The sequence below is a fragment of the Hyperolius riggenbachi genome, unplaced genomic scaffold (genome assembly GCF_040937935.1).
Source record: "Hyperolius riggenbachi isolate aHypRig1 unplaced genomic scaffold, aHypRig1.pri scaffold_249, whole genome shotgun sequence".
Lineage (NCBI taxonomy): Eukaryota > Metazoa > Chordata > Amphibia > Anura > Hyperoliidae > Hyperolius > Hyperolius riggenbachi.
In genome coordinates this window covers 52,102-124,190 of record NW_027152460.1, presented here as the reverse complement: position 1 = coordinate 124,190, position 72,089 = coordinate 52,102, and the positions used below count along the sequence as shown (strand labels likewise).

Here is a 72,089-nt window from a genome sequence, read left to right as displayed (position 1 = left end):
ATTCTCCAAATGTATTGCCTGATGAAGCGGAATCATGACCTGCGAAACGCGTTGCAGCTTTGGAGTATCTCATTACAGTTACTGTGAATTATAGTAACGTTTCACTGTCTGTTTTTTCTACGAGGGAGGTAAGTCCACCATACTTCCCCTTTTAAACGTTTTTTAAAACCGTTTTATCCTTATTGGCACCTCTGTATACCTACCTATAATCAGTCTAGGCAACCCTTGGTGGAGAGGTGTATCCCCATACCTTTCCTATCTACAGAGAGCGACTTCTTAAACCTGAGTGGGGTCAGGTTCTAATGCTCCCCACCTGCCTTTCCAGTGGTTGCCTTTGCGGCAACCCCTGTTTGTGAGTATAATCATTGTTTCTTATATTCACCCACCATTGTTCCGAATTACTACACTATATTGGGCTCTCGGTTGTCTTTTGTCTTTATTCAAGCGATCCTTTAAAAACGTTTGTTCGAGTGGCCATGTTATGACATCTGCCAGATTCGATCATTATGATCAAATCAGGCAGATATGTGCCACAAATCGAGTAACGTATGAGCACCCTTATGCTGGGCATACACGGGTACGTTTGTACCATGTAATCGAGCCGCTGATGGCTTGATTGATAATTTCCGACGTGTCCGATACCCCGCCGGATCGATTCCGCGCTCGATACCGGCGGGCAGGACAAAAGAATAAACGAGTGAAAGCTAAGAAGCTGCCCGCGGGGACGAGCGGGAATTGATCGGGCGCCCGCGGGGACGAGCGGGAATTGATCGGGCGCCCGCGGGGACGAGCGGGAATTGATCGGGCGCCCGCGGGGACGCGCCGGAATCTATCGTGCGGCTCGATACACGGTACAAAACGCATTAGCACTGTGTAAAAAAAAGTATACACTGAGCTGTTTTGAGTCTTATCATTGTTTGCTTGTTGTGTTTTTTTGTTGTTGTTGTTTTTTAATGAAGACTAATATCAGTCAGGCGAATTAGACTAAACTTGATTTCATGGTAACCAGTGACTTCTCAGAGATGCTGTATGGGTTGGTGTAAGGACACACTAACATTATAACAGGAGCCCCAGTCCAGGGTCATTCAGCCCTGAAGCAATGCTAATCACAACGCTGCTAATCTATAAAAGGAGAATATTGTCTCTGTTCCAACATTATTTCACAGCTGCTAATACAAAGCTTCTTCACAGTCCTCAGGAGGAGGAGTTGGGGATATTAAACCTTTGCCTACAACTAAGAATGTTAAGCCTTTAACCATCATGTAGCCCAGGACTGGCCAAATCCTAGGAGCCAGGTAGCCAGTGCAGCCTAAAATTACAACTGGTGCCACACTTTGATTTTTATTTTCTTTGTTTTCAATGGCATTGCCTCTTCAAAAAATGTCTGGCTCCTGGATTTCATAAATTAACTCTCACATGCCATTGTGATGTGTTTTTTTAAGACAATATTGGGTTATGTCAGACCTAAACACCTGACCTGAAAGGAAGATGAAAACTGACATTTTCCTGATTGTTGTGGTTATTTGTCTTTATTAATTTCTACATAAGTTGCCCAGGTTGAGTATACAGTTCAGGTATTTTGGCTCCACAGACTGCATTCTTGTTCCTGTTGTTTTACTTAAGCCCAATAACCAGACAATGATAAGCAATTAGCATTTTGCATAAAGGTTATACAACTTTTTTTTTCTTTCTTCATAATAGAGAAAGTGGCTGCCAGAGGTATTTTGTGATAAGGGCAAGCTGATGCAAGAGTATTAGTATAGTCCAGTGATCTGCAAACTGGGCTCTCCAGCTGTTAAGGAACTACAAGTCCCTCAATGCATTGCAGGAGTCTGACAGCCACAGTCATGATTCATACAGGCAAATGCATTGTGGGACTTGTAGTTCCTTAACAGCTGGAGAGCCCAGTTTGCAGATCACTGGTATAGTCAGGCAAGAAACTTATAAAACTGTTTATACTTGAACATACGTTACCATTTGTAGTTGCTTGGCTCTGCAGGTATGAACAAAGAAGTTGCGCCAAATAAGTCACGCTACAACATGAAAGACTACGGTAAATATTTGGGGAGCTAGTGGATTTCATTTATTAGGGAAACTTCCACCTCATACCTAAGGCAAATCCTACACTTAGCTGTATTGTGTTGCTTAAAGTGGACATGACATATTGCACAAGACAGGAGGAAAACATAAAGAAATCCACCCTGTGTGTATTTAGAGGCTTTAGCCTGTCTACATCACTCTCATCTGTCACTAATCGCAAGTTGTAATTTGATCTCTCAGCGGTGTCAGCTCAGGAATCTCCTCTTCCATGGCAGAACCGCTAATTTGTGAACACAGGCTGTTAACAATATGCTGCTTCTGTGAAAGCAGGAAGTAGACTCGCTGCAGATTTAATGCAGGATGTTATTTCAGCTATGTTATTGAGGAATTTGCATCAACTGTAAGAAAGAAATGTTTTTCTTTAAAGCTTATTATGCTGTTTGCATATCTTTTAGAGCAGAGAAGAAGTTCTGAGTTCAGATCTTCTTTTAGGGCTGGTGCACACCGAGCGGCTTTTTGGGCGTTTTCAGATCCGCTTGCGGCTGCGGATCTGCTTGGTCAATGTATCTCAATGGGGTCGTGCACACCAGAGCGGCAGGCGTTTTGCAGAAACGAAAAATGCCTGGGTGAGGCATTTTTTGGATTGCGGATGCGTTTCTGCCTCAATGTTAAGTATAGGAAAAACGCAAACCGCTCTGAAAAACGCCTGTTCAGAGCGGTTTTGCAGGCGTTTTTGTTACAGAAGCTGTTCAGTAACAGCTTTACTGTAACAATATATGAAATCTACTATACTGAAAACCGCAGCAGCAATCCGCAAAACGCTAGCAAAACGCCTCATAAAAATAAAAAAAAGCGTTTAAAAATCTGCTAGCATTTTGCGGATCTGCTAGCGGGTTTTGGTGTGCACCAGCCCTCAATTGGACTTTAGTGCCGCTGGTATAACAGCACGTGAATGTTTATGAGGAAAATACAAAGATCCTCTGAGGAGATTAGCAGGTCACCTGATATACCTGACTAGTCCTGTGAACACTCCCTATTACAGTGCTACAAAAGACCACCCACGTACAGCATCTGAACAGCATCGACCTGCATGGACTTTCAGTGGCATGTTACAATTGGATGATATCTTTTGCAATAGTTTATCCCTATACCAAAGCCATAATAAGCTGCAACACGTGTTTGGGACAGGCTCTTGTCCGACAAGCCCTTGAGGGATATCAGCCCTGGGTCAAGGGTGATGGGGGATCAGTGTGTTTTAGGCTGTCACATAGAGTTCTAGAAAACTGCAACCTCAGCCACAAAGAAAAAATGTACATGAACCAATCCCTATGATTTGTACACACAATTACAGTCAGCTGACAGAAGGAAAACCAAGAGAAATGCACCCTGTATGTGTTTTTAGAGAGTTTAACCTGTCTAATTCCCCCTTATCTGTGACTAATAACTGTTATTTGATTTCTTGGCTGTGTCCGCTAGCTGCTGCGGCAGAGCAGCTAATTTGTAAACAAGTATTTGTTAATCCTATCTCTGCTTCCATTAAAGCAGGAAGTAGACCCACTGCAGATTTATTGCAGTATTTGTAAGATTATTATGCTGTTGCTTATCTTTAAGAGCAGAGAGGAAGTTCTGATTTCAGGTCCGCTTTAATGATCATTGCTCAATTGTCAGGGTGGCACTGCAGTGTACAACAAGTCTGCCCGCCTCAAGTGTAAAAGGTGCTTGTATTGGGGAGTCCTAATAGGGCAGGTGGTCCATCACCACTCCCTGGTTTCCACAGTAGACTCAGAATTCCCAGTAAGGACTCAATCCTCAGCGGATACTTATCCAATGATGTTTATTGCATCCAGTTTGCAGCAGTACATAGCATACTAGCCAGCACTACATTTCGGGCTGTCGCCCTTTCTCAAGTGCTGAAGTTACTGGCATCTTCATAACGCACGCACGCACGCACGCACGCACGCACGCACGCACGCACGCACGCACGCACGCACGCACGCACGCACACACACACACACACACACACACACACACACACACATATATACATTTAACATCACGCCCCCCAGGTTAATAAGGGGGCGGGTACATTCTGGAAATCATGGCAGAAGTAGAAGGAATGGACAGGGAAGCACTGAGAGAGTATAGATCAAATGATGATGAGCATAACAACAATGTAAATTTTGTCACTACATTTTGTAGCGGATCAACTTGTTTGAGAGACGTGGTTCATAAGTTCTGGTCAGTGATTGAGACCGATCCCCAGCTTGGGTCTATGTGCAGGACTCCACCGAGATTTGTTTATAGGAGCGGTAGGTGCAGCAGTCTTTCATTGGTCACAAACCTATAGGTAATCATGTAACAGTATTGTACGTTACTGCGTGTTATAGATTGATTTCACAGCTTATTCATCATCTATTCATCTAAAAGTGTGTGTGTGTAGTCACATAAGAATTGCTGCATTCATAAAATGTAATTCAGGGTGTATGCAATTGATTTACGGATGAATTGGAAAATATAATTCTCAAATCTGATCATCTTATAAATCAGATTATACTCTTTGAAGTTACTTAATGCAAATTTTTCTTACATATTGATGGCAAAGCTACATGCATTCATTTTCATAACATTTAGGCTAAACATATTCGTTTAAAGTGCAGTCCTATAGTAATATGTATGTGGGGAAAACCTGAGGTATACTAATGATTAAACACTGTGATTACTTGGCACGTCACCTGTGTAATAATCTTCACCAGAGTCCCAAATCAGCCAGTCTCCAGTGTGTAGCACCACCCCTTGCAAAGGAGGTGGGGCTATATGCCAAAACTGAGCTGATTTAGGACTGTGGGGAAGATTACTCGGACGATGAGCCAGGTAATTATAACTTTTAAGCATTAGCGAAGGGTATCCGGTGGATACAATTTGGATGACAAACCTCAGGAACCTGGATTAAAAAAAAGAAAGAAACAAAGAACAAATAGGTGCACTAAGCCTGTGCATGCAGCTGCATTAAAACAGTATTGTCACCATAAAAATCAAATTACAACAGCAACTGGTCTGAGTTTATTACGTGATAAAGATGCTAATCCTGCATTCAAAACTTGCAAAACTTTTTTTCTGCTTTTATGGTTTGTAGTTATCACATACTTTAGGAGCACTGGCCCTAGTGCCAAACAGTGCCAAAGAGTTGAATGCTATCTATAATATTTTCCTCCTCTTCCATTTATTTCCCTGCCTAGCTGCTTATCAGAAACACCCTCTGATTACGTGTGTTTACAAGCAAGGCTGAGGTGACTCAGCGATTGGATGTGTAAATAAAAAAATACAGTGCAGTTGTTAGTATACACCTCAGTGGGAGTGTCTGAAGACTCTGGGAGGAGGGCAGCTAATGAATACACAATGAGCAAGAGAAGGGAGGGGGAGGGGAAGAGTAAGGGAGGATATGATGTCAACATTAGCTTGGCAAGATGGCCACCGCCTAGAATAGGATTTTCTGCTTTTCCTTTATAAAATTCACAGGAATCATTACATGGATAGCACAATACATCTGTTATGTAAGTAGTAGTAGTATTTATCTACTTATATATGTGTGTTTTATTTCTAGGTTAGCATGGGTGTCACTTGTTCTTTAAAGGAGTTCTGTGGGGGGGTTGTGGAAGAGAAAAACGGACACTTACCTTGGGCTTCTATCAGCCCCGTGCAGCGGTAATGTCCCACGCCGTCCTCCTCCCATCTGCCGTTCTCCGCCACCGGCCCCGGTCTAAGCGGCATGGGATCCAACTGCGGCTGCGCTAGAGTGGCCGCGCACCCGCTCGCTTCCGCCTGCGTCATCGGAAGCTTACTGCGCCAGCGCAGTACGAGGCTTTGTTGTACTGCGCCTGCGCAGTAAGCCTCAGATGACGCGAGCGGAGGCACAGCAACGCGCATTATTCATCTGTATGTCAGACGAATAATAGCCCGATGCCGGCTGCGGGGAACGGCGGATGGGAGCAGGACGTCGTGGGACATTACCGCTGCATGGGGCTCATAGAAGCCCAAGGTAAGTGGCAGTTTTTCTCTTCAGAAACCCCCACAGAACCCCTTTAAGACACTGTACTATAGACCTGAAAAAGCAAGCATGTCCTGCGAAACACATTGTCCTGTGTGGCGTCAATCAAAATAATAATTGCTATAGCAAAAAAGTTATATAATTTCTATACCTTCAGTCTGAGGTAAGATTGTGCCATTATCCACTGTAATTGCAAACAGGGACGGATCTAGGGGGGGCAAGCGGGTATCTTGCCCCAGGCGCAGTTTGTTGAATTCTTAAAGCGGCAAAATGAATGGCAGTTTAGGTGCCAAAACCTGACCTTGCCCCAGGCGCAACTTGGTCTTGATCCGTCCCTGATTGCAAAATTGGGAGAGAACACTGATCAGAATTGATTGCATATAACCTTTAGGCGCCTCCTCCCAATATGTGTTTTAAAGGGACCCTGAACAGAGCGCGTGGGTATGCATTTAAGCATACCCACGAATGCATGGTGGTAATCTCTCACTTGCCGGCACGTATTCTAAAGATTTCTACCCACTTGGTCCAGCCAGTGTACAGTGCATTGGGCCACAACTCTCAGCGAAGTCTGGCCCCCCGGAAGCAGAAGTCTGATCATGCGGTCTCCTATGCTCCCGACATCTTCCTCATCCTATCTGTGCATGAGCAGCCTGTCATTGTGCTCAGTGCACTTCCGGAGTTACAGCGCGACTTTGTTTAGGGTCGCGGGCCCAATGCAAGGCCGATCCAGGGTGAGAAAGCTTTAGAAAACGGGCCAGTAAGTGAGAGATTACCAAGTATTTGTGAGCATGCTTAAATGCATACCCATTCGCTCTACTCAGGGTCCCTTTAAGCATTAGCTAACTTCAGTGGTGCACTTTAAGGACATAGATGATTCTGAATATGGTTGAGTTAATCATTCTCCTGCCTTTGCCCTTTAAATTTTAACTACGTAGTCCTAACCTTCTCCAAATTATATGCTCTTTTCCCTTTTTGCTAAGGAGCATCATGTAGTGAAAATAGCCTGGAATTATTCAGGAAATATGTTCCACACTTTTCTGTAAAAATGTTGGCAGCAAGCTTTTTAAACTTCCACAATCTGTCCTTCCCACCTTGGCACTCAGCCGTCTTCATTCTCGGTGGACTGCTGAGACGTTATGATTATATTTCACATAAGTAAGTCTTATTGAATAAATAATACCCTTATGTATATTTAATTGAGGCTGGGCAAGTGGATAGAGTCAGTGGAATTAAAAGGTTATGCTGCAACTTGAGGTGAACCGCACACTTTGTTTAAGTGAAGGGCAACCTGTTCTGTAAGTTGTTAGAGGTGCATTAGACAGTGAAAAAACACCTTTGGTTAAAAACTCTACAGCTAAACTAGCCATGATTATGCAGCTGCTTTGGCTGTACAAGAGTAATAGCAAATCCAGGAATGCTTGTTTCCAGTCTGGCTGGGATAGTCCTTTTGCTTCAGAAGGGCTACACCTGAGGATGTTGACCATCTTGGTAACCATCCAGTACAAAATTATATAGTTTTAAAAAAAATGAACATTGCTATGAAGCCTGAAGGATATAACCGACATGCTCAGTTCTAGAATCAAGTCAAGAATCACCCTGGCTATAATAAGTACATATGGGAATATTGTTTTTTCTCAGATTTAGAAAGAATCCTTTTGTAAACAAAAATCTAGCCTTCCAGTTAATGACAGTGGAAAAAAACTGCAAAGTTCGTTTTTGATATGATAAAATAGACATACAATTCATCTCGCTATTGTACAGTGTATGTATACAAGCTACCTTGGAGTATAGGTTTAATTCTTATGTTTGACCTTCTTAATCTGGGAATGGGGGAGGCTCCAATATGAGTGGACACAGCAGTACAGCCATGTTCCACCCCACCAAAATTAACTGTAGCCATGTACCCACCTTATATCTATCCTCTAATTTTATGCTGTCTCTACATTTATTTTTCAGACGGGGAAACAGATGGTAATGAGAGTTTTCATAAACGCATACTTCTGTGTTCCCTTCCTGCCAGATAAAGAATATATCATCAATGAATCTTAGCCAAGTTAAGACATTGTTCAGAAACACAGGATGATTATATTTGGAGCATTCCTTAACACAGTGCAGAAGTGGAGAAAAAAGGATAAACGTTAGATACTTACCTAGAGGGAAGCCTGTGGATGGCCCAGAGCTTTTCTGAAACCTTCTCTAGCCCAATGATCCAGGTCTGGATCCCACTATACCTTCTGGGTTGAATATGCTTCTTCTGGCGAAGAACATGACCATAGACGAGCACGTCCACACTGGACATGGGCAAGTAAGGGCCACACATTCCCGAGAGGGAAGAGGTTGTGCAGGGAATACGTTGACCGTACTTGCGTATGCCCAATGCGGATGTGCTCGTTCATGGCCACGATCCCAGCCAGAAAGTAGAACCCGGTGCTGGATTTTTTGGGCTGTAGAAGGTTGCATGGCAGTGCAATTGCTTGAAAAGGAGCATGGACCCGATCAGATTTACAATAATCCCTTATTGTTAATCTTTGGAGAGTACGCACTCGTGGAGTGAATCTGAAGCCATATTACACCCCATAGCAGGGCCACTGCAATGCAGGTAATAATGATCATGAAAAAACAACAATTTTAGCTAGCACCAAAGATCAAGGACTTGAATAGAAACTAGTGGTGTCTTTGTCTTATCTAGAACCTCAATGACAACCCGAATGCTATCCTCATAAGGAGTGAAGGTATATAAACTATTTACAAGTGTACATTAGATGCAAATATCAGGTAGCTTTCCGAAGCTTTCAAGGTGATTCAGGAAGTCAGTGGTGCCCTAGAAATAGGATTTTATCTTAAACGGGCACTACAGCGAAAAATTGTAAAATTTAAAATATGTGCAAACATATACAAATAAGAAGTACGTTTTGTCCTTTGTAAAATCAGCCATCAATTACTTTTCTCCTATAATGCTGTCACTTACAGTAGGCAGTAGAAATCTGACAGAAATGACAGGTTTTGAGCTAGTCCATCTCTTCATAGGGGATTCTCCGCAAGGCTTTTATTCTTGATAAAGGATTTAAACAATGATGTTGGCCAGCTTCCCTGCTCCCTACACAGGTTTTTGGCAGTTGGGCAGAGCAACTGCCATTCACTAAGTGCTTTTGAAAAATAAATAAATCCCTGAGAATCCCCTATGAAGAGATGGACTAGTCCAAAACCTGTCACTTCTGTCAGATTTCTACTACCTACTGTAAGTGACAGCAACATAGGAGAAAAGTAATTTATGGCTCATTTTACTCTGGACAAAACGTACTTCGCATTTGTATATGTTTGCACTTATTTTACATTTTTGAATTTTTTGCTGTAGTGCCCCTTTCAGTACCTAAGATTGAAGTGTGAGATCTAGCTACATGGCCCAGGGTTGAAACCGTAACTGAGTGCTAGCTACATTAGCAAGAAAAAGTATGTGAACCCTTTGGAATTATATGGATTTATGCACAAATTGTCCCGACACTTCCTGCTTCACAGCCACAACTTCCACTGAGAAACAGGAAGTGTTGGTAGGTTGAAGTGCAGCGTAAGAGTACCGAGGCAAGAGAACGTCATCCAGGTAACTTAACCCTCTCTGTGGCAGCCCCCTTCTCGAATATGAACAGTTACTGTTTCTTATCTCACAAAACTGTGCCCACTTATCCTTAAAAAACATTTGGTATGGCTATAATACAGTAGCAAAAAAAAGTATGTGAACCCTTTGGAATTATATTTCTGCACAAATTGATCATAAAATGTGATCTGATCTTCATCTAAAGGTGGCCATACACTTACAGATTTGCAGCAGATTCGAACATCAGATAGATTTCTGGCAGATGCCTGTCAAATCGAATCTGACAGGAATCTGTGTGCCACACACTAGGAACAAAATGCATTATTGCACCATTAGATCCAATGCAACTCTATGGGCCATCGATCTTCTGCCAGCAGCAGATCGACCTACATCTTTCATCCTGTCAGATCAAATCGATTGAAATCGGCCGCAAATCGATCGAATGGGGAATTTGATAGAATCGATTTCTGATAGATTCTATAGAATCGATTGACCAGTGTATGGGCCCCTTAAATTACAACAATAGACAATCACAGTCTGCTTAAACTAATACCACACAAATATTTAAATATTTACATGTTTTTATTGAACATTTAATGGTGTAAATAGATGTTCAGAAATAAGGACATTCTTAATTCTTTAAGCTATTATTTCTTTGGAAGGCATACCATTTTATCAGCTTCTCCTTTAATGTCTGGTAGGGGATCATAAGATAACCTTTGATAAACAGAGAAGTCAGACAGCTGCTCCTTAAATTTGTTCAAATAATCACTTTTATCAGCTGGATAAAAATGAGCTAGCTCATCATTATGTCATAACGATTCTAGGGTTTCTTCCTCGGCCCTATTTAGATTGATAAAAATGATTTTACTCCAAAAGGGAAAGAGGTGGACGTGTGGCACTTCCCACATACAAGAAGATAGTCCTCAGCATGAATCGCACAGGCAACTGTCTATGAGCACCACTATATGCACTCAATTATATGTCACGAGACGTGTGCTCCGCATAAACAACTGAAGGAAGAATCCAATCACATATGTACAGAGAATCAAAGAAGCGTGCACCTTCCGTCTCTGGGTTTATTACCGCATTGGTGACAGTGCCATGATACAGTGATTCTTCATATTCATTAAACATAACATATAAACATTGTGCATTATTAGATCTTACATATCCTTAAGTCAGTGGGTCATCGTAGTGGAGGTGGGTGGGGGGCAGTAGGTGGTTCAGCGACGGCCGTTTCGCGTCTCCTGACGCTTGGTCATGCTGCGGACCACTGTGAGTTAAGGATATGTAAGATCTAATAATGCACGATGTTTATATGTTATGTTTAGTGAATATGAAGAATCACTGTATCATGGCACTGTCACTAATGCGGTAATAAACCCAGAGACGGAAGGTGCACGCTTCTTTGATTCTCTGTACATATGTAAAAATTATTTTACCAACCTTTTTGCCCATTGGAGTGAAATCTTGTGAAAAATGTGCTTAAACATGAAAAAAACACACATATTTTTTTTAATCAAGATCTGTTTGTAAAGGTTGGTTATGGGTATCAGAGTGGATAGCTCTCTCACCAAGTAGTTCTGGGGTCCATTTAAAATCTGGAAAAATACCCTGCGTGACTATTTGCATACATATTTTCTTTCTGCGTTTTCCTGGGTTAACCCCCGGCACTTGGGTTTCTTCCCACAACCCAAGAGCATATTAGTAAGATAATTGATTCCCCCTCATATATTTACCTCAGATTATGATAGGAACACTAGACAATGACTATGGTAGGGATTAGATTGTAAGCTCCTCTGAGGGACACAACTATGGACTCTCTAAAGTGTTGCAGAAGATGTCAGAGCTATTATTATTTAGTATTTATATAGCCGCAACATCTTCTGCAGCGCTGTACAAAGTATATTGTCTTTTCACTTAACTGTACCTCAGAGGGGCTCACAATCGAATGTCTATGCATGTATCCTGTAGTGTATGTATCGTAGTCTATGATTTTTAAGTAGAAGCCAATTAACTGATTTGTATGTTTTTGGGATGTGGGAGGAAACCCAGACAAACACGGGAAGAACATACAAAGTCTGTGCAGCGTGTGCCCTGGCTGGGATTTGAACCCGGAACCCAGCACTGCAAGGTCGAGTGGTTAACCATAATAAAATTTAAGGAGCTTATGCACAGACAAAAATGAAAAGTGATCTACAGATCTGAGGAAACATTTCTGCTTGGAGTGTGGCTTTAATGTAATGTTGAAAGTGGCGATATTGTAGAGCAGTCATTTCATATAAAGGGAGCTTGATTTTGCAGCTGTCTTATGCTTGCAGGATGAATTATGCAAAGGAACTTAGTAAGAACCAATTCTAATGCAGATTCTAATGCAGATAATGTGTGGCAGTGGTACATCCTGCTGTTTATGATGCGATTTGTTTTAAACATACAACTCTTATATGACAGTTATTTTATGCTACATCTATGGGTACCTTTAGAGTCCTAGAGGATAGGTGGAGTGTGGGCCAGATTTGACAGCCCAGTGCAGTGTGGCGACAAGGAACCAAATGTCTAGGGATACCCTAGAGGGCAATAACATAGGTTTCCATAGGCAGGAATGTTCACTATGATGAACAGAGATTTCACCAGCTGGGAGGCCTCTGTGTGAGATTCTCTTCTCATTAAAGAATACTTGTCATGGGAGCGATACAGAAGCTGCCATTGGCAAAATGTGATGCAGCAGGTTTGAGGATGGGCAATCCTGAGCATCTGCCTGCCTTTGGCCAGCCTTAGGTGGAATTGTTCTCTCACTGACTGTTACTTTCCAGCACGGAATTTTATACTTTGCTCATCTTCACCTGAATTATCTTACGTGCTGAACTGTTACAAAATAATGAAGAGTAAGAGAATGTCGCTTGTGGTCTGCACTGTGATGGATCTTGTTCAAAGGGAATATGTTATAGATATGAAATATACAATAGTTTGTAATGGAGAAGAGTATTCTTATTAAAGCAGAGTTGCATAGTCTGGGCCTCCATCTACGGCTCCCTAATAGCTGCTAGATAATGGCTCTTTGATTTAGGTCCTCTGAAATTTGGATGATCTAACCAGAAGCCATTAGTAATCATTGACTAGTGTGCCAGAAACAAGAAGACTCCTGTTCATTATGTGCAGCAGTGTACAACTAGAACTCCTTTTTTTGTTGTTGTGAAGCAACAACAATAAACTTCTCAGCCAAATGTATTGGCTCGGCTTGTACTGTAAGCTTCTGTAAATGCAGCATCAGGACACCAGATTTCACATTTAAAGGAAAACCTAAAATTTAAGAGGAATAAGTCTCAGACATGAGTGCAGCAAGTGCTGTCAGACTTGAGTAAAAACAGCTGGGTCGGTGACTAAGTGTTAAGCCAGGTATACACTTTCAATTATGATTGGCCTATCACCGACCAATTGTACCACCTCCATGTGGTATGAGTGCTTACCTACACAATCTACTCATAGTATCCAAAATCTGTTGACTCTCACACTACATGGAAGTGGTGAAATTGGTCAATGATTTTCCAATCATAATTGAAAGTGTGTACTAGGCTTTAGGCTGCAAACGTATATATTACTGATGTACTTAATGATTGTTGACTCTTACAGCGACCGTTCAGGGAATGAGCGAGGTTTAATGGAGAGGACAGGAGGGACAACCAGGGCTGTGGAGGCTGTACAATAATCATCCGACTCCAACGCTTCAGTTTATGAAACTACTGACTCCAGGCACCCAAAATTGCTCCAACTCCTCGACTCCGATTTCTTACTGTAATACTTATCAGAGTTGGTACAAAAATACTCAGAGTCCGACTCCTCAGTTTACGAAACCTCCGACTCCAGGTACCCAAAATTACTCCAACTCCACAGCCCTGGGGACAACAGGTGATGTACAGGGTGAGCAAGGTCCTATCGCACAAAATTAAAAGATTATGCTGATTATTACTAAATGATGTCATGGGGTAGCTGTGCACATCCTGCAACGTCTCTACCGAGAATCCAGGATTATTGTTTCAGCCGAGTTTTCACTAGCATGTGTAAATGGATTCAGCCACAGGAGGATCAGCTTCATAGACAGGCAACTACCTACTTACTAGATTTGTCACAGCAATTAGGGATGGTCAGTGAGATGCAAATTTCCAGTTGATGCCGGACTCTGTATGCAAATCCTATGCAGCTTGAAAATAGACCCCACCAAGGTGAAATTCAATTGGTTGATTTTCAAACTGCTCAAGAACAGTCGTAACTTCTGCCCTTTCTAATGTGTGTTAGAAAGTGGCATTTATAAATGTTTCTTCTTTACACAACACAAAGTACACGACTTTTATTCTACTGATATTGTTTTTGTGGTCCTTAATAGGGTTAAAATAATGGATGCAAGCATAAGAGGGGTTGCTATGGACAATACAGACACCTTCCTTGTCTACATAGTCTGCTGAGTGCTGGGGCGGAACTGCTGCCTTTATCTTGTCATTGGTGTAACTGGTTGGCTTCTCAGCTGAACTCTCTCAGGACAGCCGTTGCATCATCTGTTGGGACGTGAGATGTACAGTGTCCCAGTTCTTAGCATTAAATTAGTCATCAGCAGTAGGATTAATTTGGGATCAGTAGGGACCCATTTAGTACAATCTGCCACAGCTTTAAGGATAAGTACTATGTACAATTAGTGTTTAACATTCACATAGTTACCTCTGTTAACACATATTTTAAGTGTGTGCACAGATTTAGGGCAGGTTACACCCTGCACACTTTTTAACATCTTGAAAACAAACCAGTGAACTGAATATTATCAGCACAGACTTACGGTAATCCGTGTGCTGAAGGTATTTCATATAAGGGTCAGCGCTGCATAAGCACCATAATTGTGCTCATATTAATATACCATAGTGGATTGTCCAGTTCCTGTATCTTGATCTTGCAGTCAGCAGCATTTTATCTAGTATTTTAGCTATCTGTATTACAGAGCCCTGTTTGTTTCAGTTCTGTAGATAATGACAAAGGTTTAGTCAGTTCTTATGCTGGAACCATGTACTGCTTGGGGGCTGCAACTGAAGTCTCAAATATGCAAACAAATTGTCATAACAAACAAATACATTGTAAACACTGCACATTTTTATTTGGCTCAGTGTCTCCTATCACATATAGCATCACACAGCTTCTTGGTTTGCTCACTAAAGCTGCACCTGTTACATCATATTCACACTTTTTTTTTCAATTAAAATGACCCTGAACTGTTGGGATAAAATGATAAAACAGAAACAGTAAGAGAGAGGACATTTTTTATCCTTCGCTCATAAATAGGAGCTGTTCACACTTGTTAGGCTGCAATGGATCCATTGCGGTAAGCGAGCCGCACTTCTGTGCAGTCTGCGATAATCCTGGACGGGCAGATGCGTTCCCCGTATAGCCCATGGTGGTAACGCATCTGCCGGGGGCTTCAGCCACAGTAGACCATCACCACAGAGGTCGCCACAGTGGACCATCAGAGTGGAGCAGAAGAAAATAAAGCGGGTAAATTGGGCAGCAGTTACAGGCGGCACAGATATCGGTTCGAGGGAGTGTTTAGTAGCGGAAGGCGGCACTGATATCGGCAGAGGAATCAGTGGGAAGGAGGTAAGTTAGTGTTAGGGGTAGACCCATTTATATGGTGCTTTTCTCCTGGCGGACTAAAAGTGCCAGAGCTGCAGCCACTAGGGCGTGCTCTATAGGCAATAGCAGTGTTAGGGAGTCTAGCCCAAGGACTCTTTACTGTACTGGCTGGCTTACTGAACAGGAAGAGCTGAGGTTTAAACCCAGGTCGCCTGTGTCAGAGGCAGAGCCCTTAACCATTACACTATCCAGCCACTGCTGGTAGGTAGTGGGTGTGCTAGTGTGAGAAGCGTCGCAGAGGCTCCAGGCTACGTACCGGACTGCATTGGTGATATGCTCCTATTTATTGCCTGAGGAAGTGGGATATACCCGCGAAACATGTAGCACCTTGTTCGGAGTATGTAAATAAACAGATTTTTGCTTAAAACGGCAAGTTTTTGTATCTGTTTTGGAGGGGTAAGTCCACCGCTACCTACTTCATTTTATCCATTTTAAAGAAATATTGTTATTACCCTGTTGGCGCCTCTGTACTACTATTGTAGTGTGAGAAGCGGGTTAGGTAGATTAAGTGATTGATTGAAAAATATCAGTATAAATTATCAATATTGTACTATTGGTGCCAGTGCCCAGAAGTAGAATATCTGTAATTTTACAAGTATACTACTGTCTGGCTTCTCCCTCAAGGGAGTTTGAAGCAGTGCATTCTAGCTGAACATTTACTGGTACAAACATACAATAAAACCCCTAAGCCCTCCTCCACTTCCCATGATTGCCAGATGGTCAGTCCAGGCCAGTTAATGATTTCAAACAATGATATAAAAGCTAGTAAAATAACATCAAAGTGGTATGTATTTTTTATTTTAAAAGGACATCAATATATGATGTAAGTGGATAATAACACTGCAGCCCACTAAACGATCTCTGCGACAGAAGACTTTGCTGCGTATTGTGCATAGATGTTACTTTGAATGCGGATATTGAATGTGTGGTTGAGATCAGAGATATAAAATCTGCTTCTATCATGTGCTTTCTAGCAGTGCTGGCTGTGCTCTTGTTTTCCCTGTGATCTCTCCCTCCCCCTGTGGCTCTTCCTCTGTACACTTCCCAGTCCCTCCCCCACTCTGCCCCATCAACTGCAGATTTAGTTATGCATAGACAACTGTAGCAGAAAATCTAATTTGATGATTAGCAGAACTGCCAGGATCACTTCATGTCAAGAGATGCTATCTCTCTGCTTTCTCACTGATTAATCCCTCTCACAAAACAGCTGCAATGAACTTGCCCCTAAGGGCTGATTGTAGCCATCAATGTATCCTCACCGTGTCCCAGCTATTGAGCTCTTCTAAAGCAGACAATATGAAAGCACATCCTCCTTGTAGCATGTCCAGTGTAACCTCTACTCTTCTGTTCATTAGTGTAACCCCCTTCAAGGACACCTCCAGCTAATTCAGCTAATATGTTGTGTAACTGCTGCTCAGAAGCCTAACCGCAAATACTGCGTTTTGCATTTTTCTCCAATAAACTCTTTCCATGTTCAATAAACAGCACATGATGATTGATGATGATTCTTAAAGAGCACCTGTCACCTTCCATACTCTTAACATGGCTATAGATGTTATTATACTAATGAGAGAAAAGGGACTGGGAAGCCTCAAAAGCACAAACAGTACTTTTGTTTCATTAGGAAGAACAAGATACCATGGTTGGTTTACTAAAAGTGGCAATACACAGGTTCATTTAATCTTCCAGTATTCTCCTGACACTATCATATACAAACTTTTTAACAATTGCAGACAATTGACTGAAAGGGTGACAAAGTGCAGTGGTAACGGTGTCTATATACGGTTCAATTGTCTTGCAGTTAAATGCTACCAGTTACCACCAAGATCAGTCCAGTTTCAATCAGACTTCATACTGTCTTCGGTCACTTTAGAATTTCATTGAGTGGACGAAGAGAGTTACCGGAGGAGGAGGGAGGAGGGGGGGGGGGGGTCAAGAATACCCATGTGTGTGGGTTTTTTTTTTTTGTCCAATCACATATGGCTAGCTTCAGTCTTTGTCAAGTTGGTGGAGGGAGGATCAGCACAGGATTAGGGGACGCACAGCATTGTACTGCTTCTACCAGCACAAAATTAGTGGCGGCACCAGGTCAGTCAGTTCTTCACAAGATTTCAGTTGAAATCTGATCAAGGTCAAGTGAAGGAAGCTGGTACATCAATCATGACTACCTGATTAAGCCCCAGTTTTTGAACTGTGTATGGTTCGCTTAATGGACACCTGAAAAAAAGTTCGATACTTACCTCAGTAGTGGGAGGCCAAGTGGTCAACAAACTGTTTGCTATTAGCTGGATTGGCTTATTAAGAAAATAAGTCATTTGTGTGGATACATGTATTTAACTGTACCAGGAAAGGGTTTCAGCTCTTTAAGGTGTACCCAAGCTGAAGCTCAGGTACAATATCACATACCTAAGAGGGAAGCCTCTGGATCCTAATGAGGTTTCCTGCACTGTTCTCTGGTCCCCCGTCACAGAGCATGGACCCTTCACAGATTACCAAGAAGGGCTTGATCATGGCCACCTTCCTCTTCAAGTAAAGTGCGGCCATGCTCCTGTGGCTGCAGCATGGCCACGCTCATGTCAGAAGAAGAACGTGGTCCGGATTAGCTGGAGAGTCTGCAAGAGATTACGTGTTTCTGAACCTGAGCTTTGTCTCTGGCTCTCTTTTTAGGAATCGCGTCAAGGTTTCTGGATCCACTTTCTGGTTTTTGGCTTAGGACCACATTAGTACTGTATATTTTGGCGTAGAAGACTACTTTTTTAACCCTTGAAAATCTTCTGAAAAGTCAGGGGTCGTCTTATACGCCAGGTGTCATTGATGCCGGGTGATACGCCCTATCCTGTTACCGCTTCTCAGATCTCGCTGCTGAGGACTGTAGTGAAGCGGCGCAGGCACACATGTGCGAGATCTGAGAGGCAGAGAAGGAGGTAAAGAGGAAACAAGGGTGGGCCTGAAGGGTGAAAGAGGCGTATTTTATGGGCACAGCGCAATCTATTCTTCCATACCGCTCTGATTAACAGGTAGACTGGGAGAGCTGACCAATCCGCTTAGGGAGAGTTGACCAATCCAACCAGTCAATCACCTGTATCCTGTTGTATACTGGGTACCACATACAGTACAGCACCAGTATCTGTTCATACATAGCACCAGTATATTAGGTTTTTTTTTGTTTTTTTATTTGGTGTGCGTTGGAAGAGGGGTAGTCTTATATGGCGAGTATATCCCAAACTCTATATTTTAATTGGAAAAGTTGGGGGGTCGTCTTATATGCCCAGTCATCTTATATGCCGGAATATACTGTATATACCCCTGGTGCTCAGGAAATCGGGTGCTGCACATCTGTTTAAAGTGGACCCAAATTAAAAATACAAGATTTCAGAAATAAAATCTATTTTCTAAATTATAATAATAAGTAGCAGCCTTTTTTCAGCTGCATGATGACAAATATAAAATATTTTACATTTATTGGAGGAACCCCTCCCTTTCTATTCAAATTGCCTGGATTTTTCCGGCAAACTGGTGGAGTAGATGGCGTCCGGCAATGGAGGAATTGCTAATGGCTGCCCCCAGTATAACCCTAGCTATAAAAAGAAAAGGGTGAAAAGCATGCACTGAAATGATCATAGGTTTGAAGGAGTGTGTATGTATCTTTGTATGTGTCAGAGTGGTGCAACTAAATATTTTTAATTAAAAAAAATGTTTGGTTTGGGTCCGCTTTAAGGCCGTGAGCAGCAGGGAAGGGAGGAGCCATGCCATTGGCTACAGGAGTAATAAAGTTTTTCTTGCAGATGAGCTATTGCATCCTTTTGTTTCTCCACCACTTTGATCTTTATATAAAAAATAAGTGCTATGTTTGACCTTGCAGACTGAGATCCTTATAATTTTGCCATTAAAGTAATTCTATTTTCTCCCAAACTGCAGATATGATAGATCTAGTATGCTTTCATTTTTATTTTGTTTTTCTTATTGTTATGTAGCTTAATCTATATTCTGAGAGGCCAGCAGTTCTCTGTAGCCACAAACCCCGATAGCGCTATAATTATCTATTTGTATGTGAGTGGCTTCAGCCTTATTGGGAACTGGGCAGGAAAACAGAAGAATAAATGCCTATATGTGTGTACATACATGCTTGTTAAGAGAGATGGAAGGAAACTCATTTACCACTGAACGGTGGAGAAGCAGCAGCCTGGAGGCAACTTACATTTTTTTCCTATTTTTTATTTATTTTTTCCCCTTTTAATAAAACGTATTCTGCAGCCTGTAAAGCGTGATGTGGTCTGTCCATATGCTGTTTGCTATGTGGTTATTCGCCTTGTATAAATAGCCTACATATGGCAAAATGCAGTAAGTCATAGCAGTTGATTGGCAATCATCATGCATTGTTCTGGTTGCTGGAAACTGATGGAGGGTAAAGCCTGTTTGATATTGGTTTACGCTACGTTCCATATCCTTTTAAAAATAACCCTATAGCCTGATTAGTGTTTCTGTGTTTTATGTATGTTGACATTAATATTTTGAGATCTAGAACTAATGTTCAGTTTTAGTCGTTGCCTAGAATATGTTCTCTAAAATAAAACCATTGTCTTGTAACTTTGTTACTGTGGTCTGTTTGCTTTTGCTTTTACAGTCAGGTACAAATCTAAGTTGTGTCAGCAGGCAGAGGATCCAGGAAAGGGTAACTAGTGGCTATTCTTTGTATTTAGCAATCACCTGATTGGTCCATGAATGTGAAGAGATCCAGTGCAAGGTGCAGTGGTGTGTCTCAGAAACTATATCACAATCCAAGGGATAGTTAAGTGACAAGACTATGTACTCTGTACAGCGCTGTGGAAGATGTTGGCATTATAGAAATAATAATAATAATAGATTATTTAGTAATTTAATAGCGCTGACCTCTTCCACAGCACCTTTACACAGTTTTTATATAGTCATGTCATTAGAAACCAATCAGATTTTTGCAACTCCAGATTCTAGAACAGCCTTTCTCAACCTTTCTACCCTAGAGGAACCCTGCAAATAACTTTGGGATCTCATGTAACCCCTGCAAACAATTTTTTGATCTCGAGGAACCCCTGCATTTATTTTGCAGGAGGCGTGGTCTTTAAAAGTATGTGTGGCTGTTTATTTAACTACCCCTTATTACACTGCCACTCATTATACTGTCTCCTGACCCCTCAATGTAGTGCTTCTTGTTAAAGTACCACCTATTATAGTGATCTATTATACTCCACCCCCCCCCCCTCCAATTGGGGGAAAATGCCAAGGAACCCCTGCAGAGTACTCAAGGAACCCTGGGATTCCCTGGTTGAGAAAGCCTGTTCTAGTAGGTCCATTCAGCATGGTGGTTTGAGCACTGACACTCGGCAGAACAAGGGTTACCAGCTGTGTACTGGTGGATCTGGGGCTTTTACTGAAGCTGAATGGTGACCATATGGTTAGGGTTAGTTCTCAATAAGGAGCGTTAGGGGGTAGGGAAAGGATTGCCTTATTGGTTAGGGTTACAAGGCTAGGGTTACCGCTATCAAGAGGTGTCAGTTAAAGTTAGATTTCTTATGAAGGGGAGATGCTATGGTTCAGTACCCAGTGAAAAGCCCATAAATGGCCCAAAAAGATGTGCAATCAGAGAATGTCTGGGAATGCTGATCATCTTTCCATAAAGTTAAGTGACCCTTCAGACACCCCTATTACAACACATTGATAGATGTCCCCTTCCAGTGGTATCAGGTGGACATTATTTCCGTGAGTCATACCTGTGGTGGCTTTTTTTGCAGATCGTATCCAGTCAACATATTTTTGCCTGACGAGGAATGCGAACACAAACGCACACACTCACATTAATTAAAAAAGTGAATGAAAAGAAACAAATGAGCAGCGCTTTAGAAAACATACTGCAAGCTCCTCCATTTGCCTTTGAGAGAGAACGGGAGGACAGATGGAATTTAGACAGGCGTTTAGAGTAATTACTCTGTAACGAGGATTTTGTTGTGAAATTAGTATCTTAAGGAGGTGGCGCAGATATCTTTCAAAGGATGAATACCTCATTAAGAATCTCTGAATAAAGAAAAAAGGGAAGTGACGGTTTACAATTGGAGCTTGGCAGACACCTGCCTGGTTTTAAATAACAGCTTTGTCCTTCGGCTTTTAAAACTTGTATCAGTTTTGCAGAACTGTTTTGTTTAAGTGATACAAATCGCTTGTGTTTTGCATACCGTGGAAAGTCTATAATTCTAAAAATGTATGTCACGGTGGAATTAACACTTCTGCTTGCAAGCCTGCATTACCTCAGGACATGCTATGATGTTCTTGCTTGTTAGGCCTTTAGAAATACTTTAGTTGACCTGAAAACATATAATTTGATGACAGGTAAGATGTGCCTGACCCATGCAATTGGTTTCCTTTTCACAATCTGTCATTTAGTTGTCACCGGATTTTCTTTAACAGCTTTAATACAAAGTAGATTCATTGTGCCACGGTGCTCCTGGTTATAAGCTTCTGCTCATGGAGCTCAAGTGCTACATAAGTAAAGCATGTATTTTAGTCTTTTTTTTTTTTTTTTTTTTCTTCTTGTTTGAAAGGAGACTTGAAGTAAAAACGAAAGAGTCCAAGGCCATTATTGAATTCAGTTTTCTCCTAGGCAATATTTGCACACTTTGCCAATAAAATGCCTTTAAGCTATCAGCGAGCAAGAAAATACTCAAATTCATTTTATAATTAATTTTGTTATTGCCGATCCACACGCGGGGTGAAAAAAAAAATGCTGTTTTAGGTTATCCCGAAGCAGAGTTGGGGTGACCACCGGGGGCAGCACATGCAGAACATGCAGCTGTTTGGCGTGCAGAGCTTACGTCCCCTGAATCATAACCGTTGCAACCCGTGTTCTGTGTGTCCTCCGAAGCTCCTTGTCTCTCAGGTGAGATCGCCATCTGTCACGACAGCAGGTGACTTCACCATAGATAGAGTGCCCCCAGAGGACAGGAGGAAGAGATGCACTGCTGGATCCCAGGAAGGTGAGTTATGTGTAGTAGGTGCTGGGGCATCTTTGGGGTGTGATTTTTTTTTTTTCCTGTATTTTGGGGTCTAAAAGCAGAAAAAATGATATCCTGCAATCTGGAAAGAATCATACTGCCAAGGAGGTTGATGGTGCTTTTTTCACTTACTTTTTGGTACTTTTATAATTGCAAAAAGCTGAAACGTTATTTTAAAGGTAACATGAGAAATTATCTCCTAGTAGAAAACTTAGGAGAAAAAGGGCCTTTGGACCTGATGCAGGATACGCCGGTAAAGTTGCCGTGCGCAGTTTAGCTTTAGTGTGTTTAAAAAAAAAATATATATATATAATATATATATATATATATATATATATATATATATATATATATATATATATATATATATATATATATATATATTGTTTTATAGCAATCCTATTTCAAATAGTTGGAATTGGAAAGAGGGATAGGGAAATTTTGGTTCCAAAACAAGGACTGGCCCTTCAAACAAGTAAGGATGGTTGATTTTGTAGAGTTTTTTTTTTTTTTTTTCCAATGTGTGCTTGATTGTAAAGTCAAGTGGTGTGAGAATGGCTGACTAATGTTATTAATCTCTTCTTGCAGTGTTGCCATCTGCCTAGCTGACTGTAAGTCTTTGCAACTATGTTGGCATGTCTTCAGAGAACCCAGAATCCTCCAGTAAAGCACCTCGCATGTGCAAACAAGGGGCTGGAACCTCGAAAGTGTAAGTTGTGTGCAGAATTGTTTTTGTGTAAATTTTGTGCGATTCTCACTTTACTTTTCAGGTTTTATCTCTTGTTTTCATATTTAGCCTTAATAGTGTAGTTCAATATTGATAATGGTAATGGGGTACTTGCTTCAAATTTGAATTATGTGGGTTGTGCTTCACGCATTGTGAGAGTGGAATACAGCACACAGTGTGCTATACTCTCCAGCATAGAAAAAAAGACAGATTCCCGTGTCAGTGTTAGATGAGCTTTGTCAGGAGAGGTTATGCCCAGCAGAAGACAGATAATACAATGCCTGAGGTGCTTGGAAACAGCTTGCAAAGTTGGCGACTTAAGCAGTGACATGTACAGTGTATAGACACAGGTATTTGCAGAGCCTACTGGACCAAGTGATCTGAAACAGACACCGCATCCTCTCCTTGTCTGTGAATCTCAATGAGAGTGGTGAAGCTGGTTATAGAAAAGCTAGTAGGCTATAGGCTTATGTGTATCTCAGTGGGTAAGCAGAGGCAAATTACATAGATGCCAATGAATCATGTCATATAAATGCCATTAATGCTTAAAGGGACATTTCACATTTTCAGGGGCTTTATTTCTTACAATTTTAATCTGATAAAATCTGCTTTTAGTGAATCTCTTTTTCAGCAATTGGTTTAGGTTTTATTTAAATTTCCATAGTGCGATGCTTTTTCTTAACATGTGTGATCTCATCTGTATGACCACATGACTCAATTAAATAAGCAATGCAGGGATAGAAAAAAAAAGTAGAAGAGGTTGACTACAGTTTACAGTCCTATTTATTTTATTTGTTGTATTTATAAAGTGCCTACATATTACGCAGCGCTGGACATTAGTTAAGGTTACAGACAATATTTAGGGGTGACATACAGCAATTTGACAGTACAGGAATACAAGCAACCTAGATCACGCACACTATGAGTACAAGGTAATGCTTAGTCAGTCACTGGAGGGGAGTATGGAGATTAGGCAAGTCGAGTTCACTCAAGAGTTCACTCAGATCTATAGGATGGGTGTATTGTAATGGAGGTGCATGAACAGGTAGAAGACACGAGGAGGACCCTGCCCAAAGGCTTACAATCTAGAGGTAGAGGTGGGGACCAGAGTTCAGCTGTGGGTTTAGAGCACCAGTGAGGGGGGTAGGCTAAAGTGAAAAGGTGCGTTTTAAAAATGCTGTTAAATAAATCTGCATTTTATTTCATAATAAAAAGAGATACAAATAAAGAGCAGGGTCAAAATCAGTTGTAGTAGATGTTAAAAAAACAACCCTTCAAGTAAGTAAAATTCACACAGTTTGCCGGCTTATTTATTTGACAAATGACAAATTATAATTGCTGTAGTCCTCATGGATATTTAGGCTAGTGACATGCTCTGTAGCTATGGAAGGGGAGGAAGGACGACAACTGCTGCACTATGTAGGGGTTGGCAAGATAATCTGGCACTCAAAATCTCTTGGCGATGCATTCGGAGCCACTATACACAAACTAGATTCTTGGCATTAGGGATGGTCAATGAGATGCAAATAATTTTGAGTTAATGCAGCATTAAGCAAATTTATGCAGCTTGAAAATGGACCAATTAAATCCTGCTGAGGTAAAATTTGATTGGTCCATTTTCAAGCTGTATAAATTTACATACAAGATTTGCATAATCCTTTATCAACTTGAAATTATTTGCATCTCATTGACCATCCCTATTTGGCATAAGCATTCCCAACCAGCTACCTCGGGCAAGAAACATCTAGCATGTGTACAAGGCTTAACTCACCAGGTGCAGTAAAATCATTGACCGGGGCATTACAAAGCTTATTTTAGGCTTGTTTATGAGCTTTCTTCAGCACCACACATCACTTATCTACTGCTTTACTGTCTCTATATCTGTTTATGTTCTTATTCTAAAAAAAATAGGCACACGCACTTAGCTGCACAACATTATGAGCTGAGCAATATGCAACATCACCTGGATAGAGCAGCAAATAAATGTGCTGCTATTTTGCTCTCATTTTGGACATTTAGTGTGTCTTCTGTGTCTAAAATCAGTAAGGCCGCGTTCACACCTGAGTCTTTTGCCGACGATTTCGGCAAAACGCTCAAGCGCTAGCGCTTTTGAAAGCACTAGTGCAATAGAAACCTATTGGCCCGTTCTCACTTGGGCGATAATTAACGCAAATTGCGCCAAAAAAATTGTATCCTGCACCATTTTCCGGCGATTGCGTTTAGTGCTACAGAAACGCTAATCGCGATCGCGGAAAATTGCGATTGGCGATTTTTGGCAATAATCGGCAAAAATCACCAGAGCAAAACGCTAGCAAAATAGCTAGCGTTTTGCAAGTGTGAATGGGGCCTAATTGTCTCAGGAGAAATGAAGGTCAGGACAATAAAAAAGGCATTAATTTATTGCTCTTTCACTCATATGGCAAGGCAAGGGAATTCCTGTCCTACAATTTTTTTCTTAATTGTAGCAGGCAAATATATATTCACATGCGTTAGACTATTGCTAGTTCTCAATGTTGGTGATTAAAGTAATTAAAACAGACCCTTTTTCATACAGGTAAATGAGGGTTGACTGGAAAAGCTCTGAATGAAAAGGACATAAATCAAGGAATACAATTGTTTGCGTTATTTCATAATACTTATTTTAATGGCTTCTATCAACCTGTGCTGAAATATGACCTAAGTTATTCACATGAATTAAAACTAAATTACAGTGGAAACCCCCAGGGTGACATCACTTTAACCAAATAAGTTGGAAATGTTGGAGCTGCTATAGTTGCGTCTGTGTTGTAACTGCAGACATAACTCAGTGCACAGATTGTGCTACGCTTCACTGCCTAACATGGGGCTGAAAATCCCTTGTTTTCATGTAAATTCCCACAAACCAATAAATCAAGTCAGAAATTAATCCCATCTGTGGGTGATTGATACAGGGCAGAATTGCGAATATCTTTTGACGTGATGTTATTACTGTCTCTTGTTCTGTAAGCATTTGAAAAATTAAATCAAATCAACAATGGTCAAGTAAACCCCTTTATCTCCACAAACAATACCAGGCTGCCACTCAAAGCATACAGGCTTGCATGGCTTTGCTTGGAGAGACGTTTTTAATTTGTGAGGTTACTGGACTTTTAGTAAGACACACTTCTGCAAGCACCTTTAAATATTGATCCCAAACCACAAACCTTTGGGTTTTTTCCACAAATACGGTGCACGTCTAATGACAATGATTGGGCCTTCAGCTATTGCAGTCCCTGCAGCAAGACCAATAACATTTTTATATTGCGCTTTTCTCCTGGCAGACTCAAATTGCTTGAGCTGCAGGCAGGCACTAGGGCACGCTCAGTAGGCAATAGCGGTGTTAGGGATTCCAGCTCCTTACTGATTAGGTGCTGGCTTACAGAACAGGAAGAGCCAAGATTTGAACCCAGGACTCCTGTGTGAAAGGCAGAGCCCTTAGCCAATACACTGTGGGAAAAAAAACATGTACAAGTGCTTCCTTCAGCTCAACCTGCGTGGACCGTATTTGAGCATGTGTAGTGTGGCATATACATGACTGCACTCCTGGCCAAAAGATAAAGAGGGATCCAGCAGTTGAACAGTGGCCTGGCGGAGCACTATTCAGAGGCTTTCCACTACTAAGGTAAGTATTTAATTTTACGCTTCAGGATTGTTTTAACCCTTTTCTCACTTTTTTTTTTTTTTTAAAGGTGACTTTACACGTTTGCAATTTTATGGTAGATTCAATCACTTTGATCAGATTGGTCAATGACCTATTGACCCTCTCAAGCCTGATCAATGACCACTTTAGGACATTCTATTGATAAAATAAGGCACGGCGGTAAATTTTAATTCAGTGGCAGGGACGAGCAGAATTGAAGGCCATTTTTTTATGGTGCTTAGCAATTAATTGTTTCTGCTAAAATTTGATCAAACTCAAGTCATACAGGATAGTAGATCAGTTGCTTACCAGGCTAATTAATCACTGACTTGTGTATGGCCTTATCTTTAGATTGAAAACTCAGTCAGAAAATATTGAATTTTACAGTCTGTCCCCAATTTTCAAACAGCAGAAGGTGATGTCACTGATGAGATCTGCTGCAGAAGGATAGCCAAGGAAAGGTGATGCAGTGAAGAGAGTGCAGAGATGGAACTGGAGCTGTTCTTTAAGCATTTACTGTGGGCCCTGGATCAACATCGTAAATGGAGGCAGAGGTGCCACAAAGAGGGGACAGGAGACCAAAAATAGGAGGAGCAGTAGGCATGAAAAGGGGGCAGAGGAAGCACATGTGGTACAAAGGGGGAAAATGGGGGAGTTGGGGCATAAGAGGCAGAAAAAGGAGGTAGACAGCCTCCATTTCCCTCTCACTTCAGTTGTCCTTTTTAACCACTTCAGGACCACAGTCTTTTCGCCCCTTAAGGACCAGAGCCTTTTTCTCCATTCAGACCACTGCAGCTTTCACGGTTTATTGCTCGCTCATACAACCTACCACCTAAATGAATTTTACCTCCTTTTCTTGTCACTAATACAGCTTTCTTTTGGTGCTATTTGATTGCTCCTGCGATTTTTACTTTTTATTATATTCAGCAAAAAAGACATGAATTTTGGCAAAAAAATGATTTTTTTTAACTTTCTGTGCTGACATTTTTCAAATAAAGTAAAATTTCCTATACATTTGAGCGCGAAAGTTATTCTGCTACATGTCTTTGATAAAAAAAAAACCATTCAGTGTATATTTATTGGATTGGGTAAAAGTTATAGCGTTTACAAACTATGGTGCCAAAAGTGAATTTTCCCATTTTTAAGCATCTCTGACTTTTCTGCGCACCTGTCAGGTTTCATGAGGGGCTAAAATTCCAGGAAAGGACAAATACCCCCCAAATGACCCCATTTTGGAAAGAAGACATCCCAAAGTATTCAGTGAGAGGCATGGTGCGTTCATAGAAGATTTTATTTTTTGTCACAAGTTAGCGGAAAATGACACTTTCTGACAAAAAAGAAAAAAAAAAAAAAAGTTTCCATTTCTTCTAACTTGCGACAAAAAAAAATGAAATCTGCCACGGACTCACTATGCTCCTCTCTGAATACCTTGAAGTGTCTACTTTCCAAAATGGGGTCATTTGTGGGGTGTGTTCACTGTCCTGGCATTTTGGGAGGTGCCTAATTGTAAGCACCCCTGTAAAGCCTAAAGATGCTCATTGGACTTTGGGCCCCTTAGCGCAGTTAGGGTGCAAAACAGTGCCACACATGTGGTATCGCCGTACTCGGGAGAAGTATTATAATGTGTTTTGGGGTGTATTTTTACACATACCCATGCTGGGTGGGAGAAATATCTCTGTAAATGACAATTATTTGATTTTTTTTTACACACAATTGTCCATTTACAGAGAGATTTCTCCCACCCAGCATGGGTATGTATAAAAATACACCCCAAAACACATTATACTACTTCTTCTGAGTACGGCGATACCACATGTGTGACACTTTTTTGCAGCCTAGGTGCGCTAAGGGGCCCAACGTCCTATTCACAGGTCATTTTGAGGCATTTGTTTTCTAGACTACTTCTCACGGTTTAGGGCCCCTAAAATGCCAGGGCAGTATAGGAACCCCACAAGTGACCCCATTTTAGAAAGAAGACACCCCAAGGTATTCCGTTAGGGGTATGGTGAGTTCGTAGAAGATTTTATTTTTTGTCACAAGTTAGTGAAAAATGACACTTTGTGAAAAAAACAATAAAAATCCAATTTCCGCTAACTTTTGACAAAAAATAAAATCTTCTATGAACTCATCATACACCTAACAGAATACCTTGGGGTGTCTTCTTTCTAAAATGGGGTCACTTGTGGGGTTCCTATACTGCCCTGGCATTTTAGGGGCCCTAAACCGCGAGGAGTAGTCTAGAAAACAAATGCCTCAAAATGACTGTTCAGGGGTATAAGCATCTGCAAATTTTGATGACAGGTGGTCTATGAGGGGGCAAATTTTGCGGAACCGGTCATAAGCAGGGTGGCCTCTTAGATGACAGGATGTATTGGGCCTGTTCTGATGGATAGGAGTGCTAGGGGGGTGACAGGAGGTGATTGATGGGTGTCTCAGGGGGCGGTTAGAGGGGAAAATAGATGCAATCAATGCACTGGGGAGGTGATCGGAAGGGGGTCTGAGGGGGATCTGATGGTTTGGCCGAGTGATCAGGAGCCCACACGGGGCAAATTAGGGCCTGATCTGATGGGTAGGTGTGCTAGGGGGTGACAGGAGGTGATTGATGGGTGTCTCAAGGTGTGATTAGAGGGGGGAAATAGATGCAAGCAATGCACTGGCGAGGTGATCAGGGCTGGGGTCTGAGGGCGTTCTGAGGTGTGGGCGGGTGATTGGGTGCCCTAGGGGCAGATTAGGGTCTAATCTGATGGGTAACAGTGACAGGTGGTGATAGGGGGTGATTGATGGGTGATTAGTGGGTGTTTAGAGGAGAGAAGAGATGTAAACACTGCACTTGGGAGGTGATCTGATGTCGGACCTGCGGGCGATCTATTGGTGTGGGTGGGTGATCAGATTGCCCGCAAGGGGCAGGTTAGGGGCTGATTGATGGGTGGCAGTGCCAGGGGGTGATTGATGGGTGGCAGTGACAGGGGGTGATTGATGGGTGATTGACAGGTGATCAGTGGGTTATTACAGGGAATAACAGATGTAAATATTGCACTGGCGAATTGATAAGGGGGGGTCTGAGGGCAATCTGAGCGGGTGATTGGGTGCCGGCAAGGGGCAGATTAGGGTCTAATCTGATGGGTAACAGTGACAGGTGGTGATAGGGGGTGATTGATGGGTGATTGATGGGTAATTAGTGGGTGTTTAGAGGAGAGAAGAGATGTAAACACTGCATTTGGGAGGTGATCTGATGTCGGATCTGCGGGCGATCTATTGGTGTGGGTGGGTGATCAGATTGCCCGCAAGGGGCAGGTTAGGGGCTGATTGATGGGTGGCAGTGACGGGGTGATTGATGGGTGGCAGTGACAGGGGGTGATTGATGGGTGATTGACAGGTGATCAGTGGGTTATTACAGGGAATAACAGATGTAAATATTGCACTGGCGAATTGATAAGGGGGGGTCTGAGGGCAATCTGAGCGTGTGGGCGGGTGATTGGGTGCCTGCAAGGGGCAGATTAGGGTCTAATCTGATGGGTAACAGTGACAGGTGGTGATAGGGGGTGATTGATGGGTGATTGATGGGTAATTAGTGGGTGTTTAGAGGAGAGAAGAGATGTAAACACTGCATTTGGGAGGTGATCTGATGTCGGATCTGCGGGCGATCTATTGGTGTGGGTGATCAGATTGCCCGCAAGGGGCAGGTTAGGGGCTGATTGATGGGTGGCAGTGACAGGGGGTGATTGACGGGTGATTGACGGGTGATTGACGGGTGATTGACGGGTGATTGACGGGTGATTGACGGGTGATTGACAGGTGATTGACAGGTGATTGACAGGTGATCAGGGGGGATAGATGCATACAGTACACGGGGGGGGGGGTCTGGGGAGAATCTGAGGGGTGGGGGGGTGATCAGGAGGGAGTAGGGGGCAGATTAGGGACTAAAAAAAAAATAGCGTTGACAGATAGTGACAGGGAGTGATTGATGGGTGATTAGGGGGGTGATTGGGTGCAAACAGTGGTCTGGGGGGTGGGCAGGGTGGGGGTCTGAGGGGTGCTGTGGGAGATCAGGGGGCAGGGGGGGGTAATCAGTGTGCTTGGGTGCAGACTAGGGTGGCTGCAGCCTGCCCTGGTGGTCCCTCGGACACTGGGACCACCAGGGCAGGAGGCAGCCAGTATAATAGGCTTTGTATACATTACAAAGCCTATTATACACTTTCCGTGCGGCGATCGGGCAGCTAGTAACCCGCCGGCGCTTCCGAACGTCCGGCGGGTTACAGCGAGCGGTGGGCGGAGCCAGTCCCCAGCGGCTGATCGCGTCACAAATGACGCGATCGCCGCATAGCCACTCCCGCAGCCGCCCCCGCCGATGGGCGTATTGCGGTCGTTTGGGCCCGGACTTTGCCGCCACCCATCGGCTGGGGGCGGTCCTTAAGTGGTTAAAGGGGAACTGAAGTAAGAGGTATACGGAGGCTGCCATATTTATTTCCTTTTAATCAATACCAGTTGCCTGGCAGCCCTGCTGGTCTATTTCTCTGCAGTAGTATCCGAATAACACCAGAAACAAGCATGCAACTAGTCTTGTCAGATCTGACTTTAAAGTCTGAAACACCTGATCTGCTGCATGCTTGTTCAGGAGCTATGGCTAATAGTATTAGAGGCAGGGCTGCCAGGCAACTGGTATTGCTTAAAAGGAAATAAAAATGGCAGCCTCCATATACCTCTCTCTTCAGTTCCCCTTTAAAGGGAACCTAAACTGAGAAGGATATGGATTTTTCCTTTTAAAATAATACCAGTTGCCTGACTCTCCTGCTGATCCCGTGTCTCTAATACTTGTAGCCACAGCCCCTCAACAAGCATGCAAATCGGGTGCTCTTACTGAAGGCAGACTGGATTAGCTGCATGCTTATTTCAGGTGTGTGATTCAGCCATTGCTGCAGCCAAAGATCAGCAGGTCTGCCAGGCAACTGGTATTGTTTAAGGGAAACATCCATATCCTTCTCAGTTAAGGTTCCCTTTAACACACATACAGTCCCTTTCTCTTTTGTAACTCGATGAGGGCCTGTACTTATATACAGTATTCGCGTTCAGTTATATGTTTTTGTAGAGCTAAGAGCCTAATTATTAAAGGATACCCGAAGTGACATGGGACATGAGATAGACATGTGTATGTACAGTGCCTAGCACACAAATAACTATGCTGTGTTTCTTTTTTTTTTTTTACTCTGCCTGAAAGAGTTAAATATCAGGTATGTAAGTGACTGACTCAGTCCTGACTCAGACAAGAAGTGACTACAGTGTGACCCTCACTGATAAGAAATTCCAACTATAAAACACTTTCCTAGCAGAAAATGGCTTCTGAGAGCAAGAAAGAGATAAAAAGGGGAATTTCTTATCAGTGAGGGTCACACTGTAGTCACTTCCTGTCTGAGTCAGGACTGAGTCAACCACTTACATACCTGATATTTAACTCTTTCAGGCAGAGAAAGAAAAAAAGGAACACAACATAGTTATTTGTGTGCTAGGCACTGTACAAACATGTCTGTCTCATCATGTCACATGTCACTTCGGGAATCCCTTAAAAATGTCAGTGGTGTAGTGGGTACTGGATGGACCTCTCGCCTTGCAGCACTGTGTTCCTCGTTCATATCTTGGCCAGGACACTCTACATGGAGGTTGTATGTTCTCCCTGTGTTTGCTTGGGTTCCCTCCAGGCACTCAAGCTCCCTTCCACATCCCAACAACATACAGATAAGTTAATTGTCTTCCCCAAAATTGACCCAAATTGGCCTTTTGTCTATGATGGACATATGACTATGGAAGGGATTAGACTGTGAGCCTGTAAGCCCTTATGAGGGACAGTTAGTGACAAGACTACATACTGTGCAATGCGCTGCAGAAGATGTAATGCTAAATAGACTGAATATAAATGGTATGTGCTTGCCTTTAGTTCACCTTTATTATTTACACCTCTTTTTCCTCAGCAGTTGAGCTGATTGTTATGTGTGCTGTCAGCTGTGAGGTGGGTAAGCTGGCTGTGTGCAGCAGTGAGAGACTTTCAGCTCCATTTCCAGTGGCACCAGCACAGAGAGAGATATGACAGGGTCTGATAAGGCCCTTTCAATCATTTCAATAGGACTCTATTTTAATACTGCTTCCTTTGTCTAAATTCTGGGTGATTTCACTCCTTATCCTACTCCTTTTATATTGTGTTCCTTTTAACCGCTTGCATGCCAAACAGGGTGGCGCAGCCGCTATACAATAAGCTTTATTGTGTAAATGTTACTTTCTGTGGTGCGGAGTGGTTTTGTGCTATGAAAATAACCTATTGTGGCGTTTGCTTGCTCTTGCACTTTGTGAGATAAAGCCTTGGCCTGCTTCAGCAATCAGTTCTGTGAAGTGAATATTACAGTTTGGGTCAATCTGGGTTTACAACACAGATTAACTAGCTAGTAAAGAGGCTTGGTTATAATGTCTATTCATCACATGCCTGAGAATTACATCCATTACCAGGCAGTGACAGGCATGTTAATGAAGGTTAAACTGTTTGATCTTGCTTCCATTAAGCTTCTAGTGATCACTGCACTTTGTGATGTATTGCAATATAAAACGCATTCCAATAAATCAGGTTAGGCTACAAAGTTTTAATTTTGAGATGATGTAAGCAATAATATTGGTTTGAATCTACAGATATAGGACAGAGAAAGTAAGAGTCAATATAAGTACATTAGTCTTTAAACCTCGTACACATGAACAAAGCATGTCGCCCAATGGGAGTTTGCACCTGATCCCTTATGTGACATTGCAGGACGGAGGCTGTACAGATGCTTCACTAGCCTGCGGGCTAGCAATGTTTTCTGTTCCTATGCAGGCGAAGTGGCGCGGGCGGCAGAGTAAGTGGCAAGAACAATGCTCTGTTGAAATGATCTGCCTGGTGGTTCGCTGGCCGAGTGGCCAAGACTGCATAGGGGTTTCGTGGGCTGGTGGAATACAATTCTAAGTTAGTTGAGAGGGGATGAGGGATTAGTTTTAAAACCAAATTCCTGCAAGCAGTTTGCATTATCTCCACGTCAGTGTTGTTTTCTCCAAGTACTTAATTTTGCTCTCACCTCCCATAACTGGTGAGTTCATTGCTACCCCCCCCCCCCCCCCCCCCCCGCACAAATCGACTATAGTAGAGACATTAGACTCATTATGATCATGGTAGGGTAGATTGTGAGCTCTTCTGAGAATGTCAGTGACATGACAATGTACTATGGAAGATGTCAGCTCTATATAATAACAATATGATAGAGATAGACTATTAGACCAAGACTATGGTAGCAATTAGATTGTAAGCTCTCCAGGGGGAACTGTGCTGCAGAAGAGCTCAGCATTATTGTATTACATAAAGACATTAATATTGCAATCAGGAGCCATTCTGTCCAATCTAGGAGCTGGTTGGAGTATTTTAGGAACAAGATCCTTGAGAAAACGTTAAAAAGTTGGTCACCAGCTGTAATCTGTGAGACGCCTGGGTGACCTGGCTCTTCGGTTTACCATCACTGAGCTAAACTTACTATTTTATGCAGTCTTTTGTAGGATGCAGTAGGAAAATTAAATTAATTAAGATGAAATAACTAGGGTAACTCTTTTTTTTATTTAAACACCTGCTGGAGTTTTCCTTTGAGCTGGCTTTGTCCAAAAATCATAACAGTATAAACAACACAGGATTTAGAAATAATATGAATGTGCTGCATTTCCCTGTAAAATGTTAGTTCATCCAGGCTCCTTCCATTTCAAAAGCCTTATACTGATTCCATATTTGGTTGCAGCCCAGGAATCTCAAGAGATCATTTCCTTTTACTCACTTCAGTAGCCGGTATCTCTGGACTCTGCCATAGCCTTCACATTCAGCTGTTCACCAAAAGCAACCTCTGTTTATGTAGTCTTCATGATGTGATCCACTTCTCTGCCAGGTGTATGACAGGATTGTTTTAAATGACATGTGGATTAGGGTTGCTATAGGCAACTTAAGTCTTTTGATACCCGAGATCCATGGACCATGGGAACCCCTCTTATAAGTAAGCAGACTAATACTCCTCTACCCTTCAACAGCTGAGCAGAGCTGGTGAATTCATTTCAGCCTGATCAGCAGTAAAATATATGTGTGGATTTATTATGCACTGTAGACTCTCACATATATGCTTTGTGCCCTTGAAAAAAAACATTTAATATTCAAAGATGTTGCAGTACAAGGGTAAAAATGCACAAATATGTGTCCTCAATGCCAGTATTTTATTCAGCATGAAAGCATTTACCTCCATGTCAACTCTGCTGGGAGCATATTTAACATATCTGCAAGCCTTTGTATGAAATTAGGATGAAGTAGTGGATCCGGACACAGCCTCTGGCACCTCCATCATTCAAGCCTTGAAAATAGCTGTTTGTTTTCCACCTCTTATGTTTCTCAGCAAATGCTAATCTCATTTATTATTTTTTTCCCGCTAACTCTTTTAGATTCTTTTTTTTTTTTTTTTTAATCTGAATCCGAGCCGCCAATAACCCAATTACAATTTCCACGCATGTGGCGGCGCAGGTTTAACCCCTCTGCTCCCGGAGGAGCGGGCCGCGCAATGCAGAGCCATAAACTTCTCCTCCTTTGCCGGCAGATCTCTCCTGATTCACTCGGCTGAGTGCGCGGCAGGAGCCGTATTTAAATTATATATAAATCATCTGCAAATCCGTGCGGCCAAATTCATTCCTGTATTGCTCTGTTCAGCAGAGAGGAGCGGCTTCTGTTTAATTAAATGTCACTTATGTACTGTACGCCTTTATCCGCCACTGAGTTAGCCAGCTTTTTTTTTTGTATATTGATGAATCGGGAAGCGTTTGAAATCCAATATATTCTAAGGATACAAAGTACACCTCTAGCTGTTGGGAAAGGTTATTTACACCTCCATATATTTTATTGCGGCTGCAGTGCCGTAATATAATTATTTCTGCAGATCTGCCTAATTTAAGTGGCTTTATTCATTGATTTGCATTGAAATGCATTTGGAGCCAAGTTTAGCCATGGCTGTAAGAAATAGTTTCAGCATGGATTACAGAGAGTAACATGCCGCTGTGTGATTGCGCAGTGACAGGGGGAATCTGTATCAAATGTGAAAGGTGAAACACGGTTTGTGAAACCAGCAAGTTTTTTTTTCGTCTGCTTAACCCCGTCCCAGCCAGCGTGACTCTGCAGCAAAGTCAGCGTTACAGAACCCGAGAAAGGAGCAGCGCTTCTGTCAGGCAGAGAAAAAGAATTCTCGCATTAAATGGATTGGAAGGGCCCTGCGGCTTGCCCAAGGCAAGTTTAAACCCCCCTCTGTACTGTCATTTAAGAGACAGATCTGCAAATATTCTCTCTATTAATATTTCATTTGTCTCTTAAAGATACAGGCCCACATGGCAGGATGTAATTTGAAAGTGGGAATTTAGCATATGCGCCACGATTAACATTTTTTGCTACTGGCCATGAAGTGCGGTGCTTTTACATTTAGTTGTAGTTTATTTTATTTTTTTTATGCTGACCATTTTAACTTAGTCAAATAAGATCTGCAGCAGAGGGTTTTTATATGGTAAAAAAATCACTTCATTAAAATCCGCAAATGGCTTTCCTGTGCTTTTTTTTTTGCTTTGGTTGGGGGTTGGTGGGGTTGCTTCTGGCGGCTCTGAAGATAAGCTGTATATTGTACGCAGGTGGGGGTAGAAGTAAAAATTGCTGTTCACACACAAATGTCTAGTCCACCCTTACTCTGATCTTTGCATTTTATAGAAATTCGATGATTAAGATATGTATTTTCTATTGATATTGCAAGGAATCGCTGTTTTTGCAATATAAAAATGTAAACTTGAATGTAAAATGAATGCAGCTGAGCAGTTGTGTCCACTTCCTCCTCACCTCTCATCACCTCACCTATTGCAGCTTTCCCGCTTATTTCAAGCAGTGTTTGGTCACATGGTACAGTTGTGACACAATCCATTGTCTTAGTGTTCTGGAGGCATGGCTAACTGTCATCCCTGCCACAGCAAATTCTCCCCAGTGACTGACAGCCAGTGGATTGTATGACAGCCACTAGGATGAGGGGCAGTTGGTGGGGGGAGGGGGGCAGTTATCTTTCCGATTTGTATACTTGCTCAAGGTGAATGATTTAGTAATAGTTTCTAAATCATATCCAAAAGATCATCATTACAGCCAAGAAACCTGCTTCTTTTCCAGCAAAGATCATGATTGTGACCACCATAACTCTGTAAGGACAGGTGGACTGTAAGACAGATGCAGTGTATTGTCCGCAACTGGAATATCTGCTATTATTTCAAACTCTGGTTTTCTAACAAATATTCTGTGGTTTTTCTACAATGAAATAAGCAGAACGTTGCCCTCCCTTTCATAGTTTACGTGATTGCTCTGCCTTGCTGTTCCCCAAGGCCTCGTTCACTTTGCTGGTTTTGTAAACACCTGGAAAACCATATATAGCAGTTTTCCAGGCATTTGTAAAGCGTCTGTCAGTGGTAATGAAGCGACTAAATTAGGCATTTAGCAGCTCTTGTACTTCTCTCTTCTTCTGTATAAGTTTCAGTGCACGTGAAAGCCACCAACCAGCTGCGCACACACACAGTGGTTTATGGCCGTTATTCCAACAAAAACACTTCAGCCCCATTTACACTTGGGGACACAAAAACATTTTGCATTGTAGTGTTCTGAGGGAAATGCTACATGTAGCATGTTTGCGATAGTTGGAAATTGCAAACGCGCCACAATTGCTGCACTGTGAGTAAACCCATACTTGTGCAGCAAATTGCGGGTACAATGCACCCGAGTGTGAACTCAGCCGTAATGTTGAATTGTCATAAATGCCGTCAACTTCACTACTCCCTTATCATTCCTATGTGGTTGGGTTGGGCAGAATTCGTCTTTGCTGCATTGATAGTGGTTTTGAGGGCAGTAAAACACCTTTGGTTTACCACCCTCAAAATTTCCAGTGTGATTGGGCCCTATAGTTCAAATACATAGAGCTAATTAGATAGTTTGACTGGAGAGCCAAAAGTCTGAAACAATATTCTGTTGGAAATAATGGTCGGATAGTGTAGTGGTTATAGTTATGGCCTTTGACAAGGTAGACCAGGGTTCAAAACTTGACTTAGCCAGTTACCTATTCAGTAAGAAGTCCTTGGGCAAAGCTTTCTAATTCTCAAGGGTGGAGAGTGTGCTCAAGTGCTTTGAGTCCGACAGGAAAAGGCGTTATACAAATGTTAGTAGTTAAAGAGGAACTGTAACCAAGGATTGAGCTCCATCCCAATCCCTAGCTGATACTTATTTTCCCATAAGAAATCTTTACCTTTTCTCAAATAGATCATCAGGGGGGGGTCAGTATGGCTGATATTGCGGTGAAACCCCACCCACAGTGTGATGCCAGGACCTAGGTCCTGACAGTTTCCTGTCTGTGAGCCTTGTTGCATTGCTGTTTCCAACTACCAAGTAACCAGTATCCTCCCTCTGTGCTTATGTATATCTATGGGGAAAAAAAAAACTTCTTTAAGCCCATTGCATTGCAAGGGGGTGTGGTTATAAATAATGGCAGTTGGTGCTGTCTGTTTTTTTCATGTCTGCCAGTGGTAAAGATGATTACATGCAGGCTGATAGTGCATCAAACAATATGAACAAATTACTTGGCGAATATTAATAATTTCTTGATCTCTCTTGTATTTTTGAACTTCTCACTTTGCAATGTATTGATGAATTTTTCCCCCTTTTCGCTAAAGTTCTTTGTTAAATAGAAAGTAAGTATACCCCCTCCCTACAACCTAAAAACTCAGCAACACATCGGGTTGCAGCAACTACCGTTCTTATCTAACCCACAATTATTAAAATATGTCAGCTGTGTTCCATTCTCCCTCATGCTTTCAAATGGTAGAAGTGCAAGCAAGTGCTTCAGGTAGATGCCTACAGTGTCATTCTTTGGCCTCTGCACTAATGCATAGGCCAGAGTACTGAGTGAGGGAAGGAATCGTGTGAGATCTCTGAGGCAGAGTTCACACTTGTTTATATCACATGCACTTTCCCACAATGCAAATTCGCATTAGAACGGACAGCCCATTTAAATCAATAGAAGTGTTCACATCTGATTCTAAATTCACATGCGAGAGGAAAAAACTTACAGCCTGCAGCATTCTTAGAGCTCATTCACACTTCATGCACTTCTGTCTGCTTTTTTTCAGCACATCATGTTACAGATACGTGTTGCTGAAAAAAAGCAGACCGAAGCGCACTGGAGTAAATGAGCCCTTACACACATTGCGCATTACCTCTATTTTTAAGACTAGACAAAGACACAGAGCAATTATATTGTGTTTTTCTTCTGACCAGAGCTGCAGCCACTAGGGTGCGCTTTATAGGCAGTAGCAGTGTTAGGGGGCTTGATTCACAAAGCAGTGCTAACCTACTTAGCACGTCTAAAGTCTTTAGGCGCGCTAACCAGGGTGCTAAGTAGGTTAGCACCGTTTTTCTCAATCAGATCGTGTGCTAAGTACCGCACGCAAAGTCCTATGCTCGCGCTAAGTCCCATAGGCTTTAATGGGCACTTCGCATGGAGCGCCCTGCGCTCTGTGCAGTGCGCGCGTAAAGTTTTACGCGCATAAAGTTTTGCGCGCGTAAAGTTTTATACGTGAAAAGCTCGTTTAGACGTGCTAAGGGGGTTTTCACAGCCGTGCTAACAGTTAGCACCGCTTTGTGAATCAAGCCCAGGGAGTCTTGCCCAAGGTCTCCTACTGAGTAGGTGCTGGCTTACTGAACAGGAAGAGCCGAGATTCGAACCCTGGTCTCCAGTACATTATCCAGCCACTGCTTAACATTAACTTCTGTAGGAAAAACAAACAAATATTTAATAGCAATCAAATATGCATTGGGTCAAAACAATTGGCATTGTCACATGAACCACGCCCAATTGTTTTTCCCTTAAATGTTTATAAATTGTACTGCCTTATATTCTGTGTTAATCAGCACTTTCAGTGTAGATATCACTGTTGCAACAATGTTTCTGGTTTGTGTTTAAACTTTGGTAACACCTGATAACTTTCACAGTTCCTATTGGCTATTAGTGCAGCTTGAATTGGCTGCCATGTTGCATTTTCTGAGAATGTGTTTGTGTACAGGAAAAGCTTATTTTTGCTCTAGGAACAGAAGGCCACAGAGGTCACAGGGTTATGCTTGAGAAACAACCAGCTCAAATCAACAGACAAAAGCTAAAAATTAACCGTCTGCTCAATGCCGGCTGCATTTTAAGAGAGGAAGCCAGGCGGGATAGCGAACCACTGAGTTTATTCAGCTATATTGTACAGATAATATCTGCTAGCTCCGGTTTATAATAACAGAGCCAGAGCTATGCAGAAAATGATGAGAAACTGCTTATTCAGATAAAAACATGCTTAATTTAAACCACTCAGTAGGTCTCTGCTTAACAATTTGGGCACCAGCCAAACAAAACGACGTGCACAGGAACTCTAACACATTCGCAAGGATCGAGTTATATAAGGGTTAATAAAGCTTATAAGCAGTCAGTTGAGCTGCTCGCTTAGGATTTGTGTTGGCCTCTAGGACTATAACACGATATGACAAGCTGTGCTGTTGCACCAGTCAGGGCTAATAACGTGTCCTGCCTCGTTTGTGCTGAGCAGACGTATGCAAAATGATGTGTACACAGCCTGCTGCCTGGACCAGTTTAAAGGTACATTACCAGTATGGTCAGAAAGCCTAGCATAGGTATTGCTGCAAGGATTGCTTGCCAATGTATGAACATCACACAAAACACCTGCTGTTTGTATTTAACTACAACAAATGACTGTTCCTATAAGTTATTTTTTTAACTTTAAATGCTTACCTTTATATAGAGCCTCTAGTTAAACTGAAAATAATTTAAATTACAAGGTACTCCGTTAAAGTAACTTGTAATTTAAATACCTGCGTGGAACCCTTAACCTCTCAAAGCAAAAGGATAGTGTATATGGTCCACCTTTTTCCAGAAGTAGACTTGCTATGTCATATAAAGCTATGTGAACACTGTAGATTAAAGGCGGCCAGGTTGGCTGATAAAGACCGCTTAGGGCAAGAATCTAGTGTGTGTACAGGAGCCCCTGATGTCGCCTAAACATCTGGCATGGCAGATCTGTAACAACGTCCAATGCCCAAGTGCATTGTTCTGCCACTTACCCCTTCTGCTGGTAGCTGCACCATTCTGTGCAGCGCGTAGTCCTCCCATTATAACAGACAAATCACCAGCCTGCATGTACAGTATTGTCCTCGACTTGAAGTAACCAGTGCGCAATATGCATGTATGCCAGTGGTTGTTCAGAATTTGACAAAATCCGTACATGTGGTATGGTTCGCCCAAACAGATCTGCCAGGGTAGATCATTTGTTGTGCCTGAGAACCATCATTGGTTGTTATCTCTTCACATCATTGGACTGTTTTTAAGTGACCAATTCACTGATGACGTCAGTTGTGTCTATGGGGCTAAACTGCTTGAGGATTGACTTACAAACCCAATGTTGCTAATAGTATAGAGTTCACAGAACACAATACTTACTATAAATTGAAAGCAAGGCTAAGTATCCATTACTCTATCCATATCCCCATTCTCTAATCTGGAGGCTCCAGTGACTCAATTGAAAGCTGTTTGCAGAATACTTTTAAAATACAGTGATCATTTATCCGTGCTCAGGAAAATACCTTTTAATGAGTTTAGATATTCACTGAAAGGAGTGTCGAGCTTGCAAAGGTCAGAGGGGGCCAAATCATCCCCCTCTTTGCAAAAGGCTCTTGTTCTAATGTCCAGGACAAAGGACTCTTCACTCAGAGGTATGTGATCTCCAGTAATGAGGTGAGAGTAATATACCAGGGAGGGTTTATAGTGCTATCCGGTCTCCACCAACAGACCCCTTACCTATTTGCACTGTGCATAAAATTGTAGTCAAGGAAACCACATGGGGTTGTAATGTTTTATCTTCTGCCCTATGTTTGTGGAAGACTTCAGTATCCTCCTCTGGGACCCCCATCTTAAACCACTGCCCACACATCACAAGAAGTCTTCTTTTATGTTACTAGAATTCACTTTTTGTGTTCCATGAAGAATCTTATCATCTTGCTTGTAGCTGAAAGTGTTCTTTGTCTTGTCAGCTTGTCTAAAGTATTTTCTTATGTTGATTGAAGAGACACTACTTGCAGCATCTGTACTTCTTGAACTCTGGACTGTACTTAACCGATGTAATCCTGATGGACCTGCCTATATTTACAGACCAAATATACGTTAGGGTAATGCATTTATGCCAGTGATGGTGGCAAATTCTGCTGAGCAGTGACTGGGGCTTATATGAAGCTGCAGCTACCATATTTCATCTTTAATACCTATCCACACCATCCCACTGAACATATATATAGGCAGGGGCCTATACAAGATGAGGCAAATAACATATTGCGCTTTTACTCCTGGCGGATTCAAAGTGCTTGAGTTGTGGTCACTATGGCGCACTCAGTAAGCAGTGGCAGTGTTAGGGATTCTAGCCCAAGGACTCCGTCTGCCTCTTCAATAAAGATAGAGAAGGCTTAAAGCAAGCTGACAAGGCACAAGAGGATGCCAGCTGCAAACAAGTTGACAAGTTTCTTCAAGCAATGTAGTAGAAGACTTTAAGTAATAAAAATTAGGATAAAATCAAAAGCATACAACCCTCTTTGGGGTTTATAGGCTACAATTTTACACACAAGGCAAATGAGTTACAGGTCTCCTGAAAGGCATGCTTGTAAAAAAGGTGTCTGGAAAAAATGACATGCAAGATTGCCGCTAGCAGAATATCAGTAAAATTACCGACATTCTACTACTGAATTCCAATAGTAAAATATTGTTAATCTTTACCAATATTTTACTATGTCGTAACCTAACCTACTCTCGCACAGAACCCTCCCTCCACTGATGCCTAAGCCTAAAATCCCCCTCTACCAATGCCTATTCCTAAGACCTCCCTCTAATGATGCCTAACCCTAATGCTGGGAATACACCATACAATTTTCTGTTAGATTTTCTGTAAGATTTTCTGTAATTAGATTATTTTCTGTAAAGTGCTGGTAGAGACTGATCATTATCTCTGGTGCATTGTCTTATGGTTATCTCCTGCTGAGTAGAACAATGCCTAATTGCTAGGCAAATAGATGGTTAGATAATAATTTTGGAAATTATCTATCTGGCAGGTAAATCTAACAGAACATTTTATGGTGCATTCCCAGCATTAGACCTCCGTTTACCTTACTGATGCCTAATCCTAAGACTTCCCTCTACCTATGCCTAGCACTTAACACTCTTCCCCCCCCCTTGAAAAGTTACTTAGCATGGGAGGGGTGAGGATGTGCCCCTTTCTCCCTCACATTCCACTAGGTACCTCACCATGGGGTTGATGCTCGAAGTTGCGGTACTATTGCTGTGTGCCGACAGAATGTAATGCATGTCAGTAACCATGGGCAGTGCTACACTGCCCCCCCCCCAGGGAATCACTGTGCCCCCGAGTGCCACCCTGCTCAGTAACATACAGTTAACTGTTTGCAGGTTCCAGCAGCGTACAGTAAACCGGTTAGGGTCTGTAAAAAACCTCTCCATGTCAGCTGGAGTTTATGTAGGCGTTAAGTAAACAAAGGGTCTTATCCATGTGCCATAAATACCTCACAATCCTTGCAAGATCCCTTGTACTTAATGTATCTAGATCATACCTATTTTTGCTAAATAAATCTCTCTACCTCCTTCTGATTGTATGTTCTAACATTGTCAGTCAACAGGTATAGAGTCCGAGGAAGGCTTACAAGCTGACAGCTTACTGTTTTTCTTTTAAATTAGCCAATAAACTAGAGCTTAGTCTCCAGCAATACTTTAGTTACTAGCATAGAGTTACAAGCACAGTGTTTCTCTTCCTCCTGCCTCTTCCCCCTCCCCTTGATTGCAGCCGAGACAGAGGCTGGGGGCTGGAATGATTTGTCTGTGATCTTTCCACACAGGAACAGCTTGCTAGCAAATAAAGATTACAGCATGTCAGCAAACTAGCCACATAGCCAATTTTATCAGTTTGATCACCCAAATGGGCCCCACCAGCCAGCCATCATGTGCCCCCTTTGTGTCCCCAAAAGCTGGAGCCGCCACTGTTAGTAACACCGTTACCTTAGCAACCCTTGCGTTACTGGAGTACCACGGGTCTGCTAATAGCGTAACTTGTGGTAACCTGCCAAAGCTTTCTGCGTCAACCCCTGTATGTTAAGTCATTGAGTTGGCATTAGCAAACATGCAGAGCCCCACTCTTGCTGCCTCCACATTTCTGGCTATTAAAAGGTTTAGCAAAGCTTGAGAGAGGAGTTGCACTTTTGTTTCTTACATCTAAATGTTCATATAATAATTTTCCTGGACAACATTTTTTTCAAAAAGCAGCATAACAAACTATTGGGCTGTCACTGCAGCTGTCAAATGGTGATGGCCTGGAATCCTACACATTTTTTTTATTAGTGACTAAACGAAAACCCTATCACATTTTTGTTTCTTCATAGAACCGAACAAGCATGCTACCAGTTTATTCTCTTTTCTTTCTCAGCAAACTTCTTTCTTGCTGTGTCCTCTCAGAGAGGTCCTGTCAAAAGCCATTACACAGAGCAAAGGAACCTGGGTTTTGTGTGTGTAAATATTTGTTGCTCCCTTCTCTGGTTTATTTCATTTCCTCTGTGATATGTGCTAAGCTGGGTCACAGTGACTTTGATGTTCCTGTTACCTTCTGTATTTGGTGTTCACTTATTAATCCAGGCTGCATTTGCTCAGTAGAAGAATCAATTGGTTTTAATTCTGCTGTAATAATCGTTATTGTACCTCACAGAATTAACTTCTTGTAAGTTATTTACAGGAGAAAAGTGCTTGTGCAACGTGTTTGGAGATACTGCAGATAGAGCCAATGTGTTGAGCAGCTCTTTACAAAATATGTGGAACCGTTTTCGTAAGACTTCCTATCATCCTAGGCACCAGTCAAATAAAGTGTCTACAACACTTATAAATATCCATAAACATATAGTGCCCCTACATTATGCACCTGTTTCAATAAGACATAATTTCCAATATAAATGTGGAATCTCAGGAAAATCTATTAAAACTATGGTGTTTTCAGACAATACAGTACAATCTGGTTATACTGTAGTAAATCTTGGGCTATATTAATATACAATGTATGACCAATTCTGATATAGTAAACTACCTTTCCTGGTCCCTTGGAAGTGGCGTAGCTAAGAAGCTGTGCTATATACATAACAACTTATAGGACGTACCAAAACCAATCAAGGACAACCACAGGTGCAAAAAGGGGAGGGGAACAGTTTTTTAATGATTACTACTATTCAAAGCATCTATAGAAGTGACCATTATCAACACAGGACCAATAAAGAGCTAATACTGTGATTGGGGGTGGGCCCCGGTGCGGTTGCTACCTCTGCACCCTCTATTGCTACGCCACTGCCTAGGAGTTTACTATAAAGGGATTCTGCAGTATTACAATCAAAATATTGATCATATATGTAACCGCTTGTCTAGTATGTAATGCTGCAAAAATGCATAGAAGACAAATTTAAAAGCAGCATTGGGATTTCAGCGGGTCGCACGTTTCTTTGAATCATGTACATTTTGCTGCATTATGGGGAACATGCCTCACTGCACATGTAGTTAAAGTCAATAGGCCACTCAAGGCTTACAGGTCAGTGGCCAATAGGCCACTCAAAAATCAGGATTCTTTTTTTTTTTTTTTTTTTTTTTTTTTTTTGCATTCATCTGCGTTCCATTATGGGTTTTTTGTCTGTGGTACAAAAAAAAGTGGCAGCTTTCTGCTTTTTTTTCTGTATTTTTTGCTAAGCTTTCATTCCATTGCATTTTGCGGCAATATGAAAAATCACAAATGAAAATGCAAAATAGCATGCAGAAAATAAAATGCGATCGCAGAATGATGGAGATACCAAAAACTGTGATATCACAGGTACAAGTGTGCACCCTGCCCTATAGAATGTTTATATCTACTTTTATAAACCCCATTGCTGCTTTTACATTTGTTTTGAATACTTTGTTGGGGGGGGTTGACTTACTGTACATTATGTCCTTGTCATTTCGTGCAAAGTGGTTGATCAGGTAAATCGATATCTGGAAGATATTGTTTTACTGTAGATGGTCTACCACTAATTGAATAGTGTGTGGGTACCTTTAAGCCCCATCTACACGATACGATTCTTTGTGCGATTCGATTACGATTCTATTTACGATTTAATTAAATCGGACGTGTCCAATCGGGATTCGATTCGATTCAATTCGATTTGCCATTGTTTTGCAATGGCAAATCGAATTGAATCGAATCCCGATCGGACATTTCGGATTTAATCGGATCATAAATAGAATCGTAATCGAATCGCACATAGAATCGTATCGTGTAGATTGGGCTTTAGATATATGAGTTCAGTGGATGGGAGCAGTGGATGATCACATTCAGGAGGAGGGAAGGATAAATCACACTGGATAAAATCTACACCAGTTCTTAGGATTTGATGCTGTGATAGTGGATGATAGCAGTGTGATGGCAGATGATGATGCCTTGTACTTGATTGGTCTCACCATGAAACCATGAAACATTTCAGGTTGTGTTAGACTATTGGCTGAAGGCCTATGTCTAGGGCAGCCACCAGTGCAAAACTTTGATGCCCCCCCCCCCAGTGCTCACACCCTTCCCTTGCCTCTTGCCTCCCCTTGGTGCCCTTGAGGCCCTCTCACAAGGGTCATAAAACAGGTGTGGCAATTATGATCTTCACACCCATAACAAGTGTGGCCACAAAAACGCCTGATCTGAAGTATAGTCTCCTGAGTCAGAGGAAGGGAAGGTTGATAGCTGGAGCCCCCCACAGCTCTGGGCCCCCCTGCGATCGCAGGTGTTGCTCCCCCTCTAGATATGCCCCTGCTGCAGAGGACCAGCACAACAGAAACAAAAACAAAATACTCCGACAGCCCACCATTCCAGTGAAGGGTTCTTCTATACCCATTTCATAAAAGCGGCTTCTTCTGGCTGCACTCACTCTGCACTCTGGCTGCTGTTCCCAACCTTTAACTCCCTCTGTAAAGAAAACCTGAACTGAAAATTAAAAGTCAAAATAAACATAACAAGTCATACTTACCTCCTGTGTAGTCTACTTCTCAATCTATTTTTCCTCTCCTGCATCCTGTTTGCCCACTGACATCAATGGAATTCTCCATCCTCCATTTTGAAAATGGCTATTACCCCATAACAGCTTCCTGGTCAGCACACTGTTAAACTGTAACATTGCCCACTTGAGCCATAGGGAAACATGGACACATGAGTTCTCCTCTCAGCTGTAACTGACAGCAACTGATATATAACTGACAGCAACTGATATATTTCAGTTCTGACAAAATGTTGTCAGAACTGGAAGGGATCACTGTAAGAAGAAAATTGTAAGCTTCTGAGAAGAACTGATTGCAAGGTAACGATGTAATGTTCATTTGAAGTTACCTCGTGTGTTTATTTTAAATAATTTTACTCAGTACAGGTTCTCTTTAAAGAGGAACTCCAGCCTAAACAAACATACTGTCATTAAGTTGCATTAGTTATGTTAATTAAAATAGGTAATAGAATCTCTTACCCACCCTGTTTTAAAAGAACAGGCAAATGTTTGATTTCATGATGGCAGCCATGTTTTTGGTTGAAAGAAGGTGACAGGGAGCATGAGACACAGTTTCAACTGTCCTGTGTCCTGAGCACCTCTCCCAGTTGCTAGGCAATGTGAATAACAACATAGGAAATCCCATCATGCTCTGCACAGCATCAGGGAAAAAAAAGCCCGGGTTTTTTTTCTTTGATGGGTGGAGCTTAGGTAAAAATGCATCTAAAAATGATGCTTTGGTAAGAAAAACAAAGTTCTGATGCTGTGAAACTGTTAAAGAAACACCAAGCCTTTACAGTTCTGCTGAGTAGATTTTTAGTCCGGAGGTTCACTTTAAGGTAAAGGTAGGTATCTAACAAGTATCTGACTTTTCCTCCCTCCACACTTCAGTTTTGCTTTAAAAATGCGGTCCGCAAAGGCATTTTTGCTGAAGAGGAAATGAAAGTGACTACTGGTCCAAGATTACAAAAAGTGTCATAGAGTTCACTGTGTTTAGCAGACGGACTATATGTATTTATTTTTTGGAAAATCAAGCATTCTCAGTTGAGGTACTTCTTAGTTGGGTGTGAATAAAAAAAATGTTAAAAACCTAAGCTACACTGTAGAGGTGAGCAAACCCTTCATGTTCCAGAGGTGCAATCCCTCTGGTGTCATGCAGGAGGCCTGTTAATGTTTTGGTAGGAATCCAAATTGTGTATATATTCCCTTTTAAGCATTTTATCACAGTACAAGGCTCAATTGAGAGATTTTTTTTTAATTAAAATTTTGCAAATGTCACAAAGCTAATTAGTGTCACATATATACAGAACTGCTGCCAAGGACAGCCATTACAAAATGAAGGACAATGCAGATAGTGTGTGGTGAAATTACCAGTATTCTATCATTTGTACTACACTGAGGTGTTTGTTGTACGAGGGAAGTGAAATTGTGAAAGAAATGTGTGAAAAAACGGAACAAAGTCAGTGTTTTGTTGCAAATGACCTTTATTAACATTACTGGTATTTATTTCCCCTGCTCTGGCTAAAATGTCACATTATGCTCACAGTAACGAATTGAACTTAATTTTGTCCAGAGGGATGGAAAGGTGCACAGTGCTGGGAGTTAATCATTATATTTGTGAAGTCCATTTATCCAGGCTACCTCGGGGGGATGCTTTGTTCAAGATAACTGTTTTCACTCATATTGTTATATGCCAGCAATCTGGTATACATTGGACACCGCACAGATTAGAGAGGTAGAGTGGGTTGGTAGAGTGGGCTTAGAGGTAGCATAGAGTAGGAGGGACTAGGACTAGTAAATGGAAGAGGACACAGATGGTATGGATAGAACAGGAGGTTCTCACAATGTGGGTGAATAGAAAAAATGAGGATAAGTACAGTATATATAGTGGGTGTGGGCTGTGTTCAAGATGACTTTTAATACTCTTATTGTTACATAACAGATGTATGCAAATGTACATGCGTTTTTACATCCACTTTTTTTTAAATTATTTAATGAACAAGGCCTTAGCGATCACTGAGGCCGCTTTCAGACAGAGTATTGGAGCTGATCCTGTTTGACACGATACAACTATGCATGGCCAATGTAAGATATTGATTTTCCTGACATAATCCATTTGTCACATTTCACACAATGATGGAGCCTTATGATGTGACAGCATTCGGTTTGGTTCACAACCTAAAGGGTAGTGTCAGAAGCTGTTACACAAAGATTGCACATTGTATGCCGTCATTCCACCTTGCATGGAATGCAGAGGTAAAAGTCGGGTCAGATCACAGCCTGACTTCCCCTTTCTGGACAGTCCCCTCGTTTAATCTGAGCACCTATATTGTGTTTCTTTATATGGGCCATTCGCTTCATTTGTGTAATATACAACTAATCGCAGAATTGGGACTTTGCGCTCCTAATTGTGCTTTAGCTTACATAGAATGAGGGAGCCTTGCCCAATCCGGATAGTTTGGATAGCTCCTGCTATGGCAACAAAGAACATCAATGCTTTCTTTGGAACTGGAGACTAAATATCTGACACATTAAGGGACCTTTGAAAAACTGTGTCATCGTCTTCTTTTATAATTCACTTTATAGGGTCAATAAACCTACTTCACCAGATGGCTTGAAAAAAAAGTTAGTAACACAAATATATATGGAAATGTTTCAATGAACTGTCAGAACTAAGGGGCCAGTTTTACCAAAGAAACATTTATTCACACTGCATTCACTGTACAGGCTGAAAATTATTAAAAGAAGAAATATAGATCATATGTCTCCCCTAATACTGACTGAAAATCCTTAACATAGGGGGCTGAGTCATTTTACACACCTTTTTGTTTGGTTTGCTTTGAAGGAGAATGACATCAGTCTTAACAACTTAAAATGTTTGTTGAAGAAGTCTGGCAAGTTTGTGTGAATCACAGGACTAGCTGGACAGTTAGAGGAACTTTTTTTATTTTTAAATTATGTAATAAAATTTTCCCCTTTGTAAAATCTTTCTTGACCCCGATTAACTGTCTTACATTTATCACAGGTGGTGAAATCTTTACAGCTGGCACTTGCATAACTGTGGATGTTGTGTTTACTGTGTGCTCTGAAGTCAGTAGAAATAACACCTGGAGCCGTATGCAATTCACTTTTTGTCCCACATTTTCTCCTTGGTTATATTTTCACACTTTATCAATAAAATGCCCTTTAAGCCACCAGCAAGCAAGAAAATACTCTGAATAATTTTACCAGTACTTTTTCACCTACTTCTTAGCAATATTAGTTATTTTAAACAGAAGATGAAAAAGCATCTCCTGGGCAGAAAAAGTGAATTGAATAAGGGCCCAGTGCCCATACGTAAATCACTTTTTTCTCCTGATTTTTTGTTCCTAGGAGTTAATTTTCCATCTTCTCTTTAAAATAACTTTTCAGCGTGTTGCAATTGAAAAACATTTCAAAAAGTAGTTGAAAAGTACTAACAAAATTATTTTGAGTATGCTTTTGCTTGCTTTGGGTTTAAAAGACTTTTTATGACAAGGTGTGAACGTAGCACCTAGGAGATAACTTAGGGGAAAAAGTTAATTGCTTATGGGCCTTGGTCTCCCAGAGTGCACTGGGAGAAGAATAAAGAGCCTAGGCTTGTGACATCACTGGGAGGGAGGGATTACATACCAATATACAGCAATACATACATTTAAGAAGTTTTTTTTCCCCCCTATGCTGAAACCAGGATAATTAATGTAAAAGTGGGTATTCTGAATATTCTTATATATTCTACTTTATTCTACTATACTCCTATATTCTTCTTCCTAATATATTTTATATATTATATATATATCCTACTACTTCAGTGCCTCTTTAAAGCAAATAAAACAATAAAACAGCACACAGCTATATGTATGTTTGCCTAAACTTCAGGGTCAGCTTTTATATATTTATAGCCAGGAACTCTTATCAAAAGTAAGAAGCAACTACAAGCCCTGATAAAAGGAATAGACAAGTAAATGCATAAAAGCCTACAAAGCGCTAAGCAAGCATGATATAGAAGACTTCTTTTTCCATGCTGGAAGGTCTTATCACAACTTCCGTCAGCAGAAAATTGTACTCTGGATGGCTGTAGTTAAATGACTTTATTATAGTTAATGAGTGTCCTTGTTTCAGGTACCTCTAAGCAGCATGTAGCGATGGCTTAATGTTCAGGGATGCAGCACATCTTTATGGCGTCCTTTTTTTGTTCAGTTAGCAACACTTCCAGTAATTATCTTCCAGGCTGCCAGTTATTCATAAAGAACCAGCAGACTATACTCTCTCAGGCTAGCCTAATTTAGCAACATATAGAAGTCTACTGAACTGTTATTGCTGTCATCAGTAATTTTTACAGTGGCAAATTTATGAAAAACCAGTGCAAGGAAAACTGAAGCAAAAGTGGGCCAGTTGCTGAGAGCAACCAATTGGAGTCCTCAGGACTAATTTATCAACACAAGTGCATGGCAGAGGTGGAGTCTATGCCCAAAGGATTCTGGCTGGGCATCTGATGCCTTGTTCCGCCCATGTGATCCATTTTTAGTGCAGTTGTGCTTCTATTGATTATTCTGCCTCGTTGTATCCTGGATAGTGTAGCTTTTGGACCAGCAGTTTAGTTTTTCTTGTACCATTTAAATTCACTATGATATACACAAATGCTGCTGTTATCTCTACAGTACTGATGTGGTTTTCCTAGTGCACTCACAATCTCCTGCATGTCACAGTTTGGGAATGCGCCACCTAGGATGCAGTGATGGAGGACATCTTGTTACACTAGCATAGCAACAGCTTCTGACTTTTTGACTTGTGCTTTTAAGGGTTAAAAAGTAAGAAATAAAACGCCACTTTTGTTTCCTGGTTTCTAATAGCTATAGGAGCTGCCATGTTCCCCTTCCCCTTCTATCTGCCCATTATTTATCCAGGGGAAAGTATGAAGATGGCATCTGTGACTTCTGTAAACACTTTGAAGTCCATTGTTCAGTCTACATACACCCCCTTGCTGATCAAAAGGTTTTTGTTTGCTCTCTGCTAATAATATAATTACATCAGTCCTTATTTGCCTGAAACTTCTGCGGGCCAGGCAGACCTCAGAAGTAAAGGAAAGTAGAAATAAAACACTCTGCTAAAGTTTTAAATGTAAAAAGAAGAGGTAAAATGAAAGTTTTTTTTTTTTTTTTTTTTTTTTTTAATTATTATTATTATTATTAACTATTTCAGCCCTCAGTCGTTTTCACTTTATGCATCCGAGCAAAGTTCACCTCCCATTCATTAGCCTATAACTTTATCACTACTTATCACAATGAACTGATCTATATCTTGTTTTTTCCACCACCAATTAGGCTTTCTTTGGGTGGTACATTTTGCTAAGAGCTACCTTACTGTAAATGCATTTTAACAGTAAGAATAAGAAAAGGAAAAAAATCATTATTTCTCAGTTTTCAGTCTTTATAGTTTTAAAATAATACATGCCTCCATAATTAAAACCCATGTATTGTATTTGCCCATTTATCCCGGTTATTACACCGTTTAAATTATGTCCCTATCACAATGTATGGCGACAATATTTTAGTTGGAAATAAGTATTTTTTTCTGTTTTCCATCCATCACTATTTACAAGCTTATAATAAAAAAAGAAATATTTCATCTTTACATAGATATTTAAAAAGTTTAGACCTTTAGGTAAATATTTATGTGTTTGTTTGTTTTTTGTAATTTTTTTTATTAATAAACATTTTATTTAGGTATTTTTGGGAGGGTGGGATATAAATAGTAATTTTTGTAATGTAAATATATGTTTATTTTTAATGTAGATGTAGTTTTACTTTTTGGCCACAAGATGGCAACCCTAGGTTTGTTTACATGACGTCCCTCTAAGCGTAACATGTACGCTTAGTGTGACGTAGGGGGGGACGTTGGAGGCAGAAAAAGCTAGGCTTCCGAGAGAAGCTGTCGCTTTTTCTGCGGGGGAGAGGAATCAGTGATCGGGCACCATGCCCGATTCACAGATTCCCTGGCTAAGAAACCGCGGTCCGGGAGCACGCATACACGTGCGTGATCGTCTGCGGAAGCGCACATGGCCTCATGGACGTAGCTTCTACGTTGAGGAGGCGAAAGTAGTTAATGAGCCACATTGTTGGCATGCATATTGAATGTGCTATTGAGATGTCATGGGTGCTAAAAATGGTGCTTGGTTCACTTTAATGCTCTCTTCACTTACAACATGGAGATAAACATTGATTGGTTATTATGAACAACACCTCCACGTTATAGTATGATCTGACATTTCCCATTTGTGAAGGAAATTGTGGTGTGTGATATTTGCATGACCCTCAGCTTTTCACCAGCATACAAAGCAAGTTCATCACGCAACTGCAGGCAAATGTTCTCTTTAGTAAATATTAAACTAAATTTACATATAAGAATACATGACTGTGATCCTGCAGGCAGTCGTTTCCTCTCATATTTAGCACACAAACCAGAGTTTGTTATGAGATAGAGCCGCTTAAACAAAGCAATTCATTTTCCTTTAAAAACAAAGTGATACATGTTGTTCAGAAATTCATTATTTTATGTTGAGTACATTTTTTTTCCATCCTTTGCTTCAGCCTGAGCTGGAGATCAGTGGACTGACTCACACAGAGGAGCTGGAGATCAGTGGACTGACTCACACAGAGGAGCTGTGGATCAGTGGACTGACTCACACAGAGGAGCTGGAGATCAGTGGACTGACTCACACAGAGGAACTGGAGATCAGTGGACTGACTCACACAGAGGAGCTGGAGATCAGTGGACTGACTCACACAGAGGAGCTGGGGATCAGTGGACTGACTCACACAGAGGAGCTGGGGATCAGTGGACTGACTCACACAGAGGAGCTGGAGATCAGTGGACTGACTCACACAGAGGAGTTGGGGATCAGTGGACTGACTCACACAGAGGAGCTGGGGATCAGTGGACTGACTCACACAGAGGAGCTGGAGATCAGTGGACTGACTCACACAGAGGAGCTGGAGATCAGTGGACTGACTCACACAGAGGAGCTGGAGATCAGTGGACTGACTCACACAGAGGAGCTGGAGATCAGTGGACTGACTCACACAGAGGAGCTGGAGATCAGTGGACTGACTCACACAGAGGAGCTGGAGATCAGTGGACTGACTCACACAGAGGAGCTGGAGATCAGTGGACTGACTCACACAGAGGAGCTGGAGATCAGTGGACTGACTCACACAGAGGAGCTGGAGATCAGTGGACTGACTCACACAGAGGAGCTGGAGATCAGTGGACTGACTCACACAGAGGAGCTGGAGATCAGTGGACTGACTCACACAGAGGAGCTGGAGATCAGTGGACTGACTCACACAGAGGAGCTGGAGATCAGTGGACTGACTCACACAGAGGAGCTGGAGATCAGTGGACTGACTCACACAGAGGAGCTGGGGATCAGTGGACTGACTCACACAGAGGAGCTGGGGATCAGTGGACTGACTCACACAGAGGAGCTGGGGATCAGTGGACTGACTCACACAGAGGGGGATTCAACACAGATTTGAAACAGAGAATTTTCAGCATGTCTTGTGAAAACGTTTGTCCCATTTTCCCTTACCTGGTTTACCTCTGTCTTTGGCTAGGCTGAATATAAGTTTGTCTTCTTAAAACAGACTTTTTGGTACTTTTTCATTTGCAATGTTTAAAGTGTACCTGTAAGAAGAAAAAGTGATCCTAAAGAGGCTTCCCCCATCCTATACAGTAAAGGGGATCCAGCGCTGGGATCCCCCAAGATCTCCTTGTTGGAAATAGCCAAGCCCGATTGGGTCCGCTCTGCTGCACAGGCACAGAGGCCTCGCACATGAGCAGTACAGTGGACCCAATCGGGCTGATGATGGAAAGGTGGCTCACTTCCCTCCCTGAGCACCTCCCTCCTTCCCCATGTAGAGCCCCGATGAGAGTGTAAATGAGAGGATACTCACCCTGCTCTCATAATTCCGCTGACAAGAACTCCCTTTAGTCAAGGGCACCATTAGCAAGTTAAGGCCTCTTGCACACTACATGCGATTCTGATTTTTTTTTTTTTATATGTCTGATTTTTAATTCCGATTAAAAAACCGTAACAGCATGCAGTACGTTTTTTAATCAGAATCAAAAATTGGATCAGATAAAAAATTGGAATCGCATGTAGTGTGCAAGAGGCCTAATACTGAGGTTCTAATACGAAAGGTGGCCACTAATGGTCGAATTTGTAGCAGAAAAAAATTGTTTGCGTGATCAGAAATTCTGATCAGATTGGTTGTAAATGATCTCAGTTGATGGGCACAATCGATTACAAACAATTCTAAAAATAGTCGTCTGATTGGATTTTTGTCAAACTAAAATTTTGGATTTTCTTGTTGGTTGTGGTAGATAGGAAGCAAAGATTGGTTTGTTGATAGTGTAGTGAACGATTTTTTTGTCCGATTAGAATTTCTGATCGTTCGAACGATTTTTTGCTCGAAATTGTACAGTTAGTGGCCATTTTTGGGGGCATCTGTAGCTACCTATGACTGGCAAGGGAAATAAAGGAGAAGTGCCAGCTGGGACAGCCAGGTGACTTGCAGTGCGGTTCAGCAGGGATTTGTAGGTTTATGGAGGGTGAAGTCTAAGTTGGTACCAGGATCTGTGCCTATAGGCTCCTGTGAGGTAAATCCCGTCCTGGCTGTAGCCCTAATTAAAGTTGCACCATCAGCTGGGTAACAATTGCAAAATACTATAGGAAAAGAGGTATGATTGGTTAATCTATGTTAGGCATTATACTGTGTAATTGACAAGTTAATCGCTTCTGGGTTCTGCCTGTAGGTATTATTATTATTATTATTATTTATATAGTGCTGACATCTTCCGCAGCGCTTTACAAAGTAAATATAGTCTTGTTTCTAACTGTCTCTCAGAGGAGCTCACAATCTAATCCCTACCATAGTCATAGGTAGTAAACCGCATTTTTCTCTTTTTTTTTGGTCATAGGATGGTCTAAATCCTTATTGATAAAATACAGCTTTTGTTTGGTTGCTGTTGGTTACAAGCTGTGTATCTCTGCTGTGTATACACTGTGTTAATTGTCGTCAACCTCTTCTCTAGTTCTAGAAGTAAAGTCATGTTTCTAGCAAACAAATGTTACAGGCCCATAAATGTGTGAGGAAATAGCTTGAAAACAAGTGCTTATTTTCTTGATCGTCTGTAAAATTGCATGATCAAGCCATTTTGATCCATTTATAAAAAATGCTGATTTTCTTTCTCCATAAATAGTGCTTGTGTGTGTTTTGGAGGGGGTTAAACAACCATGAAATTAGTTCTATAATGTGTTTTACATTCAATTTATTTTGCCTGGGTTAAAATGATGTTTGTGTTTGTGCAGTCCCCTGAAACCTTAGATTTCCAGATGGGTTTTTACATTTTGGGCACAGTGTGTGTGTGTTATCAGCTTTACTGAATGCTACAAGGTTTACATTTGTATCTGGCAGAGTGACCACAGTGTATAAATATCTTCTGCATAATGTGAGTTGCTTTATTGTGGACTTGGTGGGCACGGCTTAGTTTATACTTTTGTGACTTGCTTTCCTGAAATGTATATCTGTGACTACCGGCGATCAATACACGTTCATAGATTAGTTCCCACAGGAAAAATAGAGACTTGAAACCCAGGGTTATTCTTACTTAATGTTGATTAACAATAACATGGGGTAAAAGGTTTCCTCCAGAGTAATCAAGTCAAGGCCATTACAATGTCAAATGAAACAGGCTTAATGGGAATGAGGTCAAGAAACCAGCCATAGGTTATAGATCATATTCTCCCACTCGAGTAATGTGTGCTATAAATGAAAAAATGTGTACAGTATTTCCATGGCTCCTCTACCCTCCTTAGTAAATGCACCAATCACTTCCTTCCCTAGCTTTTCTGCTCTATTGTTATTATTTAGTATTTATAAAGACACTGACATCTTATGTAGCACTGTGCAGAGTATGTATTGTGTTGTCACTTAAAGAGAAACTCCAACCTAGAATTGAACTTTATCCCAATCAGTAGCTGATACCCCCTTTTACATGAGAAATATAATTATTTTCACAAACAGACCATCAGGGGGTGCTGTATGACAGATTTTGTGCTGAAACCCCTCCCACAAGAAGCTCTGAGTACCACGGTACTCTGGGCAAACTGCCACAATGTAACAATGTTCACAGACAGGAATTAGCTGTTTACAGCTGTCTGTAACAGCCAAAACAGCTAGGAGCAGCTACATAACCTGCCCACAGTAAAAATGTCACCATGTAATAAATGTCAGAATGTAAATCGGGGAGAGGAAAGATTTTACAATGAGCAAACACTGACTAAATCATTTATACATAATTATGGTAAAAAATGAAGCACTTTTTTTTACTACATTATTTTTACTGGAGTTCCTCTTTAACTGTCCCTCAGAATCTAACCCCTACAGTAGTCCTATGTCTATGTATGTATCGTAGTCTAGGGACAATTTTTTATGTGTAGTGTAGTGTACGCCCGATTTGACGTCCAAACGACCGGTCCTTTGGAAAAATCAGACTTTTTTTTTTTCCTTTGCAAATAAACATTAATTTGTAAATGTTAAATAAATCCTGTACAAATCAAGAAACCAGGCCAAACATTTCTTCACCTGATATTGCTCTGTTATCAATATTTAATGCATCAACCCCTTTAAATGTAGCACCACTAGCTTGTCACGTAGTGCTTAGTAAGTAAGTAGTGCTTAAACATGTTTGCATGGACAATAAAAAGTTTACAGTACTGTATATAAATATTATTAAACTTCTATAGTTCTACACACATTGACATTGCATCAATTGGAAACCTCCACTAATCTCCCTGCTCTCTCTCTCTCTCTCTCAATCAATGACAAATACCTTTTGCAATGTCTAATGACAGATCCAGAAAGGGTTAAACTATAAACTGTGGATTTGCCATTAATTATAGGGGATTTTTAATGACAGCAATTCAGTAATTTTTGTCTCCCCAAGTACTTTTGGGTGGAACCAAATGCCACAGTTCTAAGGCTTTTTTTTGTCTGTTAACAGAAGAATAGAGACAAATGTGTGCTGAACTGACAGCTCTTTCCTCCCCTGTCATTAAATTATTAACTGCCATCTCACAAAATATGGACTTTTTTTTAGTAATCAAAAATGCTTTTTTTTTAAGACGCAAGACATTAGACATAATTTACCACTATAATCATTAACAATGCTATACGGAATGTTCTACGTTTTGCAGGTTGTCTTTTTTTTCTTTTCTTTTTTTTTTAAGCTGGTATGAATCATTTCATCTTTAGAAATACGATTCTGAAAGACCAAAGCTTTGCCTAAAACACTTTTTTTACATTCTCCATTTTCTTTTGACAGATTTGTTCTCTTTAAATTATGGTTTATTTGCATATAGTTCTTTGCGTAACTATGGATCTCTGTGGTTTAATTTTGTACCTTTTCTAATTGTAGTCCATTTAATTTTTTGATGTATTTTTCAGTACAGCAATGTACAGAAGAAGCATAATGATGTCTATATAGCAACAATTATACTAATTAATCAGGTTTTAATTTACATTAATTTGTTCTATCAAATAAGAAAGTTATCGGTTACCACACTTGGTATATAATAATTCCTCTGTGCACAGCCTTGTTAAATATGACCATAGGTAACATAACTTGTACTAATACATAGGTCCCTTTGCTGAAACCTAAGCAGGCTGCCTTGCAATGATTTAAAAAAAACTATTATAAATAAAATACCACAATAATAATAATCTCTGTTTGCGTGTTTAAAACATCAATTCACTTTTACCTTTCAGTAACTGTGTCCAAGAAGATCCAGGTGAAGGTTGCCAATTATTGCCACCTAATAACATGATTTTCGATAAGATCGCATAAATTCCAGTGATTTCCAGGCTGAAATTTCTGAGTATATCAGGTCGTAAACTGGGGTGGGCATACTTTGTAAGGATCGGGCAACATTCGTCTTGAACGCGGCCCACTGCTACTGCAGCTCGCACGCTCTCTCCCTTCATTTACCCCTCCCGGGTGAAGAATGTCAGGGAATGATTGGGTATAACTCACCCTATCACACTCTACAGCAGCGATCTCCATGGAAACGGCTGCATATTGTGACATGCTATGTAATATCGACAGATTGCATAACGCGCCATTACCATGGAGATCACCGCTGGTGAGTGCGATGGGGTCGGCTTTATAGCCCATGGCTGTAGTTTGCCCACGGCTGTTCTAAACATTAAATGTGAATTGAAATGTCCACAAACTGTATTTCATGAACGCTATTTAATTTTCTATCTAGTCATTTTGTACATTCACTTTGTATTTTTCTTATTATAGGTGAAACTGCAACACCAATGCAGACTACAAGATACCCAAGTCCTGCTGAATTAGATGCCTACGCACAGAAAGTTGCTAACAATCCTTTGTCTATCAAGATCTTTCCCACCAACATCAGGGTTCCCCAGCACAAGCACCTAAATCGAACTGTAAATGGTTATGATACCACAGGCCAGCGCTACAGTCCTTATCCAATACACACAAGTGGCTACCAAGGTCTGCTGGCTATTGTTAAATCTTCAAGTAAGAGTGTGGTAAAGAATGTAGAAGGCAAACGAACTAAGATTTCTACTGCACATGTTGGCGTCACTCCTTACACCGTGTCAAGCACTTTAACACAAGGCCAACCTTGCAATGGACAGTTGAGTTATCTTGCAAGTCATAAGCAATTAGATGCACCAGTGCCACCCAATGTGACAGTGGCAACATCAGTTATTCCATTAACAGGTAGAAATTTAACACTACAACAATCCAACTTGCCCTCCATTCAAAGCATCATTTACCAGATAAACCAACAGTGCCAGGCTCAAGCTTCTCACCAGGCTTGTCAAGGTGTAGTGGTTACTAACTCTAGTCCAGCTAAGCAAGGAATGGCCAATGGCTTTACTGCTATGACCGGGGGCACTGTGGCTTATACAGGCACTGTCTTGCAAGACTGTAGAGCAGGAACTGAGCTGGCACTGGGATCTGTCCCTATGGTGGCAAAACCCGGATCCTATCAGGATAGCATGGACTACCTTATTTGGCAACAGAAACAACAACAGCAGCAACTCCGGATATACAGTGGAGGCAGTGGTGGTGGAGGAGCCATCAGTAAGTCGCCAGAAGTGTGCCCTGGTGTCTCTCGCCCATATACTCTTGCTAGTGCCGTTGAAAAAATCAGCTCTTCCCCACTGAACTGTGTTGGCATGCATGGTAATTTCTCAGTGGGGCAATACTTTGCTCCCCCATGGAACAGTATCTTGGTCACTCCAAACAGCGACTGTTACAATCCCCAGGAACTTGTCAATGGTCACAGGGATTTAGGGGTACATCCATCAGACGGATTAACCAGCATCCCCAGCAAGACCCTTTGCAATACCTCTATCCTTAGCAGTAGTCTTCAATCTTTGGAGTATCTTATCAATGACATTCACCCACCTTGTATTAAGGAGCAGATGCTTGGCAAGGGTTATGAAACAGTTTCTGTGCCAAGGCTCCTTGATCATCAGCATGCCCACATCCGCTTACCCATTTACAGATAAAATTCTCGCTTTTATGTAAAGGTGAACAACACTGGTTCTAATCTGTAAACTAGATTATGCTACTTAGCCCTAAGCAGGCATGTTTGTAAGTCCAGAGAGGGCAGAGGTGGTGTTGAGAAACACCCAGTGATAGTGTGCATAGCATTGCAGGTCCACCCAGACCAAGAATGATTACCTCTTCCCCTCTGGCACTTTCTGTTATATGGCAAGTGAATGGAAGAGAATGGCTCTACCAACACACAGGTTTTTCTTGCTATGTCTTAGACCATAACAAAGAAAGAAGTACTGGTTTTATCTGCTTGATTTTCCAATTTTATTTTGTTTCATTTGTTTGAGATTGCTGAAATCTCCTTTTTTTATATATATATATAAACTCAGAGTCTGAGTGCACCAACATTTCTCACCTCTGTCGCAGAAAATGACGGCAATAGGCTAGATATTTATTTTTTCTGAAATATTTTGACTTCTTTTTTGGCAAGATTTTTTTTTTTTCACTTGACCCCTCCATTGCCAAGTATAAAAGAATTTTAATTTGCCAGGTCAAACTTTAAAACAAAGAAAACATGCAAGTTTAGTTTTTGTTTTTAATGTAACAATGTGAGGCTTAATTTTTATTTTGACAATGAAGAAATGTTTCCAACTGAATATCACACATAGAAATTGTATTATTTAATTTTTTAATTATTATTTTCAAACCTACTGCTACTTCTGTATCATTCTAAAATTTGGATTGTAGATTGGTGCCCTGGATCTCTCTGTAAAAGACTTTAATTCATCATAGCATGGTAAGATTTTAAATAAAAACTCCACTCAGGATGAAAGACAACTGAAATTACAGTTCACTGGGTGTTATTGGGATGGGGAAATTCCTAAACTGTTAAATTAATTCAGCAGTTTTCAGTGATGCTAATTCAGTTTGTTAATAATTATGTTTCAGGGTGAAACAATTCTTTGAAGGTTCATTGAGGCAGCCGGTATATGCTAAAATCTTACAAACCAAAATAAAATATAGTAGATAGCTAGCTGTAAAAAATGAGAAAATGATGTGGCGGGAAATAAAAAGTAAAAAAATACAAGTTGCCTTATATAAAAGAAGGACCATTCACAAATACGTATGCAGATATTTGCATAGGTTGGCAAAATATTCAACCAGGAGGCTGAAGAAAAAAAACCTGAATATTTTTATTTTAATCAAAATAACTGTCAGATTGTGTCTGTTGGAATATGCACTGTGGTGATCCCAACAATATCATAGAGTTCCACAGGATTGCCAGGCAACTGGTATAAATGGAAGCTCCCGAATCCCTCTCACTTCAACAAGTTCCCCTTAATATGTTTCAACCATCAGTTTAAGCATGTGGACACTTTCAAATTGATGACTCTTGTACCTTTTGCCATGTACACGATTATTAGTGCAACATTTTCCCTCACACCACTTTTTGTTATGAATAGATAATTTCATACAATTACCTGTGTCCTTGGAGTGCATGTATAACAGAAGCAGGTGCCGAGTGACAAGAAGCTCTCTTATGCTTATAGCTCCCTCCTCCCCACCTCCACGGCTTTCCACTGGCTCAACACCACGGTCACTTACTGTGACAGTGGTATTGGGCCAATGGAAAGCCACACAGTTTGGGTCCATTTCCCATTGAGGCCTCAGCCATGGCCATTGCTTCATGTCACTTCAAGCAAGGAGGAGGGAGTTAAAAGCAGAAGAGCGCTTCCTGAGGCTCGGTTCCTGCTACCATTATACAGGCGCTTCTGATTTGTTTATAACAAAAGGTGGTGGGAGGGAAACCTGTTCCACTAATACTCTTGTACCTAGCAATAGACTAGATTAGAATGTCTGCTAAGTTTTTTTCAATTTTTTACTTAAAAAAAAAAAAATTTCTTGCTGTAGTCCTGCAACAAAATTGTGACCAGTTATTCATGACCCAAATTACAGGTAGTCACCACTTATGAACGCCCGACTTACGAACGACCCGCCGATACAAACAGCATGGATTCTGTGTTTCCATGGGAACAAGTAAAAAAAAAAAGTTTCAAATTCAAGTAGTTTTTGAGAAAATAGATTTTAAGAAATTAAAAGACAAAATGGCTTTAAGACTCTATAAGCAGTTACAGGGGGCAGAGGTAAGACAGAGGGGCCCCCGGAGGCACAGGGGGGGGGCACAGAGGAGGTGCAGGGGACAGAGATTGCACAGTGTTCTGACTTAAGAACAGATTCAGGTTAAGAACGAACCTACAGTCCCTATCTTGTTCGTTAACCGGGGACTACCTGTATCTGACAGTTCCAGTTGGCATGGTTGGACGTTCAGTAATTTGTAATCAATTATTTGTGAATGTTGAGTTCCTATTTAAACTGAATAAACTTGTATTTTAGCTGTAGTGGTATCTTTATGAAAGTTAAGTATACAGGAAATTCTTGTAAGGTACTTCAAATCTTCCAGAAGAAGGGACCATAGTGCCTTGAAACTAACAGTTCTGTAGAGTCATTTCCTGTGTAGCTTGCCTATGACTCATTTTTGTCATTTTTGATTTTTTTTTTTAATATTTTTATCTTGCCTAAAAATCAAACTACCATATTGGTAAAAGAGATGAATGTTTCAAATGATCCGAAGGACAAGCAAAATAAATGACCTCTAAACCATAAATTTTACATTGATGGCTTATTCAAGATTTTTTTTTGGCTGCAGTTTTTCTTCATCTCAGCTAAGTTTTCTAAGTTGTTCAGTCTTTGATGCCTCTTTACATGGTGACTTCCATCTTTCAAAGTATTTCTGATTGGCTATCTTGCCTAACAGCTATACTGGAAATAGTTGTTGGAAAATGACTTTTAAAAGTTTTAGTCAACAAGGCAAGTTGCCTGGTATGGTAGAAACCATGGCCTCAATTCACGGAGCTTTATCAAACACTTTATCAAACGTTTGATAATTTATCTCATGGGTAAAATCTAATTTTGAGTTCACTAAGGCCCGGTTCACATTAGCGGTCGCCGTCCGGAATCACCGTGCCGGAGCCGGACCGCATGCAGAACGGACGGAACGGACGCACGGCATAGCAATGAAAGCCTATGCGTCCGTTCACATGCGTCCGTTTCGTCCGGACCGGATCCGGACTCCGGCATAAGACCCAACATGCGCTGTTTTTTGGTCCGGCTCCTCCGGCAGCCGTATCCGGAGCGGAGCCGGACTGCACCATCCGGCCAATACAAACCAATGAGAACCGGAGAGCGCACAGCACACTGGCTAAAATCCGGATGTTCTACCCCGCTTCCTATGCGTATTGAAGCGGCGATTTTGGATGGGGACACATGGGCAAGCATTTTGGAGTGGAGCAGCAGTGATTTTAAACGTGCTGGAGATGTTGGCAGTATGTCGGAGGTGGAGGTGAGTGCTAAACAGCGGAGGGCCTGATTCCACAGGTCCACCTTCTGCTGACCTCCCAGACCCCAACATTTTTATTCCTTTTCTACTATCTTTTGCCAAACGGATCCGGATCGCATCCTGATGAACACCTGATGCAAACTGACCGGATCCGGATCAGAACCGTACGGTTCCGGTCCGGATCCGGTCAGGTCATCCGGTCCGTTTGGCAGAGAACCGCAAGTGTGAACGGGGCCTAAGGTGTTATAGATTTGTCGAATGTTTTATCGATGAAATGATCAATAAATCTATAACACCTTAGTGAATTCAAAATTAGATTTTACCCATGAGGAAAATTATCAAACGTTTGAAAAAGTGTTTGATAAAGTTCTGTGAATTGAGGCCAATATCTATTTGAGGTTTATGTTAGATTTCATTTTTACAACTAATACAACCAAATTCCCTGTTTAAGTTTTGCAAAACTTCCATTGTCAGTACTTACTCTGTTCCCAGATGGTGGTGATGGTGAATAACCCAGACTGTTAGAATTATTTAACTTGATGAGCATCTATATCCTATTGTTGAAGGCTTGTAAACTGGATTGGGAGCAGGTTTGTTTTCCCCGTGGGAATACGGTCCTTCCTCTAGCAGCATTTTAGTTGAGTTTGTGCTTTCTGGAAGCTATGACTGGCTGCTCAGTGATGCTATATTTCTTTTTTTTTTTATTTATTGAAAATTTGATTTCATATAGTTGATTTTAATGTAAGCCTGTCTCGAAGAGAAATTTGTCTTGGTGACCTAAGAAGCTAAATATTTTGCAGTTAGTTTCTAAGATCCCCACAGACTTTTTAAAGCTCCTATCCAGGCATATAAAATACCATCTTATAGCCGTCTTTAAATTTTAATGACGAGACTGGATGCAGTAGAGCTGATTAAGTTAGTTTTAGTTTCTGTGGGTGGGTCTGTTGCTGCATGAGTGGTAGCATACTACTGTTTAAACTGGAAGGGAGCAGACACAGACTGAATCTCTCTGTATAAAGTAGCCAGAGTCTGAGCGCCTCATCAGGTACTTTGACATAACAGTGTTCTCCCCATGCTCTTTTAGCTGGGTGCTCCACCCGGCTAATTTTGGTGACCACCCAGCTGTCATCAGCTTGCCTCCTAATCCTCCTCCTATTCTATAAGCAGAGTTGCGCAGACACTGCATTCCCCCATCACTCTCCACTCAGCTACTTATTCATGCCACCCGGCTGAGAAAAAGTTCTGGGGAGAACACTGCATAAGATAACTAAGCAGCTTACCCCTTCCAAAATCAGGCTCTGAAAATGGATGCCTACATAGAGCTAGGAAAACATGAATGCCTGAAGTGAGACATTAAGCAACTGATATGCTCTTAGTTACTTTAGTACCACATTGCTTCGGCAATGCTGTCCTCAAAAGTCACAATGCACTGTACATGCCAGACTAAACTTCAGAGAGGTCATAACTCTGCAAGAGTGGTATATTGTGGTTTCAGTTTCAGGCCAAACTCTCCTGACTTTATATTGAGCACAGATGAAATGCTGGGTTCCTAAAGTACAGGGGGGGGGGGGGGGGGGGGGGTGTAAGAAAAGTACCAGTTTCACTGTCCACCTGTTTTAGCTTCTTACATTACATTGACAAAATTCTTAACTTTGTTGGTGCAATATATATTTTTTTTATTAATCTGCATTTTCTTTAACTTTAATTGCCGGCATAGGTGAAAGTGTCCCAAATGCCCCAAATACCAGTGTATTTTTATATTTTAACCTGGCAAGCTGGTAAACCTCCTATTTCAGTCTTCAAGCTTTGTTGGTTCTCTCCATCCTCAGCAGCAACTAAAAAGCAGGACATTGTTAAATCAGGATGATACCATTGATTGGCTAACTTGAAAACTAAAAAAATATCTTTTGACTAATAAGTCTTCTTCAGAATCTATTCCAGTAAAAAGGATGTTATGTTTCCTCTGGAGATAAAGCTTTCAGGGCCTTTGACATCTCTCTACGTGCAAAGCACCTATGTTGGCAGTTTAAAATGCACAAAGTTAATGCAGATTTCCAAAAGCTCAAACAAAACACAAGTGCTGAACCAGTTTACATAGAGTTTGGAAGACTTACAGTCTAGAGTCTAGACTTTCTTTTATGCATTTTTTATGTGATTAATCTGAAATTTGTGAAAAATAGACTTGCTCTAGATCTTAATCTTTCAGCAGACATATTTATTTTTTTTTCCCTGCTGCTCAATCTGCCTAATGTATCCACCATGCATTTCAGTCCTCTGCGGTGGTTAAATGTTTAATTTATTGAAAACGGATATTAACCCTTTCTTGTGAATTTTCCTTCAGTTTCTACTGAATCTGTGATATTTTAACCCAGTAAATGTAAGCTTTCCATTCAGAGACATGCTTACAGAAAACTGTAATATGAATGCCACTGGGTGGGCAGGCTTCATTGTTGCTGCTATTACAAAAACAACTGAATACTTTGCTCCTCTACTCTGAAACATAAGAAATAATGAAACATATATATTATCCAAAATGCTATATAATCAAGTCAGTGTTGCTTTACTGGATATAATTAATTTTTCTTCTCTGTCAAAAGTGTTGGCAAAAAAATGGGTCAATTAAAAAAAAAAAAAAAAAAAAAACTGGTGACATGACTTTTTAGGCCATAACTTGCACTAGTATAAATGTAGATCAGAAGAGAGAATGCAGGAGGCTATTTAAAATAAATAAATAAATAAAAATAATAATGAAAATAAATACTTGAAAACTTGAATATAATTTTTGTAGTGTAATAATATTGTATAATTTACTTGTTGGCTGCTATAAAACATAGTGAAATGTATTTCTTCATACTCAATGCTTTCCTTATGTTATTTTTTACTGCTGTTTAAACCATTATCAGCTGCCTTTCAACCATGAGATATATATATATATATTAATATATAATTATAGTGGGTTGCAAAAGTATTCGGCCCCCTTGAAGTTTTCCACATTTTGTCACATTACTGCCACAAACATGCATCAATTTGATTGGAATGCCACGTGAAAGACCAATACAAAGTGGTGTACATGTGAGAAGTGGATCGAAAATCATACATTATTCCAAACATTTTTTACAAATAAATAACTGCAAAGTGGGGTGTGCATAATTATTCGACCCAATGAGTCAATACTTTGTACAACCACCTTTTGCTGCAATTAGAGCTGTCAGTCTTTTAGGGTATGTCTCTACCAGCTTTGCACATCTAGAGACTGAAATCTTTGCCCATTCTTCTTTGCAAAACAGCTCCAGCTCAGTCAGATTAGATGGACAGCGTTTGTGAACAGCAGTTTTCAGATCTTGCCACAGATTCTCGATTGGATTTAGATCTGGACTTTGACTGGGCCATTCTAAAACATAGATATGTTTTGTTTTAAACCATTCCATTGTTGCCCTGGCTTTATGTTTAGGGTCCTTGTCCTGCTGGAAGGTGAACCTCCGCCCCAGTCTCCAGACTTTTGCAGACTCCAAGAGGTCTTCTTCCAAGTTTGCCCTGTATTTGGCTCCATCCATCTTCCCATCAACTCTGACCAGCTTCCCTGTCCCTGCTGAAGAGATGCATCCCCCGAGCATGATGCTGCCACCACCATATTTGACAGTGGGGATGGTGTGTTCAGAGTGATGTGCAGTGTTAGTTTTCCGCCACACATAGCGTTTTGCATTTTGGCAAAAAAGTTCCATTTTGGTCTCATCTGACCAGAGCACCTTCTTCCACATGGTTGCGGTCTCCCCCACATGGCTTGTGGCAAACTGCAAACGGGACTTCTTATGCTTTCTGTTAACAATGCCTTTCTTCTTGCCACTCTTCCATAATAATAATAATAATAATAAAGGCCAACTTTGTACAGTGCATGACTAATAGTTGTCCTATGGACAGAGTCTCCCACCTGAGCTGTAGATCTCTGCAGCTCGTCCAGAGTCACCATGGGCCTCTTGACTGCATTTCTGATCAGCGCGCTCCTTGTTCGGCCTGTGAGTTTAGGTGGATGGCCTTGTCTTGGTAGGTTTACAGTTGTGCCATACTCCTTCCATTTCTGAATTATCGTTTGAACAGTGCTCTGTGGGATGTTCAAGGCTTTGGGAATCTTTTTGTAGCCTAAACCTGCTTTACATTTCTCAATAACTTGATCCCTGACCTGTCTTGTGTGTTCTTTGGACTTCATGGTGTTGTTGCTCCCAATATTCTCTTAGACAACCTCTGAGGCCCTCACAGAGCAGCTGTATTTGTACTGACATTAGATTACACACAGGTGCACTCTGTTTAAGCATTAGCACTCATCAGGCAATGTCTATAGGCAACTGACTGCACTCAGATCAAAGGGGGCCGAATAATTATGCACACACCACTTTGCAGTTATTTATTTGTAACAAAAAGTAATGTTTGGAATCATGTATGATTTTCGTTCCACTTCTCATGTGCACACCACTTTGTGTTGGTCTTTCATGTAGAATTCCAATAAAATTGATTCATGTTTGTGGCAGTAATATGACAATGTGGAAAACTTCAAGGGGGCCGAATACTTTTGCAACCTACTGTATATATATATATTATCCAATAAATGAGACTCATCTGTTGTTAGGATGTTCAATCTGTGATTTAGGACATTTTATTCCGATCTTTTGTGGCATTTCTGAAGGCAACAAGGAACAAGTTGCACTAAGTCTCGTGCTTAGCTTGCAATCAGTAGAAAGACCCCTTATATCAGTCTATTATTGCAACCCATGTCAATTTTACATACCCTATGAATTTATTTATTATTTTTTAATTTCATGCATTTCTTTCTTTATGGGCATCACATCTCATTTTGCCCAACAGAACATGTTTTAGGACAGCCCATTGCAAAGACAGTTATTTCTATATGGGTGGGGCCTGCCAGATACAAAGAAAAGGCACATTGGGGTTGATTTACTTTTCTGCACAACTGGATATTTAAAGAAAGCTTGTTAGATCTCCACTGCCATTCACATCCCATTATAAATCCAATCCCACTATCTTTTTATCCCTCCTTTTTTAAAATTTAGACTAGTACATGATATTTTATATTTGCTTGTGGTTACAACAAACGACCAGGGATGAGCAGAAACTACGCGAGTGCGAATTTACGCATCGTAGTTCGCATCTACGCATTGTAGTTTGTAGGTGAAGTTTCAAAACTGTGCTTACGAATTTCCGCGTACCGCTGCACGTAGCTTGTGCCCACTATGCGTAGTTAACGTGTATTGCGTAGTGAACTGCAAATGCGTTACTCGCATCTAATTTTCCGCGCGCGATTGTATGCTTACAAATTTACGCATTGGAAAGGGGAATGTACGCATAGTAGAGTTACCGGTGTAAACATTTGAAGAGGAATTAATGCGTAAGATTTTCTGCATACGGGCATAAGCATCCGTATACACTACGCTTCGCACTATACGTAATTGCGTATTTTAACGTGTAGTCTACGAAATGCATCCAAAGCAAATATTTGATTCCGAAGCCGTAGTTTGGCGAAGCGTAATTGCGTAAAACTGCACGTAGTTCCAGCGTAGCGAAGTTGGCTGACTACGGCCATACCTGTAAATGACATGTAGACCACACAAATCATGGAAATGGTTAAAATACGAATCTTAACACAGGAACTTTAGATGCCCATTATTTGTACAGCAGCCTTCATTTACCTTCGTGTTGAATACAGGATGTTATGCCAGTCTTAGTGAGCACAGACATTCTATTGCACACATACTAATCCTTGACTGCTGACTGGATTCATGTCTGTTCACTGAAGGGCACTATTGGACAAAATAATTTGACATGTCGATACATATGAAACTTTAGATACATTTTTTTCTCTTGTAATTATCCATCCAATCCCAATAATAATAATAATAATTTGTACACTAGTACAGTTTTGCAAGGCTGTGTATCAGATAATGGGCACACACTTTTATTATTTACAACATATTAATCTCGGCACAGGCAGCTTTTGAGCTCTTAGTGATTTTTTTTTTTCAGGCATTCAAAAATTTCTCCTCCCTGCTAATTCCCATTCCTTTCTCCACTGCAATGTGTATACATCTTCAGCCAAGCTGAGCATGCATGTTCATGTCTACATTATCTGCAGGAACTGTAACTCCAGTCGAAGCAGAAAATAGGCGCCGGCAAATTTGAGCACACCATGCGCCGCCATAGTCTGTAATGGGAATTATGGATATAGCGGTGCTCAGAAGGTAATTTGGGAGCTGGAAAAAGATTGCAGCCAAATTACTTTAAAAACATTGTAAGTCAGCTGCCAGTAATAGCTGGCAGCCGAATTACGTCTTTCCCCTGGTGTCCATGGCGGCCTGGAGAGGGAATAGTAATTAATGCCACCGGGACTTTTGCAGAGCTGTTTTTCGGCTTCATCCTGCGACCAAATTTTCTAGCGCCATTTTTACATGTATGCACCCCAGTAAGTACTCGGAATATTAGGATTAGGATTCATGGAGATAATAGTCTTTTCTTAACTAGTATCCAGTGGTTGGCTTCACTGGGGGGATCATTTCTTATGTAACTAGGGTATCTTTACCTGCTGGCTGGGTTTAGAGAAGAGTTTGTTCTGAGCATTTCAAGCCCTTACATTTACTGCCACATGACTAAATGAGGGCCAGATTGAACATTGCTAGCACATAATGCAATTACAAGGGTATGTGTGAAATATATTTATGATTTTTTTACCATAACCATGTTTTATTTTAAAATTCCTGACTGCATTGCCAAGATGTTTTATTTTCCTTCCAGCCTTCCATGGTATTGCTTTGTTAGTTTCCTATTGATAGGTCATTCCATATAATATTCTATATATCACCATTCATAAATCATAATATCTGAAATTGTATCTGCTCTTTTCCAGTTCCAAATAAACAATTGAATTTATACATGCAACAGCATTTCTTCATCTTTACTGTAAACCCATTCCTTATATTGAATCTATGAACATTTGCTGACTTAGATGTATATTGGTCCTTTTTATTTATTTACCCTTTAAGAGTTTAATATTGGAAAATCTCAGATCCAGGAATACATCCATTCCCCGTTCACTACACTGAAATAGGATGTGAGCATATGGAGTAAAGGTTGGGCTCTCTTCTGTATACAGGCCACTGTGAATTCTGCAGTCTGCACTACAATTGTTTAAGAAATAAAAACTGAAAAAAAAATGGACATGTAACTTCTGATATTGATTTTCCCAGAGTAAAACTGAAATATTATTTGAACTTTGTCTCCTGTCTGTTTTATTTCAACTTTCTGTATTTACTGTACAGTTTATTAAAAGTGCAATTTATCTACTGAAGTGATAAGTGATGTTTTGCTTTGTTTGGAATATGACTTTTTGGTACTTTGTATATATACGGTGAGCACATATGCACACAGGCCCGCCGTCCGCGCTCACGCACACATGCCTGCCAGGATGGCCCATCCTGCTACTGTCCCAACAGCTGTCCGTGCGGCACATGCGCAGTAGCCCAAACGCACGGACACAGGGACATGAGTGTACGCAGGGACATGGGGATTATAATATAGGATTTGACCCGATTTTACGCTATTTGATATGAGTGCCAATAATAAACAGACCAAGACAAAAAATATATTACATGCTTTCCACTCACCGTGAAAAACATTGCATTTGATTTACCTTTTTATCACTTTTATTACTAATTTCTGACGAATATAATGGTAGCCAACTGGATTTAAAGGACTCAGCAGAGAATAGAGTATACATTGCCTTGATAAAGGGACCATACGTGGCTCCGAAACCATATGCTTTTACATGGAACCAGTAAAGATTTACTTTGGATGTGCCAGCTCTTTTCTTTAAAGGACTTACGAGGCCAGGAATTCAGAAAAAAAAAAAAAAAGTTAGCTACCTGCTTCAGCTTGTCAGGCACGGAGGACGCCGTCCGCGCCCTCCGTGCCGTTCCGCCGGGTCCCTGCCGCTCACTAGCCCCCCTAATGGTCCCCGTCCGCGCGGCCCGGGTCGGGCTCTCCAGCCTGTACAAACATGGTGGCCGGTGCTGGCCGCGGCTGCGCAGTACG

General features: G+C 41.2%; 1 protein-coding gene across 1 annotated transcript; it reads left to right on the top strand.

The window, feature by feature from the left end:
* The first annotated feature begins 22,999 nt into the window (after positions 1-22,999).
* Positions 23,000-65,536, top strand: LOC137543854 (protein FAM222A-like). Its single transcript, XM_068264926.1, has 2 exons — positions 23,000-23,081; positions 59,366-65,536. Exons 1-2 carry the CDS (start codon positions 23,000-23,002, stop codon positions 60,607-60,609), a joined length of 1,326 nt encoding a protein of 441 aa, XP_068121027.1. The 3' UTR covers positions 60,610-65,536.
* Positions 65,537-72,089: the final 6,553 nt, after the last annotated feature.

Excerpts from the sequence above, each read along its gene's own strand:
- LOC137543854 (XM_068264926.1), top strand. The coding sequence starts at position 23,000 with ATGTTGGCATGTCTTCAGAGAACCCAGAATCCTCCAGTAAAGCACCTC. Across the intron at positions 23,082-59,365 it reads GGGGCTGGAACCTCGAAAGT|GTGAAACTGCAACACCAATG; the intron begins GTAAGTTGTGTG and ends TTCTTATTATAG.